Below are 72,089 nucleotides of genomic sequence, written 5' to 3' on the forward strand. Positions count from 1 at the left end.
GTAGAGACTTTGCTCTTGCTATAGGAGGTAAGCAACCATTGTTTGAAAGCTTGCTCTTGAGAAATTTCTTTGGCAATCAAGGCCTTGACCACCTCAAGAAACTTGACAAACATGAACTCATATTGCTCCCAAGTGGATGGCAAGGAGCATACTTCTGTTGTTGCTAACAACTCATCGAGGAGGCCTAAATCCAATTGTTCATAGCTTTTAGTAAATTTGGTGAAGGTAGCATCCAAGTGTCTGATCCATGTGATGAGACTGTCTCCCGTATTTGCGGCTAGGTCTAAGGCCAAAGTAAGGATGCATCTCCATTTATAGAAGGGTCTAAGGCCTGTGAGAGGTTGGGGTTCAGTTGAGCTGGATAACTTCACTACTGATGCCTACCTCATGGGTTGTTAAGTGGGGTGTTTGTCGGCCACTTATGCCATGGATTGGCCTTGTAGCTCAGTTGATATGCTACTCGCTACTTGTGGAGCAGTGGAACATAAGAAGTGTCAATTTGAGTTGGTTAACTGCAGCTAATCACGGTTTTGGTGGTCGATAGACTTCTTGGGGCTCGATGGGCTTGGTTCTTTTTGGGGCAGTTTGTTTCTCATACCTAGCTAGCTTACAGTCTTTGTGGAGGTGGCTTGGAAAGTGACAACTGAGGGACACTTGTGTCACTCATGGTCTTGGGCAACAAGATCCAAGTGTTGCCTTCGTAGTAGCCTTGAGCATGCAATAAGGCTTTGGGCACCCATTTGTAAAGAATGTCGGATCTAGAGCATGGCTATGGAGGTTGAAAGAGGACGAGTGAGCTCATGAGGTAACATACATCAAGACCAAATGTCACACAAGTGAATTAGGTTCCAAGATGGAGCTTGGACTCATAAGCACAATCTTTTGTAGTGGACTAACAATGACATAGACACTTTGCTGGAAGTACAAAAGTACTATGACATTCCATTCAAAATGAGAGCAAGTACAATGCTTTATAGGAATAGACTAGGCTACACTTTCCTCCACTGTGCATATGGCATTCTACATCCTGAGATCCCACACTGCTCCATACAAAGAGGCTAAGCTAGGTGTGATTGCCAATATCTCAACACCCCTCCTTTAATCACAACCAAAGAAGTACAAAGTGTGTAGAGGCTTTAGTGAGCAACCACCTGCAAATTGTGGGCACAACACAAACTTGGTAAACACCAGAGGCTATCGCAAAAAAGGCTAGTGTGGATACCAAAGACATGGTGGATATCCAGAGGATGTAACAAGGGCCTCACAAAGTGTACAAAGACTGGAGTACAAGGTTACATGAGGAGTTTACAAGCTTATGTCAGAAGCATTAGGGCTAGGTAATACAAGGCTAAAAATGTCTATCAGAATAGAAGGACTGATGAGGTTTGTCCTTCTCCTAGTGGTCTTCTTCTTCTTCTTCTTCTTTTGCTCCATGGCCTTCTTCTTCTTTAACAATGACTAGATAGGCCCTTTGGGACCTCTTCCTAGCATGACAGAATTTCTCCATGTGCCGCCACTATGCCTTTTGCATCTACAGATGCCTCTGCAATAACTGCCAAGCAATAATCTTCTCTGAAATTGAAAAGAATTTGGAGATCAAACAATAATATGTACTCCTTGTTTTTAATTGGGAAAGTAGGCAAAGATGGAACAATAAGGTTTGAAGGAATGTTAAATGGCTCATCAATCTCTATAGTGGTCTCTTCAATTACTGTCTCTGCTATCTGAATTCAGCAACATCTAGGTCCTTTGCAACTAATGCTTCCATCTGGGTGTCTAGTTGCTCCTCAACATCAACTTCATCTACAATCTCTTTAAGAAGGCAACAACTAGATGAGGTTTCTTTATGCTTTTCATCATATTTTAGAGGGTATTTCACAAGGGCAAATACAATGAATGTAGTAGACTTAAGCTTAAGTTTGCATTTTTTTGGGTGTAAATAGCATAACTTAGGTGCATAAATTCTATCAAGAGAATGATAACCACATTTCTTGGTAAACAAGGACTCTCAGTGCTGCCTAACCTTCCAACTGGGGTGTGAATATACTCCTTTGAATCCAACTGAACAACAGGATATGCCAACTCTTCAAACTCTGTAAAATTTTCCTTGATAAAGTCATTGGAGAAATTAAGAACTTGATCAAGGTCCCACCCTGGATTGATAATCTCCCTAGCTGGGATAGAAACCAATGTCAATATTGTTTTCTATGAGAAATCTCAGAGGCTGTTACATTTGTAATTTGAGACAGCCCTGGGATCCTCACAAGAGACTTTGAATCCTTTCCCTTCTTTGGATCCTTGCTTGAAACTTCAATTGTCACAGACATATGAGATGCTATTGAAACATTTGAGGCAATTGACCCCTTTGTCATTGTGGACTCAAGGACTCTTTTCCTCTTCATAGATGTGGAGGCAGACATGTGTGGCATCTCTGTACCAGACATCTTCTTGAGATTCAATAGCTCTAGACTGCTTGCCTATACAACGTGAATATCAAGGTATAAGCCTTGTGAAGTGATGCACTCGCTCAATGTTGGAGGAGTTAGGAATATGACGCGAATAAGAGCCTTTCGAAATCTCCAAACACCAATATCGTGTTGTTTCCACGAGAGTAGGAAAACGAGTGCTAGACGAATCAGGAATACGATGTGATAGGAAGAAAATCAAAAGATTTCTATTTCTCTTCTCGCGCTGTGTTGGACAAGTTAGGAATAGGACGCAAAGCTACGAATACAACGCGATATTATTGTGCCTACGGTGAGGACGACCTTGATGGCGGGGGGGTGACGGAGTATGGACGTAGGGGGTGATGTGGAGATTGAAGGCGGAGTATGGACGCAGGGGGTGATGCAGAGGGTGACAGAGGCGGTGTCATTGATGAACAAGGAGACAGAGGGGATGATGCAGGGGTTGATGGAGGGGGTGATGGAGACGGTTCGATGCGCGAGGAAATGGAGAAGAAAAGTGCATGAAAAAATTTGGGTGGCTTTAAATAGGTGCGAGGGGGGAACAAGGAACATTCGAGAAACCCTAATCAAATGGCCAATGAGAACATGACACGTGGAGATCAGCACCCATAGTATATAAGAACTTCTCAGTTGGCGTGAATGTGATTTCACACCTCACGTCACGACTGCCATTCGTCCGACAATTCTGACGTATCGCCTAACCACTTGTGTATTCATTGCACTAATATTACATGCACACCTATACATTGCAAGTGGTGGGTGCCCATCACTATCTTGTTGGATTGTATGGCTGAGCATACTAACTCCCACTCCTATATCTACAATTCCCTTCCTTGTAGCATCTCCTAATGCGTTGATAGGAAAAATTGTGTTCATTTCTATGCCTTCCCAAAAAGCATTTATATCCAAAATTGTGTTCATCTCTATGCATTCCCAAAAAGCATTTACATGCAAAGACTTAGGCACTAAGTTTAGGGTTAAGCGTGATATGTGTATTATTGCATCATGGTCAGGCAAGTCGATCACTCCAAGCTCATCAGGCCGCCATTCTACTCACTGCTTCAACCATTGCCATAGCATTGGGTTCTTCCTAAGAAGCTCTCCTAGAGGTAGGGTCACAAGGGTTGATATCAATGTCGTGAGCATGTTGCCAATTTTTTGCTTTTTGTTAGGCTCTACACTCTTTTTCTAGTGATCCTAGTTGGTCTGCTTGCCTGTGACGTCTAGGTTTTTCTTGTGCAATGCTATGTCAGGTGCGGATGCATCTCTCGATCTTAGTTACATGGGCAAGACTAGTGTGCTCATGCTAGAGAGCTCATGGATCTCATCTTCCATGATGGGTTTGGCATCCTTGAGGTGCTCTTGGGCTTCTCTTACCACTCCTTAATCTTATCCACTACTTCCAATTGGTGCCTTGGGTTGGGATACTCCCCAATCTTGGAACTCCCCTTTTCCACCGTCTTAGGAGCAGATGTTTCCACTTCTGCACACTGACTTGCTTCCTCTAGGGTAGTGTAGTGGCACCATTTGTCTTGAGTGCTACCTTCATCTCGGCCCTCTTTCTGCTCCTTCTATGGCTCTTCCTCCCTATTGAAGCTATATTAAGATTGCTACGTCCAGGTAATGAGATAACGACATATTTCATTTGTGCTCGAATCATGACATTCAACGAGATTCGGGTGGCCTTACCATTAAGTGTCTCGACTCCGAAAATCCCCAAGGGTACGCACGGTACAATTACTGAACTAGGAGAGGGTTTTCACCTAGTGCACTTGGTATATAAATGTGTGATTTTGCACTCTGGATATGTCTTGATTGGCTTGGTCCCTTTCGAGGCAACGAGATGAGATGTGCCCTAGGTGATTACAAGTCCAGCATGCGATGGATTCTTGGTACTGTCCTCCTAGGCCTCAACCTCTTTCCGTGCATAATTCCATCACCGATATTGGTCTGAAATCCATCAAGGTGGGGTTACCCTCTTCGTCATATGAGATGTAAGGATTCACATATGCTTCATCCTTATTCTGCTCCTCTACATAATGTATCAAACTGTCACTCCAATGGATGGGTCACAATGGGTCTAGGTGGTCTAGGCATCCTTGTAGGATTGATATCCACCCCAAGGATGGCTAGCTTTGAGTCATTGGATGCTAGGAGAGCTAATGGAGCTCCCCTCTTGAAGTTCAACAGCCTATTCCCTAGGTGGTACGGTTGATTGTATAGTTGCAAGTACGAAAATCGTATTCGCAATCTACAAAGTATTGTGTCATGTTCAAACCTACCACAATTAGCACATGGTCTAACCTAGGATCCAAGCACTCGGCAAGGAGGTGATCTCCTCTGCAATGCACGCATTGCACATGAGGTCGTGTGGGTCTTCTCCTCATCTCTTGAAGCTTAGCCAACTCTAACTTCATATCTGCCAACTCTTGGCTCTAGTTGGTGCCATGTCCCTTATCTTGTGTGTTTTGCTAGCTCTCTTGCTAATGGTCGTAGCTCTCTCTGAGAATCTAGTGGTAGTGTTGTCTTAGGTCGTAGATCTCTCTGAGAATCTAGTGGTAGTGGCGTCTTAGGTCGTGGTTCTAGAGCTTCTCTCCTTTGCAAGTTCAAATTCTCACTAAGGCCTTGTAGAACTCTTTACTTCGGGTTTCATTTATAAATATGATGGAGACCGCTTGTTTGTTAAGTCATTCTACTGCTAGGATTCTCTTATCGGAAAACCTCTTGATGAAGGTCTTAAGGTTGTGAAAATTGTTTAGTTTGGCATTGTCTAGGCTAGTAAACCACATCCACCCTTTGTCTCCTAGGCAAAGTGTAAAAGCTTCCGCTCATTGAGCAAGGTCTGGTGAGGCCCTTTGCCTCGCATACTTGCTCGAACTACTCCACAAAGTTGTACAGGTCATTGCCTACTTGTCCAGTTGCTTTAGCAACTATAGGTATTTTGGTCCTGACTCTTAGACTTTGACGTGATTCCTAGTCCTGCTAGCAACGTAGTCACTAGGACTACTATGTTGTGATCTGTAACTGCATTGTCTAAGAGTCACTTCATGAAAAGCTTACTTAGTGTAAGATCAACCTCTAATGCTCTCTCCCTCTCAGTATTTGGTCTTGCCTGGTTCTATTGGCGAGAGCTAAGATGCATTGGACCTCGCACATTTCTATATCTTGTCTCAACTTTTGGGCTCGCTACTCTTGGTTGTATGTGGCTATGATTTGCAGTGCTTTCCTTGCCAAGCTTCTCTCTTTCTTAAGATTGGCTATGTAGGGGCCAAGCCCTACATCAAATTCTTAATTTGTAGGTTTTTGGTCCAATTTTCAAAATCGGACGTTCGATTCTGGGTTGTTTGATTTTGGACTGTCTAAGTCCAATTTGTCCAAATTGGACAGTCAAGCTATCCAATTTTTGGGTTGTCCGATCCTGGATTCGGACGATCTGATTACATTGTATTTTAAAAAGCAGACAGCTTTGGGGTAGTCGAATGGTGCGGCAACGAAAATGGGTGTAATCTCGACAAAAATCCAATGCCATGCTTGGTATGCTCCCCTCCAACCTCTCACAAGCTCCAAGATTCAAGAATAAAAAGTTAGCAATCAAATCACCTTACCGATAGCCCGTGAATGTGTTCGATTCACACGAATCAGAGCTCTCCTTGTGTGACCACTGTCTTGCAATAAACCTGTCCAGCTCTCTCTCTCTCTCTCTCTATCTCTCTCTCAACTCTGAATGATGCAAAAATGAGCTCCCATTTACTCTCTTTGCCCCTTAAACTCCTTGTTATACAATCTTCCACTTTCCTTCTTCTCTCTCTCCTCTCTTATTGCACTAAAGCCCCTTTTTCTCCATGTTCTTCTTCCCTGTTTTACAATAGTAACCCTATTATTTGTTTCTCTGTTTTTCTTGATTTTTTCTTACCTAAATGCATCCAAGCCACAAATAAACACCTTTCCAAGTCCAACCTAATCACCTAAACCTTAAAAACCAAAAAAATTACCTGTGAAAGAGATTGAATGGCTTCCAAATCACTTCCTACCTATCTTAAGCACCGGTTTGGGACAAAATCTACTCCAATCCTCAATTTGGAGCACGCAAGTACTCAAATCTTGAATCCATTTGTCTTAGCAAATTGAATCAAAATGTGGGAGCTTCTTGCTCAATTGCCAAGACCCATGGACCACTTATTGTTTCAAGCGTTTTAAGCCAAGTGCAATGGCTACCTCTCACATAGCCATGTGCGCTCTCATACCTACAAGTGTAGTGAGCTTACCCTCACGAGTTGTCTCCTCCCTCAAGCTCTCAGTAGCTCCACGATCCAAGGTGCAAGCTCAAGCAAGCTCAATCCTCAAGCTCCATTACCACATGCAAGACAAGAGAAGAGAAAAGAAGAGAAGAAGAAGAGAGGAGAAGAGAGGAGAAGATGAATAGCTTCTCCTCCACGGTCCCTCAACCTCACACACTCAATCTCTCACTCCCTCACACTTCCTCTCTCAAGCACAAGCACAAGCACAAGAAAGAGCAAGAAGAAGAAGAAAAAGAAAAAGAAGAGGGCTAGTTTTGGCCACACATAAGAATGAGCTCCTTCATTTACTTTTTGCCTTTTTATACATGCCCTACTTCTCTTTGGGTGCCTATCCCTTTTTTACATGACTGGCCATTTTAGCCTAGGTCCTCTTTCCCTATTCCCTTCCTATTTACATGGTTCCTTTACCCATGCACATCTACATTTACAAGTTGCACAGGAGGGAGCCTAGGACTCTTTTACATGGATTTAGGGTGCGCTTTTATATTCAAAATTCAGCTTTCCCCTTTTGCACTTGCCTTGGAATTTTGAGTTTTCTTCTTGTGCTTTTGGCTCTTTTCCTCATGTTTTTTTTTCATTGACCGGTCTTTTTTCGCTCTACCCTTTGTGTATTTTTTCTTTGCACTTTCTTTGCACCAAGGTTAATATTTGTGCTCCTTGAAGCTCATTCTTTTGTATAGGTACTCAAGCACCTACACTGATCTTATCCCCATTGATGGACACCGTTTATATTGTTGTCACCACCCATCTACTTTGTGTCAAACATGGTGCACTTATTGATTATCTATTCCTAAAGTATCCCATTCCTTGTCACTTGGTGATCATGTCTAAATCCTTGCTAAATCCCTATAGGTTTCTTCTCAAACTATCCCTCGATCCATTTTGTGAATGCAACCAAGTCTCCACCATCTTGGCGTCTATACCTAGCTAATTGTCGCAACTGTCACGACCTCATACTTTGATAGGTACATCAGAATCTATATCTAGGTAACCTCTTGGCATCTATACCTAGGTCCTTGTCGCAATTGTCACCACCTCATACTTTAATAGATATATTAGAATCTAACAAACACTTTGCTAGTTGTTCCTTCTTCCTACTATCATTGGCAAATGTTTCTACCTTGCCATTCCACAATTGCTCTTATTAAATTCTCCACCCGTCTCACTCCTCACCTTAATGTTGTGAAAAATGCTCATCATTCATGCGTAACTTATTACTATCGTCATCTATATCATCATGAGTGCAATTATTTTTTTATATTCTTATCTAGAGCTTTTGCAATAATTTTTTAAGTTTCTTAGAGCTTGTGTAGTCTTCTTAAAGCTCTTGTTTTCTTTGAGATTATATCAAAATCTCCTAAAGATAAAATGAGTTTGTCATTAGGAATAACAATTTTGAGAAATCAGATTAGCGTGTGTGTGTGTGTGTGTGTGTGTGTGTGTGTGTGTGTGTGTGTGTGTGTGTGTGTGTGTGTGTGTGTGTGTGTGTGTGTGTGTGTGTGTGTGTGTGTGTGTGTGTGTGTGTGTGTGTGTGTGTGTGTGTGTGTGTGTGTGTGTGTGTGTGTGTGTGTGTGTGTGTGTGTGTGTGTGTGTGTGTGTGTGTGTGTGTGTGTGTGTGTGTGTGTGTGTGTGTGTGTGTGTGTGCATTTATTAAAACTTGCAAATGTAAAGCTTGTCATTATATTGGTGTCCATATGATATAACATATAACTTTGTATGACCATTGTAATTGTGCAGTGGCACCTTCAACTAATAATGCAAGATAAACTATGGTAAGCATGTTGTAAACATGTAAAATCCTACTACTTATCATGATTAATTATTGCTCACACTTCTAATGATTTCCATATTAATTGCCTTAATAACCCTTAATGATTCCATGTATCCAATTCCATGAAGTAGTTGTATCTCTATCATGTCTAAATATGCAATGTGCACCATATTGTTAGACCTTATAATCTTATATAGTAGCAAATACGCAAATGTAGTGCTATCAAATTGCATTCCTAAAGCGGGCGTCTTTGTTGACGTTTATTGACCTTGCTTAATTTCTCACACAAAAGTATATTAGCTACATCTAAAGCTTTATACATAGTCATCTCCTTGAGAGTTGCACTATGCATGGATTCTTATATGTATTTTAGTTATCTTATGCCTTTAGTTAGTGGAGTAGGAAAAATAAGAATATAATTGTCATCCAATATAGAGAAATGAGTAGTTAGATTGAATTTATATTACCATACTATAAATTTAAAAAAATTAATACAATTTATAAAGTCATATAATCCAAAAAATGCTCTAATTATCATATTATCATTAATCTTACATACACAATAAATATGATCTTTCGTACAATAAAGATTTATTTCATATGAAAGATATGCTTATTCTATAATTATGCTTAAAAGCTCACATCTCAATTGCATGGAATGATATATTTTAAAAAATGTTTTTCTTTTGACTATTACACATATGGGAATTGTTTTTTTTATTGTCAAAAGAAATTTCATATTGCTACATGATTTTAAAAGATTGCAATGAACAATGTGTGCTCACACATAAGCATTCAATCTACAATAGCTAGTTACAAATAATATTTTGAATGGTGAGAAACGAAGCACGATATTGGAAAGTATATTTGTGAATACATTGTTTGTTAACAAGTTGAACATTGTCTCATGGAAAACCCTATAATCTTACGATGTATCTCATATAGGTTGGAAATTGATTTCTATTATATTATTTTTGGACTACCTACTATGATAGGTTCAACAAACAAGCTTACTTTGTCTAATCTTAAAAGACTCTCACCAGAGTTCAAGTCGCAAAATAATTTATCACATCATGGATTATCCAAAGTTATGTTCTTAGACATGATAGTAGATTCTACAATCATTCATGGATAGCACTATTCAAGGCTCTAGGGTCTAAGATGGGCTTCACTTTTTCTTTCCATCCAAAAATCCATTCCAAATGGAAGCAACCAGTAGCATCATTCTTGACCTACTTAGATCCCATACAACAATTTGATCAATATTTGGAACTAATAATGTTGATTGTATAGTTTTCTTACAACAATACCCTACACTTTGTTATTAATAGAGCATCTTTTGAAATAGTTTCTAGTAAGAAACTACCAATTCTTATGACTACCATCACTACTAATGTACTATCAACCAATGCTTTAAGCTATGACTTTCAAAGAAGATGATTCAATATCCCTTAGAATTGGGCACAAAAGACTCGATGTTTATTGAAAAGCATCTCAAGATTAAATTAACTCCAAGGTATTGAAATTTAATAAAAATGCACTCTATTTGAGCCTTTCGTTATATTACTAAATTCACAATTCATTTTAAATTAGTTTTAAAAACATTCAAAGGCACCACCAATAACTTTAGTTGTGGATGGCCCTCCATTACCTAAGAATGATATACCAATCCTAGTTCTTAAAACTATTCTTGATCATGATAAGACTAATATCAGCAAAAGCACAAAAAATCATAAATATCTTGTAAAAAAATATATAAGTAATTTTATTGAGGAATCTCAATGGATTCAAAAGTCATATCTTTCTCTAATTCATGATTATTTGATATATTTGCATACCACTCACAATCGCATTAAACTTTAGATCAAGCATACATTCATCACATGTGATTTGTGTTTGAAAAATCCATAGGTTCTTACTTTCATCATTAATGTGTTGATTCATCACTTGAGGTAGGACATATTGATTGGCTTTTGTTTCTCTTTGATGGGATTTACATTTTTTAGTTTCCCTAATACTTTAGTCTAGATTACCACCCGAGACAACATTAGCATGACTAATCAACTATGTTGTTTTATTTTTAATGAAACAAGGATGTTTCTTTTCAACCCGGAGACAAGGTTATAATATTTGATATGCTTTATTTTTATTTTAACAAATAAAACTTCTAATTTTTAATCTTATGATTAATTTCTCATCATTACATGGTTAGACTTATCATACATTCATGCATGTGACATTGATCACACTAAATTAGGTGAATACATGAGATAATATATATATTTTTTTTTAATGAAAGTTGGTAAGGGAGTACATACATGGTGATTTTATTTTTACATTTTTGGTAATAATATGTGGATTATTATTTATCAATATGATTATTAATTTGATATATACATCTATTTACTAATTGAAACGTTTGTATATTATTAATCACTATGGCTTTTTTGACAAGACAAATCTTTTGTGAGGTTAGAAGCATGGTTTAAGCCTTAGAAATTATTAGAGAAACCAAGGTATTTAAGCCAATAAAAACGAAATACCAAAAATAAATATAAATTACGATTTTGAGCAAAAAATCAATAATACAACTCAGTTAACACATATATGAGAGAGGTGCTCACTTATGCATAAGACATTGTACCCAATCTTGTGCCATATCTTTTTTTATATTTGATCTTTATGGGTCCATATAATTTTTGTACATTACAATTGGGCTATAAGTATTATGTAAAGATAGATTCCTTACATGAGTGCATTTCGAAGGGAGAAGCCTGAGTCAGAGTACAAGCAAACGCGCGTATCGGAGGTGTGAGCTATAGTGAATGGAGAGAGAGAGAGAGAGAGAGAGAGAGAGAGAGAGAGAGAGAGTCGAGATATGGGAACTCCAATAGTCACATGGTGTGACCGACCTCCCTTCTTATGACAAGTAAAAAAGCCCCTTAGAGCAATCACACATGATGCGCATACCAAGAATATGTAGGCATGTCCCATATCCTTCATCTCAAAACTATTCTTAAGTTGAATTTTCAAGGCACCCAACTCATCATGAGCGCTCCTAGTAGTCAACATATCATCCATATAGAGTACCAAAATTAAGATTGCTATCATGGGCCTTTCATGTATAGACACAAATCCATATCACTATGGATATATTCATATGAATGCATGAAAGCATCGAACTTGTGGAACCATTCCTTAGGTGCCTGCTTAAGGCTGTAAAGGCTCTTTCTCAATTTGCACACTAGGTGTTTCCTAGTTTTTTTCTCAAAGCCCTTAGGTTGTTGCATATAAATCTCATCATACAAGTCCCCATGTAAAAAAGCCATCTTGACATCCATTTGATAGAGGTCCAAATCTAGCTATGCAACCAAAGCCCCTTGACTACATAAGAGAAGACTTCATTGAAGTCAACACCATGCTCTTGCTTAAAACCCTTAGTAACCAATCTGACCTTATATGTTGGCTTGGGGCGTCCAAGGATACTCTTCAACTTGTATACCCATTTTTATGGAAAAGCACACTTTCCACTAGATAAAGGAACCAAATCCCACGTATGATTTTTCTGTAGTGAGTCATACTCTGATTGCATGGTCCTCTCCCATGGTGACTATCGCCTCTACGCATGGCCTCAAGAGGCTCATGAACATCTCTCACCATAACATAATCTATAGAGAGTACAAACTGATGAGGCTAATGTTTATCTCAAGTAGACCATCTCAAAACAAGGTGTGGGGCTTGTATGTCTTGCCTAACATCATTGTCATGAGCCATTGGAGCATTAGCATTGCAACCTGTCTAGTTTGCTATACAATAATAGGAGGTTCCTCTTGTAATATCACTCTATCTAACTCAATGCCATGCTCATGCTGCTTATGCATTTTCTCTTGATGAAAAGCAACTGTGGATTGACCATCTACATCCCCATAACCAAGAAAGATGCATTTCACACAGACTTAAGAACATTTACTTGTAATATTTCATGTCTTCTTGTATTTATTACATTTCATATTTTCTAAGTATTTTTTCCAACAGTTGTTTGCAATATGCCCCTTCTTTTTACAAAATGTATATTTATTGACAACTGTATGCACAAAGACTTGGTCATGGGATGTTGGAGTAGATGTCTGACTGGTGCTTCCTTCTTTGTGATTCCTTTTTTCTTCATCCAAACAGGATTGGATGGTACTTGCCAACGTAGGATTGGGAATATTAGTAAGGGTTGTTAAAAGTGTGGGAACGGCCTTTTTGACTACTTTTAAAAGAATGGCAATAGCATCCTCATCATAGATTGGTGCTTGCACTGAAGAAAGCTATGTCATGAGGCTTTTTATATGAGAACTAACTTTTCCCAAGTCTTCTCCTCTATATTTCAAGCTGAAGAATTCAATCTTAAGAAAAATCTTAGTGTTTTTACCTGTAGCACCATAGAGCTTTTCAAGCTTATCCCATTTTTCCTTGGCAGTGGAGAGCTGATCAACATGATGAATCAAGGATTCATCTAAGTGTAACATGATTATTGCTTGAGCACGTTGATCATCCTCCATATCATAAAGATTTGTAGGATCAATAGCTCTAGTCCCTTGAATGAGAGACCAATAACCTCTCTTCATCATTTTATACTTAATGAGTACTTGCCAGGGGTGAAAGTCTCTGCCATCAAATTTACGAATATGAAGATGAAGGTTGGCATAAGCTGAGGCCATAGGAAGGTCTTACTACTTGCTTAGTACAAGTAGCAGTGTCTAATTCTTTACAAGGGACCACTAATGCAAGGATGTCAATAATGTAGATTTTACAATTAAAACTTCCAAGGTTGAGAATGGTTGAAAACCATACATATGAAGTATTTTGAAATAGGACTTAGGTGGTCCTTGTCTTTGACCAACCCTTTTTTTGTGCTTGAATATTTTCCTTGGCTTTAGTGAGGTGAACTTAGATTATAATTCTGGCTCTTCTTGATAATGTAGCCTATTAGAGGAGTTCTTGGTGGAACAAGGCTTATCGATCAACTCTGCTATGGGATGAACTAGAGGAGAGTACAATAATACTCATTTCTCTTATTTACCAACAGCAAACAGTAAGAAACATCATTTGAATGCATCAGTAGTGCTAATAAGCACTTGTACCAACTTCCATTCTTCTACTCATAATGAAGGTCGATGTTTACGAGCTTAGTAGTGCCCATGGAATGAGAAGAAACTTTGCATTTAAGCTCCACAAGGTAGTAAAAAATCTTGACATGGGTTTTTCAGTGATTAAAATCATTGTTGATAATGCCGAGATTGAAAAAAAATGAAAATAAGAAAGCTTGAAGCTTCCTAGCTATGGCCGCCAGGAAACCCATAGTTAGGGTTTTGCTGATTGTGGGCAATAGAGAGGGAATTTCTCTAAACCCTATTAGGTGTAGATAGCCCTCTTAGGGGGCTATAAAAGCCCCATAATAGTTGGGATGATTGCGCACACAGCAAGCCATGTCGAGGAGTTGAACTGGTGTCAACGAAATCTGTGCTAATCTTGGGAGAAAACACAATGTTGCCCTCCACATCGCCCAATCTCTGTGTTTAATACGCCATGCTGAAGTGCCCTGAGTTGGGGATGAGATCTTTAGAAGGAACCTTGAGCTGAAATGGTCTCCTTTGCTCTCCCCAGGTCCTCCACCAAAGGTGGGTCAAGCTGTGGCTATGGAGGTTAAGAGGCAATAAGAATAAGATGAAGGCTCATGTGCACTTAGTGGTGTAATGAGGCTAAGGGAAGCTAAAGGATCAAAGGTGGCTCTAATACGATGTTAAAATTAGATTGGAAGCCAAGATTGAAGTGTGCACAAGAGGGAGAGAAGAGCTCACAAGTACAAGAATAAGTCTTGTCTATTCAGTTGCTCATGAAAGTACAACTTAGATCACTCTCACTCAAAGGTTGATGTAGACCCCTGCATTGTTTATATAGCCCCAACTGGCTAGGGTTAAGGTTTTCCCTTTCTCTCAAGACCATTCACAACTACCTGCCCCCATCCACTCCTCCTACATAAGGAGGGTTCATGTGCATGTACTCTCAATAGCTTCAACCAATACATTTAAGAGATAGAACTCTGCTTGTTATAGATATTACAAATCTTATCCCATAACTCCCAGGTGGTCTACCTTTCAGAGACAACATTATAGAAAACCTACTTAGAGAGTGATGAGGTGGTCATAGATTTACATAACTCATCCAGTTCAACCCAATCCTATGCATCAAAGCGTTTTAACTTTATACACTTATGTCTCAATGGCTTAATTTACAATTTTTGTACCAAAACTTGTCATATATGTGCCTTTCAATAGCTATAATTAGTACAATCTAGTTTGTCCATGTTAAAGATAGCATTGTCATTTGATCCACTAGCCATAATGCAAGAAATGAAAGCACAATCCAAGACAAATAGGTTGGTGTAAATGACAACCTAACAATACAAAATCATAGCCAACATAGTGTTTGATAGAGGAAAAACTACAAAGAGTAAGGTTGTTCACTAACTACTAAAGAGTGTCGGTTGAGTCAAAGCATTTGCCCTCATAAATTATACAAAAAACTACAATTACAACATATTGAAAATTATTACAATAGTAAAACCAAAGCCAAGTGTGAGGATTCAATTGATAAAATCCAATCTGTAGCTGTTAAGTATATCTTGCAAGAAACGGAGTATGTATAAACAACTAGTAATCACTAAGCATGCAACCAGTACCGAGAACTGCCAAACCCAATGTGTTCAAGTAAGATACATCTAATAGGCATAATTGTCATATATATAGTAGGTCTAAAGATAATGAAAGAGAACTGTCAGCTCAAAATTGCCTGAATAAGTATAACAAAAGCTTAATATGTATCCAAATGAGCTATATGCATTAGCAAATACAATGTTTAACAAAGGAAAACCTACAAAGAGTAGGGTTGTCCACTAACTACCAAAGAGTAAGAGTGGAGTCAAAGCATCTGCCGTCATAAATTATGCAAAAAACTACAACTATAATATGCTAAAATTAATTATAGCAATAAAACTAAAGCCAAGTATAAGCAATCAACTAATAAAATCCAATCTGCAACTGCCAAGTATATCTTGTAAGAAGCGGGGTATATACAAAAACTAGCAATCACTGAGCATGTAACCAATACCGAGAAGAATTGACAAATCCAATGTGTTAGAGTGAGATACATCCAATAGACATAACTATCATGCATATAGTAGGTCTCAAGATAATGAAAGAGAACTACTAGATACACAATTGATTGAGCAAGTGTAAAGAAAGCTCAATACATAGCCAAATGAAGTGTATACATCATTGACAACAACTTGACAGAGATAGATGTTGGGCTCAATACAAGGATCAAATTAGCCCACTAGGCAACAACTGTGGTCAAAGAGTATCCGAAGAGCATGGACATAACTCAATCGAGTCCCATAGTCTCACTGAAATAAGCTCAAGCTCACCTACAAATATCCAAAGCTCTATGTAATATCCAAGTGTCTAGCAAACTCCCACTAGAATAAAGATTAAATGTAAGATGAGCAAAGAAGCACAATAATAGGTCTCAAGATAATGAAAGAGAACGTCTAGATACACAATTGATTGAGCAAGTGTAACAAAAGCTCAATACATAGCCAAATGAAGTGTATACATCATTGACAACAACTTGATAGAGATAGGTGTTGGACTCAATGCAAGGATCAAATTAGCCCACTAGGCAACAACTGTGGTCAAAGAGCATCCGAACAGCATGGACATAACTCAATCGAGTCCCATGGTTTCACTAAAATAAACTCAAGCTCACCTACGAATATCCAAAGTACTATGTAATATCCAAGTGTCTAGCAAGCTCCCACTAGAATAAAGATTGAATGCAAGATGAGCAAAGAAGCACAATACATCATGTGTATAGCATCCAAACATCCAAAATACATGTGGCATACATCCGAGAGCATAAAACCCAATATCTTATTTAAGCTCTTATTGTAGTATCCAAAGTAGCAACTAATAGCATAAATCATAACAAATGTTGGTATAACCCAACCCAAATCACAACTTAATAGCTCTTACTAAGCATAAATGAGCATATAGCATCTATCTTAGATATTAATGCATCCAATAGAGTGCTCAAATAGCATCCAAGAGCAAAAGGCATATAAATGAAGTACTAAAGTTTTCAAATCCAAGCTTAGACAATGTCGATTAAAGCTTCTTGATCTCAACTCTAATATCAATTGAAGGGAAAAGCCCAAGTGAGAGCATATACAAGTGAAAGCACTAGAGACGTGGATATGGCAAATGAAGCAAGAGACTCAATATGTGAGAACTCCAATAGTCACAATCTATGTGACCAACCTCCCTTGTTCCATTAATCATTGAATGAATAAAAAATAAAGTGATAGTGATAAGCACCTACAACCTACAATGTACAAGTATATGGTTACTATCAATGTAGTGAATACACATGCGCCTTTATCCCCAGTACCTTTAAATTCAACCATGATAATTAAGGAGCTGATTTGTGCAATGGATGACAATGATTACCAAGGAGTGAATGTTAAAGTTAGTGGATAAGCAACTAAAGCTTATAACACCATGAAAGCTTACAACAACTGCGTGCAAGCTCTGTGTGTGTGTGTGTGTGTAGCATAAGCTTAAGAGACAAGATGTATAGATAATGGTTGAAGGTGTAGACTAAAACTAGGAGACAAACAAGAGAGAGAATTTAAAAAAAAAAGGTGAGTGAGTGAAAGGAATCTCTCTCTCTCTCTCTCTCTCTCTCTCTCTCTCTCTCTCTCTCTCTCTCTCGCCAGAGACCTATGAGACATAAGCGACAAGTGATGGCATGGTCAAAGATACAAGTGGAACCCAAGAGAAGTAAAAGAGATGGCAAAACTAGAAAAGAAATAAAAGAAAAAAGAGTGAGTAAGCAAGTAAAAAGGAGAGAGAGAGATTTGTTTAGATGTCTCAAATGTGAGCAAGACAAAAAGACACACATCAACATTATAGCTTTGATCTACCATTAGCACAACGTTGCTAAAGCTAATAAAATTACTAGATACATTGTGACCCAAAAGTAACTTGATGCTTAGGCTTTTTGAAATTCTTTATATCAACTTTGCTTCCTCGATACATTGTGACCCAAAAGTAACTTGATGCTTAGGCTTTTTGAAGTTCTTTATGTCGACTTTGCTTCCTTGATCAATTGGTCATTTGCCTTCATTTCTAACTATTTTCATATTGGTGGTTTTCACTTGGTCATGCCTTGAGTTGTGTTGGTGTAGATTCATGCTTTGGTTTTTCTTGAAAGTATCATCTACTTAAACCCTTTGTCTACCAAAATTAGCCTTAGTTTGATCTTCAGCATGTAAGCATCCTTGATGACTTCATCATCTAGTTTGTCATGTTTCTTTATGATATCTATCAGGGAGGCTTCCTAATCGTGTATGGAATGTAAATTTCTTTTGCAATCTGACTTCACTGCAGCAGGGTGATACAACCGTAGGCATGCATCTGACTCTCGTTAATAGTTATGCCTCAATAAGCTCACGTTCCCTGATGCTCACCTATAGTCATCACTTGGCTCTCAACCATCACTCATTTGGATAGATTTCTCTTGCACTTTCCATAGAGTGAAGCATTGGATGGACATATGGTAATGATCGAGAACTGCAATCAAAGTCTCTAGTGCAACGCAGAATGTGATGAAAACCTCTTAAGTTTCAAGCATCGATGACATAAGACAACAATTAAGTTGCACAAGGCTGAAAAAGTTAAAGAGAAGGAAGTATGTTTGCTGACAATCCCATCATCATACAAACCTATGACATGAAATTTAACAGGCAATCCCCTTGTGTAAGTAAGTTGGCCTCTCTCTCTCTCTCTCTCTCAGACTAGCTGCTATTGTTATAACTTCGTGTTTGAGCAATGAGGTAGCTTCTAAGCATGGTCAAAATACATACATACTAGACACTACATTCTGCATTCCCAAATTTATTGAACATAAACAGCTGTTCAGGACAGCAGCAGCTCCCATGGCCATATATGAAAAGCAAAGAATATCAAGAAATGGTCACTCGAAATAACCATAAAAGAATGAAAGTGACTACCATACAAGCAAGAAAAAAATTGCAGAGCGACAGACTTTGCCAACACCTTCTTTGCTGCTCAGCTACAGTGCTGGCATCTCTATCATTCCATTGCTCCATGAAGTTAAAATTATCTTCATTCCCAAGTACATTCTGTGCAGTAACACCACATATCTCACATACCCTGCACACAAACACAAAAATAGAACTGACAGGGCTTAATTGTGATGGCTTGGAAATTGAGTTGTGCAAACAAATCCGAGCCTTTGCCTTATGTAATGCTCGCTACTGAATAGTGATAATTCAGCAATTAGGGGAAGTTCATTGAGGAGGGAAGCAGCACGGACACTGAGGTAAAATCTGTGTCAAGATGCTTGTGTATTGGCATTTGCATGTAAGATGAGAAACAGCAAGATGCTAAACATATACTGAATCCCTCTTCAACCCAATTGTTGCAAATTACCGTGACTACTTTGCTGCGAACATATTAGTCCTACGTGCCCAACACAAAATGGGCATAAGCGTAGTATTTTGCCACAGCAAGGCTCCATCAGATTAAGACTGCACATTCTGAGAGACAAAATGTGCATCAATACCTCGTACTACTAAGCACAGAAATGTACCTGTTTCCCTTGATTTTGAACCAGGCTTCAGCACAATCTGGATGAGCCATGGCCAGGTCCTCCTTGCAGTTGCAACCGAGCTGCATTGTTTCCCGACTACCATGCTCGCTATTATAGACAAGGTGGCACACACGGCATTTCCCGTCCTCCTCCTGGTCTGCATCTGATGATGAGTCATGTTCATCATTTTGTTGTTCCAAGTCCCCAACCCCTCTCTCGGTCTCGTCTTCCTGCACACCTTTCTCCAAGTCCTCCTGCGCCGAACCTTGGCGCCACCTTGTCGAAGAGACTTGATCAACAGTTAAAGGCATAGAATGGTCAGGGGAAGAAGCAAATGAGGCAACATCCTGCTCATTAGATGAGCCTGCACTCTGCTTGGATGGCATCACGGTGTATCAAAAGCAGGCCTGTCAGAGCATGGAAAAACGGATATGAAGAGTAATGCCCCCGTGTGCAAGCAGCATATGCTTTCTCTTTCTCTCAAGTCAAATATCCTAGTGATGCCAATTGCCTCGAGTAATCCAGATTGCAGTACAACAGAAAGCAATCACAAGATCCGATTTTCCCTGCTGAAAAGCAGAGCAATGCTCCAAACCCTAATTTCCAAAGCCGTAATGCTTTTTCCAGTGCACCTGTTCTCTGATCAGGGTGCAACTCAGATAAAAGCTTCTGAGGAAGCTCCAAATCCGTTGATTCAGAAGGCTTTCAAATGTCTGTTCAGAGCCTACAAAGGGAGCGGAACATGGGACGAGAACCGAGTCTTTTATCTTTGTCTTCTTCTTCTTGTTCTGCTTTCACAACCCTCGACATGAGCACACATTGCCGACAGCACCATGGAAGCAGAAGAATATGATATGTAGGGACCTACGCCCTCTATCTAATAGATAGAGAGAGAGAGAGAGAGAGAGCCGAGAGAGCCGAGAGAGCAGCGCGCCGAGAGAGCAGAGTTTCTTCTCATTCAAAAGTTGCCTCGGGATTCGACACACTCCACTTACAAACATATATATATATATATAAATATGATATCCATAACTTTGCCCAACTTTTGGACGCGGAAATTAACATTGACATTAACATTAACATTAACATATGTATTAAATAATCTCGTTGCTCACAAAAGAAATATACCCATGACTTTGCCCAACTTTTGGACGCAAAAATAGATATATGTATTAAATAATTTCATCACATATAAAAGACTAGCATAATAATAGCATTCCTTGCATGCATAAGGTACACTAGGCAGCCTCCTCTCATCAGGCTGCTTCGTGACACTGTCAATCACTCAAAGCTATTGCAATGCAACATTGTGGGAGAGTATAATTGCACTCCTGCTTCTTCCCCCACAAACCACATGGTAACTTTGCTTTGCTCGCCTCTTTCCCCATGCAACATGATGCCTCCTTCACTTATTATTATTATTATTATTATTCTCCTCCTCCTCTTCCTCCTCTCTCTCTCTCTCCATATTTTTTCTCTCACTCACTCACATATACTCTCCTTTCTTGTTTCTCTCCTATGTCTCTACCTCTCCCTTGTGGGAAAAGGTGGCATAAAGAATTAAGGATGTGAGGAGGTTAGGGATTTTGAAGGTTGGGGGAAGGGGGAGGAATAGCTCTAAGAGAGGGCAAGAGTAGTCTTTTGGGTCTTTAAGAGAGAGACTTAGGTTTGGGGCAATGGGAGATTCTAGTATTTGGGGTGGCAAGTGAGTCAAGGTTCTATGGTAGGGATTAGGGTCTCTCTCTTTTGGTGGGACAAGGGTGTTTGGGAATTTTAAAAGGTAAAGCAAGAGTGGATATAGAAGCGGAAGCAAGAAAGCCTTACTCTATTGTCATGTAAAGAATCAATAATATAGTGACAATGACGAGCAGCCACTACCTATAGTGTACATGTGTGTGATCAATGAGTACAATTAAATATAGGTGGCTAGTCATACACGACCTTCAACCCCCAATAACCTCCCACTTAAAGGCAAATGTACCTAGAGAAAACAAGAAAAATGCGACAAAGTATACATAGAAGTACAATAGGATGAGGAATAGATGTCATCTCATCTTACACCTATTGTCTTCCTAAGAAAGGCATAACACTCTATTAGAAGAGTTTTAGTGATAAAACCTATAAGATTATCGCCAATCAAGATTTTCACAAGCTCTATTTGCTTGTCCTCAACCACCTCTTTGATGAAGTGATAACGAATCTCAATGTGATCAATCTTCGCATGAAAGACTGGATTACGTGCCAGCTGAATGACACTCATAGAGTTTGAATGCAATATAGAAGTCATAATCATACTAAGGTCTGCCAACAACCAACCTAAACATAGGGTCTCCTTGCAAGTCTCAGTGGTTGTAATGTACTCAGCCTTAGTAGTATATAAGGCCATATTTCTACACTCTCGACATCTAAGAAACAACACCTCCAAAAAAGAAGAAGACATAGCCAGAGATGGATTTTTTACTATCTACATGTCCTACATAATCAGAGTTTGTGTAGCCCATGACTCCAATATCCTAACCACCATAATAAATGCACATATCTACAATGCCCTAGAGGTATCTCATGATACCCTTTACGACATCCCAATGTTTCCTACCAGGTGTCATCGTATAACGAGCCACAACTCTCACTGCAAATACTATGTCAAGTTAAGTGGCTAGCATGGTATACATCAAGTTGCCTAATGCCGATGCATGCGAGATCTTGGCCATCTCAGACCTCTCATCATTTGACTAGGGATAATCTGCATGATTAACCTTCACATGAGAAGGTAATGGATAGTTTATAGACTTATCACCCTGCATATGGAATCGCTCAAGGACTTTGTGAATATACTCCTTCTATGACAAGTAGAGGAGTCATTTACATGAGTGATTACCCATAATGCATATTGAGAGACATACCCTATGCCCTTCATTTCAAAGCTCTTCTTGAGTTGAGTCTTTAAAGCATCCAACATAGCATGAGCACTCCTAGCAATCAGTATAATATCAATATATAGCACCAAAATGTTAAGGCTACCATCACGAGTCCTATTCGTGTAAATACATGGATCCATATCAGTATGAGAGTAACCCTATGAATACATAAAGGCATCAAACTTGTGATATCATTCCCTAGGTGCATGCTTAAGTCCATAAAGACTCTTCCTCAACTTACACACTAGGTGTTCCCTGCCCTTTTTCTCAAAGCCCTTAGGCTGCTATGTATAGATATTCTAATGCAAGTCCCCATTAAGAAAAGTTGTTTTCACATCCATCTCAGACAAGTCTAGACCCATTTGTGCAACCAAGGCCAATACCAAGAGTAAGGTAGTCATTGTGACCACAAGAGAGAAAATCTCCTCAAAATCAAATCTCTTCTCCTGCTTAAAACCCTTAGCAACCAGTTTGGCCTTATATGATGGCTTAGGGCGACCTAGTGTACTCTTCAAGTCGTAAACCCACTTGAATGTCAATGCATGTTTCTCACACGGGTAAAGGAATTAAATCCCATGTACGGTTTTTCTGTAGTGAATCACACTTATATTGCATGGCCCTCTCCCAAGAGTGACTATTACATTTGTGCATAGCCTCCTTCATAAGTGAGAGACTCACCAATATATATCTGTCACCATAACATATTACATAGAGGGCTCTAAATGATTAGGAAGGTGTGAGGCTCTACTACTCAGCAGACAAAGCCATGCATTTTTGCACCCTCGACATTGAAGAAAGAATTACCTCAAGCAAAACTGACATAGCTAGAGATAGACTTCCTACTATTTGCATGTCCTGCATAATTAGAGTTTATGTAGCCCATGACTCTAGTATTTTGGCCACTATAATAAATGCACATATTTGCAATGCTCTTAAGGTATCTCACGATACCCTTCATGGCGTCCCAATGTCACCTACTAAGTGTCATCATATAACAAGCCACAACTCCTACTACAAATGCTATGTTAGGTCTAGTGGCTATCATGGTATACATTAAGTTGCCCAACATGGATGCATATAGGATCTTGGCCATCTCATCAATCTCATCACTTGATTGGGGATAATCTGTCTAATTAACCTTCACATGAGAAGGTAGCCTATAGACTTACCACCTTGCAAATATGAAACCACTCAAGGACTTTATGAACATACTTCTTCTATGATAAATAGAGGAGTCATTTAGAGCAATTATACGTAATGCGTATTCCAAGTTTACGAGAGGCATACCCTATGTCCTTCATCTCAAAGCTCTTTTTGAGCTAAGTCTTCAAAGCATCCAACTCATCGTGAGCACTCTCAGAAATCAGTATATAATCAACATGTAGCACCAAAATGATAAAGCTACCATCGTGGGCCTTCTTTGTGTAAAGACACGGATCCATATCACTATAGGCTTACAATCCTGTGAATGCATAAAGGCATCAAACTTGTGATACCATTCTCTAGGTGCTTGCTTAAGTCCATGAAGGCTCTTCCTCAACTTTCACATTAGGTGTTTCCTACCCTTTTCCTCAAAGCCCTTAGGCTACTACATATAGACATTCTCATGCAAGTTCCCATAAAGAAAATCTATTTTCACATCCATCTCATACAAGTTCAGATCCATTTGCACAACCAAGGACAATACCAAGGGTAAGGTAGTCATCATGACCACATGAGAGAAAATCTCATCAAAATCAAATCTCTTCTCTTGCTTAAAACCCTTACCAACCAATTTGGCCTTATATGATGGCTTAGGGCAACCACAAGGGTAGTCTTCAACATGTACATCCACTTGTATGGCAATGTATGTTTCCCATGGACAAAGAAACTAAATTATATATCTAGTTTTTTTGTAGTGAATCATACTTAGATTGCATGATCCTCTCCCAAGAGTGACAATCACCTTTGTGCATAGCCTCCTCATAAGTGAGAGACTTACTAGTATCTATCATCACAACATATTGCATAGAGGGCTCTAGACAATCAGGAGGATGTGAGGCTTTAGTGGAGCATCTCAAGATTGCATGTGGGGTCTATATGGCCTAAATTCTCTATCCAACATCATGATCCTATAGAACAAGTGGATCTTAGGCCACTACATCATCAACAACAACTATAGCGCGTTGTCTAACTGGGGCTAGCTATATTGTAACAAGAGGCTTCGCCTCAAAGATCACCCTGCGCATCGCAATTATCTGCTCTAGCATTATGTGCATCTTTTCCTCATGAAATACGATACCATGGTTGCAGATAACCTTCCAAGTTTATGGGTCCCAAAGGCAATAGCTCATCTCATCTGCATCACCATATCCAAGAAAGATACATTTGATAGATTTTGGATATAACTTATTATGTTTGTCTTTGGGAATATGGTAGAAAGTCTCACATCCAAAGATACGCAAGTGTGCATATGAGACCATACTACAAACTCTTTCCTGAATAGTCCTATTCATGGACTCTACAACGTCTATGGTGGGGTGTACAAGATGATTAACTGATGCTTAATACCCCTCTCATCATAAAAATGCTCAAATGTCTTAAAGATATATTCATTCCCATTGTCATATCATAGGCATTTTAACCTATCTCAAGACTAATTTTCAACCATTAAGAAATCACTAAAAAGTAGCTAATACTTTTGACTTATACTTAATTAGAATAGGCCTAAACTTTATGTGAATAATCATCAATGAATGTCACAAAGTACTTAGCACAATCTAATTATTAACAGGTCATGGAACCACAAATATCTAAATGGACAAGAGCCAAAGGCTCACCCACATGTATGGAAACAATATTTTTATGAGAGTTATGAGTCTACTTGTCATATACAAAATGATCACAAGAGTTAAAACATGAGTAGTCAAAAGGTGGCAAATATTACAAACGAGTGGGTACTTTCATTTCTTTAAGGGACATATGCCTAATTAAGTTAGTGATGGTAACAGATACATGAGGAACATCAGTCCAACCAAAATATGATCAATGGAGTTAGATATAAGCAAGAGTTACATGTTGCCAACCTTGGCACCTCGAGTAAAAACAAGTCTACTACAAGTAATTTTTCATACAAAATCACCAAAACAAACATGGTACCTATCATCATCCAACTGTCCAATGGAGATAAGGCTTTTAGTCAAAGTTGGGACATGACATACATCATGAAGCACTAGTACCAAATTGTAATCACACATCACCTATGCCAATAATATCCAATGTAGTGTCATCTCCCAGTCTACTAACTAAACCTATAATAGTACAATAGGTATAAAACCAATGATAATACAAAGTAATATAAAATGAAGCCCTCGAATAAAAAAGCCAACATTGAGAGAGTAAGAGGATGGAGCATTGATCAACTGACTAGCATCAACAACTAATGAAGTAGCACATATGTAATCATCTAAGATATACTCCAAATCCTTTATCTCTTTTATCTTCATAGTGGACTTAGAAACAATGATGCGATTACTAGAAGAATGGAATTATCCTACACTTTCTCTTTGCCTTTTTCATACCTATCATTGTGTATCTCTATGGCACTATGGCCTTACGTGACCCTACTGTCCATAATAATGACAAGTAAGAGAGGACTTAGGACCATAAGACTTGTTGTATGATTGCTTCACATGAGACTTAGACTTGCTCCTAATGGGCTGTGAGTCTTTACCATGATTATTATTCCCATTGTCACCTGGTTTGTCTCTCATTTTACATGCATGAGAAGTATGGGTTGCATCAACATTCTTCCTATTCACTTCTTCTATGTATAAAGCCCTTTACAACCTTGATCTAAAGGCCACCTTTAGGAGGGTTTGCACTCATAGTAGTGTAGAAGATATCCCAAGATCAAGTAGTGTGACAAGCAAGAAAAGAGACTTAGCATTCTCCTCAAACTTCAGGCCCTATGAAGTAAGCTTACTGAAAATGGAATAAAACTCATTTAAGTGAGAAGACATAGACTTCCCTTCCTTCATACAAAGGTCCATGAGTTCCCTAAGCTAATCCAACTATGTTGTAGGACTCTACTTATTATAGAGTTCACAAATATTTTTCCGTAATGCATAAGCACCACCCTCGATCTTAATGACATTGAAGTATACCTACTTTGACAATGACAAAATGATGGTAGACTTACATAGTTAATCAATCTCTTCTCATTTCAATAGCTTGACTTGCTTCTTCTATACCAATACTTACCAAATTTGAGTCTTCCAATAATGGAACTTATTGCCTTCCAACTTCTCTATGTTGAAGACAACACTATCATTGGAAGTATTTGAAGCGCTTGCCATTATATCTACTAAACAAAGAGAATACATATTGCTATAATAATAGTAAATTGGCTACAAAAGCAAGCCAAAAAGCATGTAATAGGAGGAAGATTGAGCTAGTACACTACTGTCTCTACAAGCAAGAAGTAATAGAGTGCTAAAGACAAGTATTTGCGCTCAAAAGAACTACTCAAAATTGATTGTTAGCATGGATGTCCATAAAACTATAGTAAATAAATATATAATTGTAGACAAATATGCAAAATTCTAAGCTCCCACTGCTAAGGAAATTTGGGTATGCAACTGGTAGTATAAAGATAGAGCATAAACCACATAGTAGCAAAAACTATTAAAACTTTCATGGTGTCAAGCACATAGATGCCTACCAAGCATGTATCCATTACTGGCAACCCATTGACAACAAGTGGTACAAGGTATCCAAATCAAAGGCAAATCAGCCCATATTCATAAACCTCTATATTGATAGTATATGCATAAACCAATAAAGTATAAGATAATATCCCACTAACTTAAATGAATTAAGCTCTTCTGTGTAAAATATCCTAGCTATGAGAATAATACCCCTATCAATGTGCACATAGCAAGGATCAATGCAAAAGAAGAAGCTCAAATCCTTGACATTCATAATGAACTTTCAGTCCTCACGCTCCTAGATCCAAGCATGAGCTCCCACAAACACCAAATGCTAATTTGATGCTAATTGAAATGTGGAGCAAGAGTATAAGGATAAGTGGGAGAAAGAGCTATGGAGGTTCGAGCAAGAGAGAGTAAGACAGTATGGGGAAGCTCCAACTATCACAATCATTATGTGTGACTTGCCTTCCCTTATTTTATTGTTATGTAAAGAATAAAGAACGTAGTGACAATAATGGGTGACCACCACTTGTAGTATACAAGTGTGTAGATTGTAAGTACAAGTAACTGTAGGTGGCTAGGCACATATGGCCTTTAACCCACAACATTTTTGGGGAGGAAAAGTTAAGCTTGGGAGGGGATTTTGGGGGCAAGGTGGTTTAATGTTTAGGTGCAAGTCTATTGTTTTATCATTTAGGAGGAAATGGGTAAAGGGAAGGTTTAACGATTTAAGGGTATTCAAGGGAGGGAGGAGCATAGTTTTGCCATGCACAACAAGGCCTCTCTCTCTCTCTCTCTCTCTCTCTCTCTCTCTCTCTCCATGGAGGACCAACTTTAAGATTTTGGTATACTTTTTAATTGTAGCCTTAGCCTCTAGGGAAACTCAAAAATTATGAAAGGCTCATGAACCCCAAGGTTATAGCTTCATTATACTCATGCTCACATGCCTTGAGATTATGCATGACTATAGTTGTAGCCTTTGATGTGAGACACAAAAAGCTCTATCTCCCACATATCCAAGGATACTTTGCAAAATCATAGTGAGGTATATTCTTAGTAAAGTCATATGTAGCTTCAAAGCTCCCCTACTTACACTTGCATCTCATGTGATTAGTGTGGTGGCCGATCCTATTCCATGATGTAGTTAAGTTTGTGAAGCATTGCAACGAGTGCTAGAGAACCAAAGTCCCCATTCATAAGGACAAGATAGAGTTGCCCTTAGTAATAGCATGGCAATCCTTTTAAAAGTGGGAAATCCACTTCATTGGGCTGATTAGCCTCACAGCACAGTACTCACAGGCGAATACATAATTTTGGCAATAGATTATCTCATGAAGTGGACCGACACCATGAAGAATGATTCTAGGACCACACCTAAGTTCCTTTGGGAGCAGGTGATCTCGTGATTTGAATGTCCCATCGAATTAGTTAGTGATCAAGGCACACACTTCATTAATGAAGTGGTTGCCCATTTACTATCCACCTTCTTGATCATCCATAGGAAATCCTCACCATCTTACCCTCAAGCTAATAATCAAGTGGAATCTATAAATAAGGTCCTAGTAAATGTCTTGACAAAGGTAGTCTCCACCTCACACATTGATTAGGACAATAAGCTCATGGCACCGCTATGGGCTAGAAGATAGCTTATAAAACGGCCGTAAGATAGACACCATTCAAGCTGACCTATGGGATCGAAGCAATCTTGTAAGTAGAGTTCTTTGTTTCAAGCTGGAGACTGGCAATACAAGAGAGATGGATGGAAAGGAAGTATGGATGGAATGCTTGGCAGAGTTAGAATGCCTAACTAAGACCCGCCAACCCAACTCCTAGCGACCCATACACCGATTTGTAAGAAGGAAAAATGCAAAAGATGGTTTAACAAGCATGTGAAACAATGAGACTTTGAGCAAGGCGACCTAGTGTTGCCATACTTTGTGAAGAGTATCACACAAACCTTACAACAACTTTGAAGACAAATCCAACAACATGAAAATCTCATACCTTGTTAATCTTAGAAGATGAAGTTCAGAGGATTGGGACCTTTCAAGGTTTGCAACATTGGTCAAACCAGCAATGTAGAGCTTGAGACTCTCAAGGGAGAGGGCATAGGGTCCTTTAATGGTAGTCTCCTCGAGAAGTACTACCCTCTACTAGTGCATACGTTGCACAAGCCTCCCATGCTCAAACCATGGACATGAGAGTCACAAACCATCATTGAAATAGAGAATGAAGATGAGAAAGCAATAGCACCTACCTACTTGCACATATCGATCACTACCCACAGGACACATGCCTTTGAGGCACTCATTGACGAGGGAGTTAACTTTAATATCCTTAAACACAACCATTGGACCCTCATTGGTCAACCCCAATTGCAACCTACTAGTGCGAAACTCGGGCCGTTTGGGGGGCAATCTTATTCACTGCTAGAAAGTGCAAGGTAGTGGTCTCTATCAAGACTGGAAGTTTGCCAACGATCTTCTATGTGTTGCCTAACACCAAGGCCGTTTGGTAAGGAATCACTACTAGGACATGCATTCAAGAAACAAGCACATTGCAATGTCAACTGCAACTCATAGCATATTCACCTTACCATTAGCAATGTTTAGATAGTGATGACTTTTAGCAGCTTTTCTGAATTGTTCTTACTTTGTGACAAAGATGTAACTAGACCTAACTTTTTCTCTTCTAATATCAACATAGATAAATTAGGAATTGTGTCTCTTGTATTGATGGAGACCCAAAACTACTTGTACTCTCACCTAAATCATCCAAACATATAGCCAGTATATCATCATCATCAACCTGCACTTTAATAGATTCAAGAGCTTTAGTAATGCTCTTGATCTTCAATGCATAGCCATTGATAGACATATTTCCGTGCTTGATGTTGTTTAACTCAGAATTTAAATGCAACTTTTTAGCTTTGGTATTTTGTACCACAAACAACTTGCCAGATTATTCCATGCATTTGCAGGGCTGTCTGTATCCCGTATATGCCAATCATATTGTCTATAATATTGATGAAAAGCCAATATGTCTTTCCAAGCACCCTAGTTCCACAATTGCATAGCCCATGCAATAGGTGTAGGTGTGAAAAATACAATGTGTGTGATAAATACAATGTATACAAGAGTAAGCTCAGCTCTCACAAAATAATACAACCATAATAATATGATGTCCATGAAGTATAGAAAATAATACAAGTGCCCAAAAAATCATTGAAGCACTTCAAAAATAATAATCCACCATAAAATAAATTCGACATATGTGCTTTCACTTTACTTTGATATTCTTTTTCTTTAGCCTTCATATAATATTTTTAACATTATCCCCCTCTAATATGAGTGCCAATCCCATGGTAGTCACATCAAATATAGATGCAAAATACTAGGAATATTTGATGAGTATCTTTGAAGAAGAAATGGACCTGATGGAGGAATAATCAACTAATGAAAAACTCAAAATGATGATGATGATATTCCTGCACGGTAGGTGATACAAGTGATGTTGCTATTACTATGGTAGATGGGAAGAATAACAATATGTTTGGGAACACAGCTTCAAAAGTTGATGTTGGTAAAGAGACAGTTGATTGATGGTTCTTTGAATAGAATGGTTGCCAAAAAGATAGAGGAGGTCGCAAAAGATGAAATATGATTTGGGAGATGGGTCAAATCCTAAAGTATTATCCCACACTTAAGGATCCAAAATCATAAATAGGTTATGGTGCAAATACTATGTGGGTGCATGTACATGCATAGAATAATATATAGTTAGAAGATTGCTCCATGGATTTTGCTCTCATTCTTCTATTGGTGATGGACTGATGATATAAGGAAACTTGCACTACTGAACATGGGAAAAATTGTTAATGTCAATGAGGAAAAAGGGAGTTGTGAATGAAGATTTTCAAGAACACCATTCAAGAGATGGACAAAAGATGGAGTCTAATCTAGTAAGCTGTTAAGGCACATGATTCTCTGTTGGATAAAACACAAGGAATTGCTATCCTTTAATCAAAGTATCTTTTCTAACATGATTTAAAAGTGATTTACTATCACTCAAATGAATGAATTGGAAAGGAAAAAACTGCAAGGGACTTAGGGAGAAGATCTAACCAAGGCGATCCAAGACTCACTAGGCATGTCATGACCTTGATGTGCTTGGGTAAATGTGGGGAAAAATGGGAAAGGGGGAATAAGAATTGGTTGCTCAGCCTTCTTCTCTCAACTCAAGATTTCTCAGACACTGCGGATTCCTCTTGTGGATTAGAAATTGTATCAAATGGTTGCTCTTGTGAAATTGTAGGCTCAAGTGCCTTTGCCAGATAGTCAAGTTTTGAATTTTTAATCTATAAGACAAGTTTCACAACCTCAAAGAGGGCTGATTTTGTCTCCTCATTTGATGTAGACCCTTGATTAAGATTGATATTTGGGTCTCTCTCTCTCTTTTCCTTGGATTTCAATGGGACTTGGGTTGTGGTTAGTGGAGGTGGATTTATGGGAGGTTTTTGAAGGGAGCGAGTTTGGAGTGGAAGCACGTGAGTGGAAGTAAGAGTTATGGTGGAAGGAGCAAGAGTAAGAGAGAGACACACACAAGATGTGGAAACTCTGACAGTCACAATGTGTGATTGGCCTTTCTTTTATTCAAATGTCACTAAAAGAATAAAGAATGAAGTGACAATGATGATCACTCACCATGTGCAGTGTACAGGTGTGCGAGTATTATCAATGTAGTAATGCACGAGCAGTTAGGCACAGTTGCCTTTACTCCCAAGGATCTCCTAGTTAAAGGTGAATGTGCCCCTAGTGAGGAGAGAACAAGAAAAAAGTGACAAAGTACAAATATACATAAGTACAATATGATGAGGAAAAATATCATCTCATCCAATGCCCGTCAACTTCCTAAGAAAGGCAAAATACTTTCCCAAGCAACTTTTCCTGTGCAAATCCACAGGATTTTGGTTAGTTGAGAACTTGACAAGGTTAACAGACCTATCTGCAAAATGACCTCTCTGATGAAGTGGTAACACACTTCAATGTATTTTGTCTTCGCTTGGAAGACTAGATTCTTGACTAACTGGATAGCACTCATAGAATCTGAATGCAGTATATGGACCACATTTGTAATACAAGGTGTGCCACCAAGTCATGAATTGTGTGGTGGGGGGACTTTCTTGTGTTGCTACAATGAACACACACCATACACAGAGGAAGCTTACTTAAGAACATAAGAAGAGAGATAGATGCCAAAAAAATTTCTTGCTAGTTTTTTCTTCTTCTTTCATACACAATACAATGTACACAAGGTATAGATAAGATACAACATAAAGAATGTACAATACAATGTACACAAGATATAACTGATTATACTAATCAACTGGCACTATAACTATTCCAGCTATAGGTAGGTGCAACAAACTATATATAATAGGTGATAAGTCAATGGCCATCTGAGGATCATAGTGACCACTAATGTGCTAAGTGTAGGCATGCAAACCCATCTAGCTAGGCAATCCATCATTAGTGTGTGCACGTGTTGAGCTTGCCATCTGAACACTCCCCCACAAGATCAACTTTATCTCTATAACTCCAAGTAAGCTTTGAATCTTTCAAAGTTTCTTTGCACCCAATTCCTTTGTGAAAATATTAGCTAGCTGATCTTGTTGCTGACATATACCAAGTCAATTCCTCTTGCAAGTATCTTCTCTCTCACAAATTGATAATGCACCTCAATGTGTTTTGTCCTAGCATGGAACACTGGGTTCTTAGCTAGCTATATACTTCCTTTTGCCTATGAATCCTTTCAAGATCCAATTCATCAATTTCATAAAATGTTGTGAGATAGTCATTGTCAGACCAATCTGGAAACATGAATTCTAGATAGTTAGCCAAATCTGTTACAATTTTCCCTGAGACTAAAGGGGTTTTGAAAGTAAGAGGGGATAGCAGTAGAGGGTTGATTTTCCAAATCTTCAATCATAGGGAAATAGATGCATTGCACTTCTTTATGGAGAGTATTTTCCAAATCATCTTCTCCATCTGAAATTGATTCATAACAATATAAATCTTTATTTGTTGAAGCAGATGTGTTGGCATGAGAAGATTCTTCACATGTAGGAATTATCTCTTTAGCTTTATCTTTGGATAGGAGTGAACATAATGAACATTGAGGGTTCCTGAAAAAGGTGAAGAAAAATGAGACGTCCATCCTTTTTGTAACCTTTTGTTGGAGAAAGTGGACCAATCAGTCCACTGTTTGGGAGGAAGGTACTAGTGCATGAGTAGTGATTATTGGAGTAGGCCTTGAAATGGTAGTTTTTTGTAATTGTTGACAAATATTCAGAAGTTGATCTGCAATCTGTTGCAAAGATTCTATCTTTTCAATCAATCTTGTAAGAGCCAGATGGGTGCAGTTTACTGCCTGGATCTCTGTTGTCCAAGATGAATTATCTTGTGGACGTAGGTACGGTGCAACCTTATACTGGTTATGTTCATATTTGAATTCCTAGATGTTGTTGATAACTCTTGAAGATGAGCCAGCTTTTTCAAATAGCTTACGACAATGTTGGCACACTCCTTGAATAACTTGGCCATGATCACAAGGCTGAGTATGGAACTTAAGAGTATTGGCTCTCTAAGATGGTGAGATCCTGAGTTGAGGTTGTTGGATAACTGCTTTTTGAGGAGATGGCTCTGGCAGAGAACCATTCTGCAATTGCTTTTGTGGAAGTAGCAGGGCCTTTCCTTTTATATTCTGAACTTTAATCACTTTTGGAGGTAATAGCTCCTTCTTCTGGATGGATGAAAGGTCTAGTTGCCATTCATGAGGAAACTCTAGTTCAGACCAGTTCACACAATCTGGTAAGAATCTCTGAGTGGTTTCATCTGACTTCATGATAATTGTTTGTCCTTTATCCTGGGAGGAGTTGACTCCTTCCCTCGGGGGGTTCACTATATATATATCCTCTATATAACGTGCGTTCATGGCCTATTTATAAATATCCTAACTTTTGAATTTTTCTTGAATAAAACACAACCCTTGGCTACTCAATCTTTAAGTAACCCCTTTAAATGACACCCTTATGTATGTAAAAAATGTATAAAAATGGTGTTTTAAAAACCCTTTATTTTGAACTCACGTTATATATACATATATTTATGAGTGACCCCCTTGAGCTCCTTCCACAACCATGGGAATGGCTAGAGACATGCATCTAAAAACCATGCGATATTGAATGGCCAAATGTGTAGATGAAGCTTTCATCTCTAATCCAAGAGTTCTAATATGCAGCATTAGGAGTTCAGGTAAATAGGGGTCATCTATAGCAATTACATAGTTAGGACGAAGTTCAAAAAAGATAGGGCCATTTGAAAGAGGTGAAACAACCGTGCCTACTATCATGTCATGCAGATTAAGATGACCGTGTCAAGGACTGCCGCCATACAAGAAGCATTTAGACTATGCCTAAATAGAGGAATTATGCCTATTGCTATATACCCTAAATGGATGCATGGGTAGTCTTTCTTATTTTGGTGTTTTTGGATTTTTGGATAGACAAGAGAAAGAAGATTAACATGTTGGTCTTCGGAAAGGGAGTCTCCTACAATAAGAATACCTTGATCCTCAATATACATACTAGCATCTTTGAATTTAAATATACCATTTTTGCCATAGATATGAGAAGCGCCAATTTCTAGAAAAATCCATTCTAAGTGACTTGTAGCATTTCGTTGAATGCAGACGAGAGAACATTTCCACCTTGCTTTGAAGAAGCCATAGGACTTTACTGGACTAACAGAGAATTGATTGCTCTTCAACGGCAAGCATGGCACACACAAGCCTCAAATGCCTTATATGAGCAATTTCTCACAGCGTCACTTACAACCTTTCTTCTCTCAAATTACAAGTGAAAAACTGATCTGCTTTGATACCACTTCTCTCAGAGTGAATGCAAGTGGAAGATAGCTATGGGGGGACAGCTCAGGACAGGAAAGAAACACAACAGTTTGCTCAAGCTCAAATGAGAATACTTGATGCTAGCAAAAAAAACTCAAGGCGGTATTTTGTTGTGGGATATACCTGCAAGTAAATTATCTCTTTATCCCATCAGATCTCAAAAAGTCACTAAACTCATTAGAGAGATGCTCTCCCCCTCCATCTATCTCAAGCACTTAACTTTTAAGCCTATTTCTATTTCAATAGCGGCCTTGAAAGTTTTGAAGTGCTCAAATACATCACTCTTTTCCTTCATGAAATATATACATAACTTTCTTGAACAATCATCAATAAATGTGACAATGTATTTGTTGCCACCAAGAGATATATGAAAAGTGAGAAGGATCAAAGCTTGCATGGGAGAGTTATGGCGGGAGAGCAAGAGAGAGAGAGAGAGAGAGAGAGAGAGAGAGAGAGAGAGAGAGAGAGAGACTCATAATGTGGAAATTCCAACAATCACAATGTGTGATTGGCCTTCCCTTTATTCTTCTGTCACTAAAAAAATAAAGAATAAAGTGACGATGACGGGCTCTCATCACCTGTAGTGTGCAGGTGCGAGTACTGCTAGTGTAATAGTACATGGGCGCCTGGCGGAGACGCCTTTACCCCCAACAACCTCCCACTTAAAGGCAAATCTGTCCCAATGAGGAGTGAAAAAGAAAAAGAAAAGACAGTACAACATGTATACATGTACAACAAGACGAGGAAAGACGTCATCTCATCCCACGCCCATCAATCTCCTGAGGAAGGCAAAGAGCTCCATAGAGAGGCTTTTGGTGAGCAGATTTGCAAGACTCTGGTCTTGACAAGGTCAACAGAATTGTCCTCAATGACCCCACGTATGAAGTGATACCTCACCTCAATGTGTTTTGTCTTCCCATGGAAGACTGGATTCTTGGCTAATTGAATAGCACTCATAGAATCCAAATGCAGAGTAGGGATATCATCAATACCAAGGTCATGAACCAAATAACCCAACCAAATGGCCTCCTTGCAAGCCTTAGTGGGTGCAACATACTCGACCTTTGTAGTAGAAAGGGCCGTGCATTTCTGCACCCTGGACATCCATGAAATAGCACCTCCAACATAAGTGAACACATAACCAGAAGTGGACTTCCTATTGTCTGCATGTTCTGCATAATCAGAGTCAGTGTATCCCACGACTCCTGTATCCTAGTTGCCATAGCATATACACATATCTATAGTTCCCTTCAAGTACCTCATGATACCTTTCACGGCATCCCAATGCTTCTTGCCATGTGTAGCCATATAGCGTGCCACAACACCAACTACAAAGGCAATATCTGGACGAGTGGCTATCATGGCATACATAAGACTACCCTTTGCAGATGCATAGGGAATCTTGGCCATCTCGGCCCTTTGCTCATCTGTCTGCAGGCAATTGGCCTGTGAGACCTTCACATAAGAAGGTAATGGACAGCCAATAGGCTTCATGTTCTGCATGTAGACTTTATGAATGTACTCCTTCTGTGACAAGTAGAAGAGTCCTTAATGCTTGTCGTGTCTAACGCGCATACCAAGTATGTGAGAGGCCTATCCCAGATCCTTCATCTCAAATCTCTTCTTGAGATGAGCCTTAAGAGCATCTAGCTCATCATGATCTTTCCCTGCTAAAAACATGTCATCCACATAGAGTACCAAAATAAGCAAAGATCCATCACGAGCTTTCTTTGTGTACAAGCATGGTTCCATAGCACTACAACTGTAGCCATGTGACTACGTAAAAGCATCAAACTTATGATACCATTTCCTAGGTTCCTACTTCAAGCCATAAATACTTTTTTTCAACTTGCACACTAGGAGCTCCTTGTCAGGCTCTGCAAAGCCCTTAGGATGCTCCATGTAAATCTCATCATGCAAGTCTCCATGTAAGAAAATCGTATTGACATCTATCTGGTATAAGTCCAAGTCAAGCTCTGCAACCAAAGCCAAGACTAAGTGCATGATGGTCATCTTAACCATAGGAGAGAAGACCTCATCAAAGTCAACACCATGCTCTTGCTTAAAACCCTTTGCTACCAATCTAGCCTTGTATGCTAGTTTGGGGTGTCTAGGGGTACTTTTCAGCTTGTACACCCACTTGCATGGCAGAGCTTCTTGCCAGTAGGCAAGGAAACCAAATCCCAAGTCATATTCTTATTCAAGGAGTTTATCTCAAAGTGCATAGCCCTCTCCTAGGAGTGATTGTCACCCCTGCGCATAGCCTCATCATAGGTGAGAGGCTCTTTTGCATCTGTAACCAAGACATAGCACATGGAGGGCTCGAATATGTGAGGTGGGCATCTATCTCTAGTAGAACGCCACACTATAGGCTTTGTTGCCTACTCAACATTCTGTCGAACACCTTGCCATGAGCATCTCTTGCTGTTGAACGGGAGCAGTGGCTCCTCCTGAAATATAAGCAAGCGTATCTCCACGACTCTCTCATGTTGCCTAGGCATCTTGTCTTCATGGGAGACTACATCATGGCTACGAATGACTTTTCATGCTCGCAGATCCCATAGACGGTAACCCATCTCTCCTACATCTCCATAACCAAGGAATATGCATTTAACACTCTTAGGATCTAGCTTGTTACGGTTGTCCTTGGGCACATGGCAGAATGCCTCACATCCAAAGATACGTAAATGCGCATAAGAGGGAGGCTTTCCTGTCCATACCTCCTCTGCAACCTAGAAATCAATGGCACTACAGGGCAATCTATTAATGATATGCATGGCAGTCATAACTGCCTCAACCCAAAAGTGTTGGGGTAGGCTTGCATGGCTAAGCATACTGCAAACCCTCTCGTGGATGGTCCTATTCATCCACCTAGCCCTACCATTTTGGGGAGGGGTATATGGGGCAGTCAATTGACGCTTAATACCCCTCTCATCACATAATTTCTCAAAAGAAAGTGAGAAATAATCACCCCCATTATCTGTCCTTAAGCATTTCAGCTATGCCCAGATTGGTTTTCTGCTAAAGCAAGCCATCTTTGAAAAACTGACAATATATCAGACTTTTGCTTTATGGGATAAGCCTATACTTCATGTGAAAAATCATCTATGAAAGTAACAAAATACTTTGCACCACCCAAAGACTGACAGGGCATGGGCCCACAATCATCAGAATGTACCAAAGCCAAGGGCTCACTCATGCATGACATACCAGACTTCTTATGCGTAGACCTAGCTAGCCAGCCATAACGACAATGATCACAAGAATCAAAATAGTCAAGGGGTAGTTATTGCAAATTAGAAAGCATTTTCATTCCTTTAATAGACATATGCCCCAAACAAGCATGCCAAAGAGATACATGAGACAAAGATCCCACTGACAAAACATGATTGACTGTAGATCCAAGAACAACTAAGGGGTAGAGGCTGCCAGCCTTGGCATCTCTCCCAAGCACAAGCCTGCCACAAGTAATCTTCCATGCAGAATCTCCAAAAGATACATGATATCTTGCGTCATCAAGTTGTCCAATGGACATGAGAGTGTGTGTCAATGCATGTACATGATGTACATCGTCCATAACAAAATTGCTACCAAAAGGAAACTGTAGCCTAACATCACCAATGCCGACAATCTCAAGAGATGTGTCATCATCCAAGCGCACAGAATCCGAAATAGAATGGTATGAATAGAACCACTCTCAACAAGGTGTCACATGAAAGGACACACCTAAGTCTAAGAGCCAACATTGTGCATACATGGAGTGTATCTCTATCATCTGCGAAGCACTAGATGAAGCTGTTGCAAGGACATAATCCCCATCACTATCTTGGGCTGCATAACATTGATCTCTTCAATTTTAACACTTGATTTAGCATATACTATGTTGCGATCAGAAGACTTTTCCTGCACTTTCTCTTTCCCCTTGTCTTTGTGCCTTTCATTGTGCAATTCATGTCATTGTGGCCTTATGTGGCATTTCTTCCCACAATGATGACAAGTCAGATTGGCATTTCTCCCACGAGACTTACTGCGTGACTTGCCACATGACTTGGATTGAGATTTCCGTGAATCCCGTCCATGGCCATTACCACAGTCATTATTTGCATTTCCATCATGTCGGCCTCTAACTGTCAAAGCATTAGACACATGAGAGGCATCCAAATTCTTATAGTTTATCTCTTCCTATAGAAGAGAGCTCTCAACATCAGATAGCTTCAGAGTAGTAGCAAAAGCACATAAGGCAGTGAGGAATACATCCCAAGACTCATTAAGAGTTCCAAGCAAGAACAATGGAGTGACATACTCTTTGAAATCAATGCCCTGCAAAACCAAGTTATTAAGAATAGCATGAGACTAGCTCAGATAAGCTGACATGGTCACATTCTCTTTCAAGCGGAGATCCATAAGTTATTTCAGCCAATACATTTGACTTGTAGGACTTTGCTCATCATAGAGATTCTTGATCTTATCCCAAAGCTGCCAAGCACTTTGTTCTTCCTCAACCACATCGTAATGCACTTATTCAGTGAGAGAAAAGATGAGGGTGGACTTGCATAACTCATCAAGCTCCATCCATTCATCATTAGTCATAGTTTCAAGCTGCTCTCCACTCAACCTTAATGGCTTTATCTATGATTTCTGCACCAATACTTGCCAAAATTGGCTCTTCCAATAGGCATAGTTCGTACCATCGAGCTTAATGATGTTAAAGATAGCACTGTCAATGGAAGAAGATGCTATACTGCGAGTTAGAACAACGCAGACAGTTCAAAACTGCTTGCTGTAAATTGTAGAAAATGACCAAAAAACCACCAAAACCAGGGCAAAATGGTGATAAATGAGTATTTAATTATGTTTCTTACAAGTACCATCATAAGTACATCAAACTAGGATGGTTTAGCATGAAAAATACATGACAGCCCAGAGATATATGCTTGCTATAATTTATGACAACAATGTACAATGAGAGTTGACAATAGGCAAAACCCAATATTCAAAGTCAATCACTGATTGTCAATGGAAAACCATCATCAAGTGGGCATAAACAAGCATGTATCAGTCAAAGTGACATGAACCAACACCCAAGCATGTCAGACAAAGTCCATCAGTAAAGTCGGTACACCCCCCAATCAACAGGGCAAAATGTACATATACCACTGCCAAGACTTGACACAAGTCGGTGTCTGCTCAACTGAATAGAAAGCCGAATCAACCCAAGTACATCTACACAAACCAATATATATCAACCATACATCATCCACGAGGAGATCTTGGTCTCAAAGATCCAAAAGCTCAGTATGCATAACCCGCACTACTCAATGTCTGATAAGTGTAAAGACACTCCCACTAGCACAAAAGTCATAAGTGTCAAGCAATAAGCTCAAACAAAGCATGTAAAAGCACCAGTGATGGAGTATCCAAGATCATACATCAGTAAGACATCTAGAGCATATGAGCAGTCAAGTATCCAATGATAGCATCCAATGTCATGAAGATAATCCCAATCAATCTTTGACGAGCCAAAGCAAGACCAAAATAAGCTCCAAAATATCCAAAGTCAAGCCCAAACTAAGCTCCAATAGCATTCAAGTCCAAACAATGTAACTAGCATGTGTAAGCATCAAGCATGTACCCGAACCTCTGTCACAAAGCATGCTAGTGTAGACCAATTTCAAGTAAATTCCAACTATTACGGAGCTCAAACAAGGCTCAAAATACATTTCGAAACCATCCAAAGCATTTGCTAACCTTCATTTGCATCCCAATAGTCATATGAAACACCCGGGAAGCACTCGTGAACCAATAGGCAAAGCATAAAGTGACTAAATAAGCTTCAGCCTTGGAGTGTATAGCAGTGATTTACTATATAAAATTGAGTATTTTACGCCACTAAATCAGCTCCAAATGATGGCCAATCAATAACATGCATTTCCCTAACATTTAGGAATCATTCCGGACCAATCGTGCATCAAATGTCAATGCCAACTTATCATAAATATAAAGTGCTGATGTAACACTATTTGTGGCTGCTTATGGATTGTGAAAAATAGTCATGGACTAAGGTAAATCAGTTCACAAATCAATGCCAATGATAACCACCAATGCCGAGCATCAAGGGGATGTTTCAAAGTGCCAAATGAAGTGTTTTCAAGCTGCCAATGAGTGACAAAGGAGGAGTGAAGTAAAAAATGGATTTTTGTAGGTCTTCAAGCAAGTACAAATAGAACTGGGGCCTATGGAAGGGCTAGGCAAGGTCAAGGCAAGGTTGGAGGAGTAGTCAAGGATCCCCAGGAGCTCCCTCTTAAAGGGAAAAGTCACTAGTAGAGTGTAGGCATCACAAGAAGCAAGAGGACATGGTTGCCTTGCTTCACAAAACTTGTGGACTGAAGTAAAATAACAAAAGAGACCTCCAATACCTCTAAAGGAATGACTTGAGGGTGCCCAAATGGGCCGGGTAGGTGCTCAAGAAGTCGAGCTCGAAGGAGTCGGATATGGTTGCCAAGAGTGAGAACCAATGGTGTAGGGATTTGAATGAATGATAAAGGAGTCATGGACCAAGCTCGAATGCTCAAGAAACCACGCTCTGATACCAATTGAAAGGTGAGAAGGATCAAAGCTTGCATGGGAGAGCTATGGCGAGAGAGAGAGAGAGAGAGAGAGAGAGAGAGAGAGAGAGAGAGAGAGAGAGAGAGAGAGAGACTCACAATGTGGGAACTCCAACATTATCAATTGTGACCGGCCTTTCCTTTATTCATTTGTCACTAAAATAATAAAGAATAAAGTGATGGTGATGGGCACCCACCGCCTGCAGCGTGCGGGCGCGGGTACTATCAATGTAGTAATACACGGGCAGCTAGACGGAGGCACCTTTACCCCCAACAATATATTCCATATAGGCTCCTAAACATTTGTATGCACAACATCAAGTATATTTTTGCTCACATCTCTCTCATGTGAAAAAGGTTGTCTTACTTTCTTACAAAACTTACATGCTTTATACACTTTATGAAATTCTGCAACTCTAAAAGTGGATAGCTCTATAAGCAATCCTTTGGATTGCATTAATTTCAGTCTTTGCACATTTGCATATCCAACACGCTTGTGCCATATTTGCATATCCAACACGCTTGTGCCATATTTCAATGCCCACAACTACTCCTTTGCCTTTAGCATATATGGTAGCATTTATAGTAGGTATTCTAGCATCTAAGGTAAACATGCGGCTAACTCTACTCCCTTTTGCAACCAACCAACTTGCACTTATAACTAAAGTCTTCCACAAAATAATATTTTGCATTAAATCAAACCTGCAACCCTTGCTCTATCATTTGGCTAATAAACACTAAATTCTTTGTGATTAATGGAATATGTAATACATCTAATAGACTCTTTGTTTGGCCATTATGCAAGGACAAGGGAATCTTTTCAATGTGTGAAATTGGGTGACATGAATCATCGCCTGTTTTGTACATAACCCAAATTTGGTAAATCTTGCATCTCTCCAAATCATTCAGCATGATTGATCATATCATTAGATGCACCTGAATTGATATACCAAACATCATCATGTGTCCCCTTTCATGTAACACCATTCATTATATGTTGCATAACAAACAGACACTCATTTGTGTCTTCATTCTATCGTGAAGATGATGCATAGTTTCTTCTCCTTCACTTCATTCTTCAAAAACCATCCTCTCTCAGTGTGGCACCACTTTGATACCATGTCACGAACTGCATGGTGGGGGACTTGCTTGAGTTGCTACATCAAACACACACCTTATACACAAAAGGAAGCTCACTCAAGAACACAAGAAGAGAGATGGAGACCAAAATGTTTTCTTTCTAGTTTTTTCTTCTTCTTCCACAACACACAATACAATGTATATAAAGTATAGATAAGATACAACATAAAGAAAAGTGGCCTACTAAGTCAAACAATGAATAACCAACTATACAAATCAATTTGCACTATAACTATACTAGTTGGAGGTAGATGCAACAAACTAAATATAATAGGTGATAAGTTAGTTGCCATTTAAGGATCATAATGACCACCGTTGTGTTAAGTGTAGACGTGTGGACCCATCTAGCTAGGTGATCCATCATCAATGTCTACACATATTGGGCTTACTATCTCAACACAGAGGCCTAACCATAGAGCCTCCTTGTAAGCCTTCGTGGCACCCTAAACATCTAGGAAATAGAATCTCCAACAGAGATGAAGACATAGCTAGATGTGGAATTCCTGATATCTGCATGTTCTATATAATGAGAGTTCATGTACCCCATGACTCCTATATCCCGACCATGATAACATATGCACATAGTTGCTTTGCCCTTTAGGTATCTCATCATACCCTTGACGGCATCCCAATGTCGTCTACCATGTGTAGCTATATAGCATATCACAACTCCTACTGCAAATGCTATATTAGGATGAGTGGCTGTTATGGCATACATCAAATCATCCACAGTGGATGCATAAGGGATCTTGGCCATCTTGACTTTCTGCTCATTAGACTATGGACAATTAGCTTGATTAACCTTAAAATGAGAATATAGAGAATAGATAATAGGCTTAAAATCTTGCATATGAAACTACTCAAGGACTTTTTGGATATACTTCTTCTATGTCAGATTAAGAAGCCTCTTAGAGTGATAGCGCATGATGTGCATCCCAAGAATATGCGAGACTTGTCCCATGTCCTTCATCTTAAAATTCTTTTCAAGCTGATGATACTCCCAACAATAAGCATATCATCCACATAGAGCACCAAAATCATAAGGCTACCACCATGAGCCTTCTCAACCAAATATGCACAAATGAGCATATGATAGAGGTTTCCTAGTCCAGACCTCCTATGTAACTTGGCAATCAATAGCAATGCAAGGGGACCAGTTAATCAAGTGTACAATAGTAGTAACTACCTTAGACCAAAAGTGCTATGGTAAGTGTACATGGCTAAGCATACTAGACTCTCTCCTAAATCATCATGTTCATATGTTTGGCGATACCATTCTAGGGAGGGGTATAAAGGGAAGTCAACTAATGCTTAATATCCCACTTATTGCAAAACTATTCAAAAGCTTTTGAGACATACTCATCCCCATTATGAGATCTTAAGTATTTTAGCCCATACCTAGTCTGGTTCTCCAATAAGAGCAAGCCAATGTTGAAAGGTAGATAAGACATTTGATTTTTTCCTAATAGGGTAAGCCCAAACCTTATATGAGTAATCATGAATGAATGTGATAAAGTATTTCACACCATCTCAAGGCATGGAGCCACATACATCCAAATGAAAAAAAGCCAAAGGCTTATGCATGCACTTTATGCCAGACTTCTTGTGTATACTACATGTCTACAACCATATAAACAATGATTACAAGACTCAAAACACTTTATTCTAGGGGCAGAAGATATTGCAAACTGGTAAGCATTTTCATTTCTTTCAAGGACATGTGCCTAAGGCAACGATGCCAAAGAGTTACATGTGGAACTACATCCACATCCAAAGCATGGTCCCTTGACCCAAATACAAGCAAAGAATAGAGGATACTAGGATTTACACCACGTGCAATAACAAGATTCCCATGGGTAATCTTCCATGATGAGGAATCACCAAAAGAGACAACATAACCTACATCATCCAAGGTGTCAGCAGAGATAAGGCTCTTCATGAGAGTTGGTACATGATGTAGATAATGAAGAATAAACATGCTGCTTGAATCAAAATGTAGCTAGACATCACCAATACCAACTATCTCCAATCCCCAAGTCTTTACCCAAATGGGTAGATCTAGTCATACTGCAATAGGAGTGAAACCACTTTCTATGAGAGAGGTCATTACCCAAATAGGCAGATCTAGTCATATTAGGATAGGAGTGAAACCACTCTCTATGAGGGGTCACATTAAAGGAAGCCCCTGAATCTATCAACCAACATTGAGTATATCATGACAACGTATCAATTATTTGTGAAGCATTCAAAGAAGACGCTACCAAGATAAGATCATTAGATATATTAGACTGCACTATATTAGTCTCCTCAATCTTAGCACTAGATTTGCTAGGCACCATGTTGCAATTATCATTCTTGTCTTGCACTTTATCCTTTTCCTTTTCCTTACACTTGTCCTTGTATATTTTATGGCATTGTTGCTAAATATGACCTACTTTTTCATAATAATGACAATAAGACTGGACTTATATCCCCGAGACTTATTGCGAGAATATCCATGTGTCCTAGATTGATGAGACACATTAGAGTCTCTACCATGGCCATGTCCATCTTGTTGACCTTGCATAGTCAATGCATGTAACGTAGGGGAAGCATCCACATTCTTTCTATCCACCTCTTCTATCAAGAGGGCACTCTCAACATCCTACAATTTCAACCCATCCTTAGCACATAGAGCTATAGAAAAGTGTCCTATGACTCAGGTAGAGTACCAATCGGAAATAAAGGATACAAAGTATCCTTGAACTCAATCTCTTGTGAAGCTAAATGACTGATGATGGACTAAAACTCATTCAAATGTGCAGACATAGAAATCTCTTCCTTCATACGAAGGTCCATCAACTGTTTTAGCCAATACATTTGAGATGCAAGACTCTGCTTGTCATAAAGATTCTTAATCTATATCCAAAGCTCAGATGCAATCTAATTTCCAATTACAACAATGTAGTGAACTTGCTTGGAGAGTGATAAAATAATCATGGACTTCCATTGCTCATCCAGATTATCCTAATCCTTGGCTGTAACGTTTTTGGGTTTGGTATCCCCATTTTTGGGTGGTCTAACCTACAATTTCTACACTAAAAACTGCAATATTTGGGACTTCCAATAGTTGTAATTGGTCCCATCTAGTTTCTTAATATTGAAGATAGAACTATTGTGAGAACCACTAGCTAATGAAACCAAGCAAGTACAAAGAAGGGAAAGATACTCTAATACCCTACAAATCAGCCCTAAAAAACTACTAAATCAAGTGGGAGACAAGATATTTTGCCAAAGGAATGAGATATCCACAAACTATAAGCAAAAGAGTGTCAAGTCTAGGTGACTTACTTCAAATAGAGTGCATAAAACTGAAATGATAGGCTAGTATAATAAATTACATCAATATGTAAACACCAAATGTGAGCAACCAAGAAAGAAGAAGCTAGGAACAACCTACATTGAAGACTATCACAATTGCAATGTGTCAGTAACAATACATGCAATAGGTATAGATGTTATGCCTAGGGCAGGTCTCAAGGGTAAATGAAGAGAACTGCTATATATACTAAGATACATGAAGCATAAGCTAAGAGCATAAAACCCAATAGATTCTTCAAGCTTGTATAACTGAATAAGGCACTAAAGTAACCAAGGCATGTAACCACAACCAATATCAATGCAATAGATCTCAAATCTCATCTCAAAAGCATCCCATAGCGTATCAGGAAGTATACATAACAATCAAAGTAGTGGTATATCCATTTAGTATCCCATAAAGCATCAACGAGCATAAGACATAAGCTTTTCATTGATAAATGCTTGTTTCTTGGTTATTATAGCATTGAAATGATAGTGAAATTTGAGCTATTTAAGCTCAAATCAGTCCCAAAAGCCAAACTATTCCATTGGGTATCAAAATAGCATCCTTGAAGTATCAAACATGCAATTATGGAATTTATTGTTTGCTCTCCAAACCAAAATAGTTATATTTTGTGTGAAATAGAGAATTAAAAAATTGCACAAAATCAACTCTATGAGCACACATATTTGTAGCTCTTGTCTCGCTCTTTGTTTTTAGTTATAGAATGCCTAAATTCGATACCATACACAAAAGTTATGGCTAAAATGTGACAGTGATGTCAAGCTACTATAGTTATCCACGACTTCTACATCATGCTCTGTATCTACTCAAAATGGATAAAATGGCTGCTCCTCAGCTCAATAAGCACTCGACAAGGCTCATCTAAGTCTTGGGAAGCTCCTCAACAAACGTGGTGTAAGCTAGAATAAGCTAGAAGAAGGAAAGACGCAATGCATACATCAAGAGAAAGAAACAATGGCCACCATGAAACCTTGAGTTGAAGCTTTGAATCTCGGTTGAAGCAAAGGATGAAGAAGCTCCTCGAATGGTTGTCTCTAATACCAATTGAAGGGAGTGAGCCTAGAGTGGAAGCACATGAGCGGAAGCAAGAGTTATGGTGGAAGTCTCTAATACCAATTGAATGGTTGTCTCTAATACCAATTGAAGGGAGTGAGCCTAGAGTGGAAGCACATGAGCGGAAGCAAGAGTTATGGTGGAAGGAGCAAGAGCAAGAGAGAGAGACACAAGATGTGGGAACTCCAATAGTCACAATGTGTGATGGCCTTTCCTTTATTCAAATGTCACTGACAGAATAAGGAATAAAGTGAGAGTGATGGGTGCCTACCATCTGTAGTGTACAAGTATGTGGATACTATTAGTGTAGTAATACATGGTCAACTAGGCACATGTGCCTTTACCCGCAATAGTTTCGGCATTCAAATCCAATAATTTTATGTATAAAACCCTTGACCACACAACAACACTTTGGGAACCTATCATGGCATTGTCTTTCTTTTAGATAAACTACTTTTTTTGACAGGTTGAGAAGTTGTTATAATGTTTCTTAGAGCTTTGGTCTTTCCTTGGATTCCAAGAGGATTCTTATTGATTGGTTTCCTCTTATCCTCATGTACTAATTGTAGTTCCTTCAGATGTCTTTGGCCATCCTCACTAGGTTTGTGGTCCAGCTCTAAGACAAGTTTCTTGTGGAGAAGAGACAAGGCTCCCTTTGCTAAAATCAATGACAATCTCAACTTTTGATAACATCAAGTGTGTTCACTATATTTCATAGTCCACAATGCATTGGGTTTCATGCTTGAAAAGTCTTCCAAGTAGGACTTCCTTGCTAATATCTTCTCAGTTTGGAAGCACATAAAATAATCGGTAGGCTCTCAGTCTCTATGGCCATAAGAATCTTGTATTGTCCTATGGGGGAATGTGGTGATACTCCATATGGTCTAATGACTACATTGGTTGAGGTGAGTTCATGTTTTCCTTATCTTAATCCTTGATCTCATAAGTCAAAATATTATAATATGAACCTTTGTCCTCAATGAGAACATCAATTATGAGCTCTTGCTTAGTAGTTAGCTTGACCTTGAAATATGTTGGATATATTAGCTCTTCATCTTTAGGGTCAATGTTTGTGGCTTGGGCCTTTCAAATGTGAGGCTATGTATACCTTGTTAGGGTGCTACTAGACTCCTTGTATGTTAGACACTCATGATACATGTGAGTGATGTCACACTCAATGCATCTTAGGCCAGCCTCCTTTATGAATGTGTCTATCCCATACACCTCCAATGAGGAGAAAAGGGGCCAAACATGGTAGATACATACTATGAAGAGAAACTTTCACACAAACATGCTAATGTATAATAGAAAGATTATATATTTATACTTCAAATTGTATGTTTATCTAGCTTACAATTTGTGGCTAAAAATCATCTTACCAAACCTAGTAGAAAAGACATAGATATAGATCATCAAAGACTAAACTTAGGGTAAGACCATGGTCACACACCTAAGAGACTAAAGTAGAGACCACCACTACCATGTTAAAGAGGAAGGAAAACTTAGGATAAGACCATGGTCACACGTGAGAGACTAATGTAAAGTGTACCACTACCATGTTAAAGAGGAACCAAAACTTAGAAGGTCAAACTAGATGAAACACACGGCAAAACCATGAAATTTTGATTAATAGGAGAATATTGATGTCAAGTTTGCATATGGTTACATACTTCTTTAGAGGCCTTGATCAACACAAAGATCAAGGAATAAGAGGCCTTGATGTAGGCAATATAGGTCAAGGGCAATTACTATAGCCATAGTCAGGGCTACCCCCATTGATTGGCTAGAAGAGGTTTGTCTACTTATTGAAAGAGTATTCAAAGTAGTCAAAACTAGGAGATCCCCTTTTGTGCATCAACTCTTTGGTGGAAATAGAATTTCTATGTCACTATTAAAGTTGACCTCTAACTCAATTGCAATTTCTTTCCTCGAGGAATGAGGGCATCTCCCCCACTGATAGTTGTAGCTTGGATTCAATTGTAGATTCATATAGCATAACTAGATCTATTTGGTTGAATCATGTTCCTCTATGGTCTAGTAACTCAAAAGGTACTCTAGCCAAGTTCTATTGTTTTGTGAGACAATGTGAGTTGAGAAACTAACTAACATAAGCCAGAAGACCTCATGTGACTAAATTGCTAAGAGCAACCTTCTTGCTTATAGACTTGACCACATTTAAGGAGAGACCAACCCTAAGAAGATGGTATCCTTGACCTACATGACCAGTTGCAAGTGGTTAAGCAGAGTTAATAAATTGTGAAGTGTGTTGCAATGGTTATATCTTAAAATTTCTTTGCACACATCACATTCAAATTAGATATTGAGATGTCAAGCACAACACGAGATGACACTCACGTACTCAGATGACCATCTGTGCATTCATATCATTGACATGGTTGATACCTACAAGCATATCATTCTAGTGATACCTTACAACTTCCACCTATCCGAGTTATGAGATATCTATTTAGTCATCTCTCTAGTTGGCATGTTCACACTATGGATCCCTTATATATTATGTATGTTATATTCTCTCTTTATTCTTAGTATAATAGTATAGTGAAGAAGAAGAAGAGAGATGGATTTTTTAGCTTCTTATCTTGTGTACATTCTCTATGTGTTGTGTATCTTACAAGAGCTCAAGCTCCCTCTCTCCCCCCATCTTTTCATGGTATTAGATCACATTTAGGCAAGGAGCTATGAGCCACAAGCACAAGAGTCTATAAGGAACCCTTGTTGTGGAGTGAACTTATGGAAATCTCTCTCTTGTACAAGCTTGGATTAATAATCCATATTTGCCAGTTTGGAGTGCTCAATGGAGTGTAATATATCTCTAGTCTGAGCTTCCACAGTTGGATCAACATTCCAAGTGCATTTCGGTCTTCATTTGGTAATTAGCGCCTATTATTGTGCAAATTCGGTAAGGTTTTTTGAAGCACTTCATTTATTATTTTTGGACACTTGTATAATTTTTTGTACTTCATGGACATCATATTATTATGGTTGTATTATTTTATGAGAGCTAGGCTCACTCTTCTGGACATTGTATTTATCACCCACTATTATATATGTCACACTTGGAACTATTGCATGTGTTGCACACATATATTTACCACAAAGTGGGTAAGACACCCAAAAGAGGATGCAAACCCTAATTCAAAGTGGTGTATCCATGGTGTGAGAGATCTATCACTACAACTACTAAAGCTTTATGTTCTCTACTTTTATTCTATCATCTTGCTTCCATTGTTAGAGAGAGAGAGAGAGAGAGAGAGAGAGAGAGAGAGAGAGAGAGAGAGAGAGAGAGAGAGAGAGAGAGAGAGAGAGAGAGAGAGAGAGAGAGAGAGAGAGAGAGAGAGAGAGTATATTGAAATTAAGAGGGGTCTACCTCTAATGTATACGCTTAAGTGACCCTTTTCCAAGAACCCCCCTCCCTTACACTCACGTGATACCATACAACATCTATAGTGAACCCCCCAGGGATAGTGCATACAAGCATTGTATTAAACAATGATAGTCATAGGCCCAACTATGAGAATATGACTATTCATAATACAACGTCTAGGGGAGGAGGAGCACTTGCTGGAGGCATCTATAGAGAGACTAATGTGGATATCAAGGATGGGCTATTTTTTTATAGTAGCAAATTTTCAGTCCACATATTAGAGATTTTTGGAGGGAAAAGCAAAGTGATGTGGGGCCTTTTTTCATGATGGTAGAGTTGGGAGGGTTAAGAGTGTGCTTACACCATGCTTCAAGCGTAGCAGACAATGCAAAGATAAGAAGATTTGACAAGTGTTCTAGTTTTGTCCCTCAAGTGTAGTTTACTCATCAAGGATTGATAAGTAGATTTAGAGCTTCTATGGACCAACACCAATTTTGTAGAGGGTAGCCATGGGGACATGTTTAATCATTGCAAAGGAGACATTTGAACTGATTTCCTTAGAATTTCTTTAGAAGGGTATAGAGCATAGATTATGAAATTCTTAGACAATGCCTTGTGATGTATAGCCAATGAAAAGAGGAGATGGTCATGGTATTAGGTGGAGGGAGAAATCTAGTTTAAAAAATAATGGAATGCATTGATGATACTTGTCTTTCGCAGGGAAATTTGTCCGTCAGATTGATGTCATCCATGGTGACTCTCATTGACTTGAGCACAAGTTGTGGAATTTTTGTTCCAAGAATTCACCATAGCTTTGCACATAATTGATGAAAAATCATAAGATATCTAATTGCCAAGGAATAGAGTTCAGAAAGAAGAGTGCACAAGTACAATCTTCCTCTCATGCATGGGTGAGCACATCCCCAATGCATGTATTTATTTAATTTTATTCTCTTGGTGCTCAAAATATAAAAGACATTCCAAAAGTAGGCCCAACATTTCTCTTTCTTGCAAGGTTCCTCTTTCCCAATTCTTTTCTCCAAATTGGACTATCTTTCCTAAAATAAATATCTAAAATATCAATCCTTATCTAGTCAAGATATACATCAATAAATAATAATTCCAAGATTTTATACATCAGTCCTCATACAATTTCAAGTATGGATCTATATACTTGTAAATTAGAAGGACACAAACATCAAATTGGCTCTAGTTGAATTAACATGTCTCATATATCCATGGCTTATCACAAAACAACATGTTTGTCTACAAGCTTTTTCTAGTACCATGAATCTACCCCTTTGGCCCCCTTATCGTCATTGGAGGTGTATGATGAATTGTACATTTCCACTCTAGATATGTCAATATTTTTTATATGTAGCCATGGTGACGTTACAAGCATAACCCCTGGTTAGAGGGTTATGATTAACTATATCTTTTACCCTTGTGATAAGAGGATTGGACCTTAATTTTGGATTCCATTACTTTGATGTAAAATCGGATTATTCATCAATTTTCTCATTCCTGATATATTTCCCTTTGTTAGAACATGAATGGATTATTTTTGTATGTACCCTGAATCAATACAATGGCTTAGGGGAAATACTCTTTATGGCATAAAAAAGCTAGTATGTTGTTAACATGATCTAGTAGCAAACATAAGGTGTGATACTTAGGATTAAGCATAGCTATTCATGAAACTAATTGGGTATTAATGCAAAACTTCAGTTACCTTTAATTTAATTTGGTCTCTATGTATGCATAAAAACTAGCCAAATTAAAACCTCAAATGGAAGCTTTTAGAAGTCTACCTTGATTGTTACATCTCGTATTAATAAGTAGTCCTTCTCTAGAGTAGAGAGGTCAAGCATGTATGAGGCATGAAAGCAATCTATAGCAACAATAGCATAACCATCCATGGTGGCTAAAATAATGATTACACATGGCTTTTAGAAAAACTTGAAGAGGATTCCTTAGACTTCTTGGACTTTTGCCGGTTATGAGTAGTAAATACTTTAAATAATTGTAGACTTTTAGATCATTGGTTTAGTAATCACTAATCACTTTAAATAATTGATCATGGGTTTTTAAATGATGAAAACTTGAGATATTTCATGATTTATCTTCAATACTATCTTCTTAATATGCATCTTAAAATCGGCATTGACTATATAGCACTCATGGATTGGCATAAAACTTTTATTTTCTCACACATGGTAGGAGACTACAATACTCTCTATCTAGCCTAGAGGTTAAGGACAAACATTGAGAATATTAGATTGATCCTCATTTATGATTTTGGAATCCTTGAACCTCTCTATATTTGGCTGCTCCCTAATAATTTTGAATTTCTTATGCATATTCAAAAGCAACAAAATGTATAAAGATTTATTGTTGGACTTCCCCCTCATAAGTCTATCAATACTAGACACACACGATCTAAGTTGCTTTGATTTTGTGCAACTAAAATTGTAGGTAAATTAGTTGTATGATAGGATTTTTATGACTCACAAATAATGAACCATTATATACTGTTTTGGTGAAAATCTTAAATGTGTATTTCTCACAAAGATTGGGCAATCTTGGTTGGAGCTTAGTTGAAAGGTTGGTATAATATTGGTAAGGATAAAATTGAAAGATTGTCAATAAATAATAATACATGCTTATGAATCTTTAATGTTTACCACATTTAGAAGATGATATAATATTGGTAAGTATAAAAGTGAAGGACTAATTGCCTTTAAATAACAGTTCATGCTTATGAAAAGCATTCATTAATGTTCACCACCATTAGAAGATGATAGGATGGTATGATTACATTCGGTTCTCAACTAGCTATTGAGGGGAGGTATTGTCTCCATGTATACCATGTCATAGTCCTCTCTTTTCTCTTCTCTTTTTTTGGGTGTGATCATCAATTGGTGATTAAATTCCTCTATTATGCTTACATTAATTGGTGGTTATGAGTATGTTAACTAAAAAGTCAGGAGGCTATGTTATATAATTCTAATATTACTGAATGTACATATAATTACAAGTAGTTACATAAGTTGATTTATGGAGTAACTCTTGAAATTGAATGCAACATACATTTTAAGACACGAGTTATAGAAAACCCCTTAGGCATTGGTAGAATCAGCTCTTTTTTTAAGGGTTTTGTAATGATGATTTTTTTTGTGTAGCTTTCTTGATTCACCAAATGGGTATCCCCAAAAAGGTGACAAGAGAAAACATGGAAGTTTTCTTTTTGTAAAAAATAAGCCAAGACATTTCACTTTATAGTAGAATTCTTTAGTCTAGTGGACTCAACTGGTGAGAACTATCTAATAGGAGTGGATCTACCTCCAACTATTAATTAATAATTGATTTTTAAATGGATGTGCATTGATGGAAGTATAAGAGAAAATTAAAGATGTGATCCAATGCCCATCAACACTCTCTAATATGTAAAGTTCTCATAAGGTAAAAGCTTTATGATAATATCCATAGATTTATCATCAATATGGATCTTGACAAGCTCAATGTGCTTATCCTTAAGAACATACCTAATGAAGTGATACTCCACCTCAATGTGCTTTATCTTTGTATAAAAGATAGGGTTTCATGCCAATCGAATGGCACTTTGACTATCATAGTGCAATGTAGACACCTCTCCTACAATGCCTAAGTTTCCCACTCAACGAATAAGCCATATAGATTCCTTGTAGGCCATACTTTGGTTTACTAATAGATAAAGCCATACATGGTTGCAATTGAGAGACTTAAGAGACTATACCTTCTATGAAAGCAAAGAAAAAACCTGTAGTAGACCTCCCAAAGTCTACACTTCCTACAAAATCATCATCTATATATCCAAGAATAGATGTATCCTTCCTTCCAAAGTGTATCCATATAGATCTAGTACTAGTCAAGTATCTCATGATCTCTTTGTAACCTCCCAATACTTCCCTCCAAGGTTTGCCATATATTTGCTAACAACTCCTATTGCATAGAAATGTCATGATGTATAGCAACCATGGCATATGTCAAGCTACCAACTATAGATGCATAAGAAACCTTGGCCATTTTAGCCTTCTTCTCATCTTGGGGCTATCCTTCTAGCTAAGTTTCAAATATAGAGGCAATGGAACATTACAATCTTCCACCTCTCCATATTGAAATGCTCCAATATCTTCCAATGTATTCCTTCTAAGACAAATAGGCTATCTTTTGTCTCAATCTCGCATAATGTGCATACAAATAATGTCACCAAAATTCTCCAAGTTCTTCATATCAAAGGTTTGATGCAACCTTTTCTTTAAAGCATCCACATCATGACTACTAACTTCCCACAATCAACATGTCATCTACATAAAGAATCAAGATCATAAGTCCACTATCCTTAGCCTTCCTAGTGCATAAGTGGTGATCGCTCTCACTCCTAGTGTACCCTTGAGATGACATAAAGACATTGAACTTATAATACCATTCCCTAGGACCCGTGTTTTGAACCATATAACCTCTTATATAGCTTACACACCAAATACTCCTTGCCTTCCATGACAAATCACTCAGGTTATTGCATGTAAATATTGTCATGCAATTCCCCGTGCAAGAAAGCAGTTGTAACATCCATATGAGTTAGCTCCATATCCTCTCTAGCAACCAAAGGAAGGATTGTACAAGGGATGGTCACCTTGATGGACTAGTGAGAAGATCTCATCAAAGTCAATCCCCTTCTCTAGCTTAAATCCTTTGGCCACTAATCTTGTTTGTATTTAGGTAATGCATTAGATGGAGATACTTTCAGCTTGTAGACCCACTCATATTCATGGCAATGCATGTTTGACCTTAGGCAAAGAGACTAACTCTCATGTAGCATTCTTTTCCAAAAAATCCATATTTGACTGCATCGCTCTTTTTCACTTATGACTATTATCCCTAGTCATAACATCAACATAACAAGAAGCCTCGCCACAATCCATGGCCATGACATAGTCTAAAGATGGAGTATATCTATTTGGTTGTCTAGAGACCCGTGTATATCTACATAAACTAGCTCAATAGGAGACTTTATTTTTCCACCTATTTATCTTGTAAGATGCGAGGCTATTCATGACCATGACATAGCAGAGATGGAGTATATCTATTTGGTTGTTTAGAGACCCATGTATATCTACATAAAACTAGCTCAATAGGAGACTTTAGTTGTCCACCTATTTATCTTGTAAGATGCGAGGCTATTCATCATCCCTTGGCACTCCCACCTCAGTATTGGTAGGCTATCCAAGCTTTGTACCATGTGGAAAAGGTTGCACAATCTACTCATGTGTTGGATGTCCATCCTCCTAAAATACCACTCTATGGATCTCAATTGTTTTGATAGACTACTCATGCATTTTATGCTCCTTGAAAATGATGTCATAATTGCATATTATCATCTTTGATTCAAGATCCCACAAGTGATAGTCCATTTCCCTTGACTCTCCATAGCTAAGAAAGATTCATTTATTGGGCTTAGAATCAAGCTTACATTGCTTGTCCTCCCTATCTCACAATAAAAAAATGCAAGATCATAACTAGGTCTCTTGCTAGGGAATACTTCCTCTAATACCTTGCCATCCAATGGAATTCTAGGAGACTTGTTGATAAAATGCACTAATTTCTTTATAGCCTCATCCCAAAATCCATTAATAAGACTAGAAATAGAGAGCATACTATGCATCCTTTTTTTACTAGTCATATTCATCTTCTCAGATGTACCATTTTGAGTAGGATTCTAAGGAGTTATTAACTCTCTCTTGATACACCACTTGCATAAAAGTTCATAAAGGTATGTGAGATGTACTCTCCACCATTATCAATCTTGAAGCATTTAAAATATTTGCTTGATTGATTCTCTACAAATGGAAAGAGCTTTGAAATGTATCCAATACATCACTCTTCTTATGAAGAGAATAAACCCAAACCTTCCTTATGGCATCATCTTTAAAAGTAACAAAGTATGATGCTCATCCCAATGGAACTATAGGTATTGGCCTAGACAAATCATTAGAAGCCAAATCAAGACATTCTAATATTCTCTTCATACTATCTCTCTTATACAACATCTTAGTTTTCTTTCCAAAGAGACAATGCTCACAAAAACCAAGATTTTGAAAAATTAGACATGGAAGATAATGCACGTGGCACAAATATTTTATTCGAATGATTTACATATATCCCAAATAGTGATGCCATAAAGAAATAGATGGTTATTTAGTGATATCTATAATATGATCTTTAATTCTAGAATATGCAAAAGATATAAAGTACCAAATTTTGGTCCTTTGTCCACAACAATATATCCTTTGCAAATATTTCACACATGATCACTAAATATCACTCTGTAACTACAATCATCAAGCTGCCTAGTAACGATCAAAATTTTTATCAAGTCTAGAACATACCATACATTCTATAAGATAAAAGAATAAACATTTAGTAATAGTTGTTTCCAAGACAAACACGTCCTCTCTTTCCAGCATCATAGATAGAGAATCACTCCCTATATGAAGTAGCATAAAACACTACTATAGAATCTAGAAGCTAGTTTTGAGACATGCCATTATCCATGGTAATCAAGAATGCATCACCCAAAGAGGATACATATAAAGCATCATCGTCATCATTGTTGCACATATTTATACCCCCTATCATTACCTTACATTTCTCTCCCTTTTTTCCATCATCCTTATTTTCCTTTTTCTTGCTCTTTCTTCACTTGAAGTAGTCAATTTTTATGTGTCTCTTCTTATTATAGAAGTAGCATTCTACATCATTTTCGCTATGGGACTTGCTCATTTACTTGCATCTCTCACAAGAGTTTTCCTTGGAATTTGACCTTCCTCTCACTATAAGTGCATTGGAGCTCTTTGACAATGCATTATTCTTTATGTTTATCTCCTCAATAAGTAAATTCTCTCCACACTAGCATTCATATGACCACCTACAAGTACACAGTTACTAATGGCAGTCTTAAAATTGTCCCAACTCTCATGCAAGGTGATTAACAAAAACATAGCATTAACTAAGTCATGGAATCTAATCTTCTGATATATCAACTAGCTAAGAATAGTATTGAACTCATTTAGATGGTTAGACATGGAAGAGTTTCTTCATCCAAATACATGCAAACATGTACTTTCTTTCTCATTTAGTTTACCAAGCTTTTTTTATGTAACATATGGAGACCATATGTACCTTCTATACCTTTCACATTAAAAATGGACTTCAAGATCATCAATATAATAGTAGAGAATGCCAGCTCATCCAATTTCTCCCATAAATTTTCCATCTATATCCTTAGACTTAGCCCAAATACATTTAATCGACTTCACTTGCTTCTTCTACAATAATAAAATTTACTCTTTTAAATATAAAAAATTCGTTTTATCAAGATTTTTGATAGTAAACAATGTATTTTCTAAACTCCATGAAGCATATATCATGACAAAAGTATTTTTTATACACACTAGAAACAACAAGATATATCCAATTGTAAGCTCAAAATAGACCAATAGAGTATAAGCAAAATGCCTTACAAACCAAAACAATAGCTATGCAAATATCAAACCAATATAAAGCTTATGTAAAAATGATATTTTAGCACTCCCAAAGTTATATGAATGTTATGTAAGTTGTCCCAAGTATTCTAGCTATCTTATGAGCATAAACAATCACTGAAGAGCAAGTGCATATAAACTACCTTTACAAATCAATTTCAACCTATATCATCTCTATGAAATAAGCATAAACAAATATGGAAAATCCTTTAAGATTAAAATTCCATCAAAATTTGTGTGGAAATTGAGAGTAATCTAGAAGCCTTAGAGTGCAAACTAGTCACTAACAAACTAATGTTTACAGGATTGTCTTTGTGATAAAACAAATGCCATATAGCTTACAAAACATTTAAAAACATAGGAAAAGTATCTGAGCAACCCCATTGGAAAAATGTATCAATACATATCATTTTTAGCATAAACAATCTCTTCGTGCGTTCAGAACAATAGCATACTCCATAGACATTGCGGTCTTTGTAAATCATCAAGTCCCTTTCTCTTTCATTTTCTCTATATAGACAAATGTAGAGCCTTTACTTAAGGCCCAAGCCTGAATCCTCTCCTTAAACCCTTTGCATGGAACAAGTAGGTCCCTTGCTTCCAAGAAACAAGTTGATCCCTTGCTTAAGCAAGCCCTTTTGTTTGCATACATCAAAACCAAGTAGGAAGTCATGTCCTGAGCATTCAAAGCCAAGATATTTTCTCGAGTATTCAAAGACAAGTTGTTTTGCTTCAATCAACCACTAATGACCACTCAAATCAATGAAAAAATGGATTATTTCAATCCAATATCAAGCATCAATGGCTTAAGCATATGCTTGACTCAGATCTAGATCCAGACAATGAGAATAGTACCTCTATCAATGTGCAAATAGTAAGCATCAATGCTAAAGAAGAAGCTCAAATCCTCGATCTTCACAATAAAGCTTCACTCTTTACACTTGTCACTCCAAGCACAAGCTTCCACGAAGGTACTTTGGTACTAGTTGAGAGGGGAGCAATGGTGGGATGGGAGGTAGAAGTTGTGGAGTACAAGAGGATTGAGAGAGAACACATAAGAGAGTTATGTAGCTCCAAAATGAATGGTACCCTTATTCTTCATTAGGATTGAAACGTGTCAAAAATTGCTCTTTTATTAATCTCACTGGATTAAGGAAAGAGTCAAGGAGAGTTTGTCGTGTGTACAAAAATATGGCATTCTTGTCTCCTTTGCCGAGATAGTAGAGACCATTTCGTGGATTTCTCCTCTTTTTTGGTCGAAATCTCTGATATCTGACATCTTTTGGTAGCTCTAAAGCTCATAAAGCTAATTAAAGTTAGTAAAAGATGAGATGAAAATGAGATGCAATTAATACTATCAATTTTGTAACTTTCAAGATGCATTTGAATATTCTTCTTGGTGTCGAGTGTATTTTCATTAGCCTTATTGATATTCGTTTTGGGTTCATTGACCTTTTATCTCCGAGTTCTTTCTTTACACATTGGCTACGCTCCCCTTTTTTAATGGCTTCCACAAGGCATCATTCTCATTCTATAAGCAAAAGAGTAGTGAAAAATGAGAGGCCAAAATGTTTAGTATAAATGATTAGGTTACCATGTTGCCATCTTGCAGGGGCTCTCACAAGGTAAGGAAAATGAAATGAGAAGATATCAAGTATCATTGGAAGGGGTGGTCTGTTAGGATGCAACATGTTTACATGGTAAAGGAAATGTACTTGCCTCCAAATGAACATTTTTCTCAACAAAGTTATTGTAAATTTAATTTCAAGTTGAATCTTTTATGCAAATATATTTTTCCATCAACACAATAAGCAAACAATGGATTATTGGTATTCGATAGCTTTCTATTGACAAGTTTTGAATGGAACCCCATGGAAATTCTTAACAGCACATTCTATACAATTATTCGTAAAGATTTTGCAGGCATTATCTTTGTTGATCAAACCACGAGTTTTTTTAGTGAAGGTATGATTTTTCTACATTATGCACAATATGTGGTTTTGTCAAGAGAATGTGTATATGGACACATAAAGGATTTACCATTGCCAAGCCTTACATCCTTACATTGATAGAATCTTGATGAAGTAACAATAAAGAGCTTCAAACTTAGGATAGCCGAAGACATTCAAAAGGCCATGACTCCTAGAAGGATATCTAGAAGGATATGCTTATCCCTTGCACATCTTTATAGCTCGTTTTAAACACCAATGAATTTATAAAGGATGAAGGTTTCATGACTAAGTAGAAAGATTTCAAAGGAGAATGAGGACAATGTTTTAGGACTATCCTAAAAACTTAGGGAATGTGACCACAAGGGTGATTTTATATTATGCAATGCATGTCCTGAGACTTTGGCTATATTTTACAATATCACTCGATAATCTCTTATCATAGGTTTTGATTATAGGAGGTACAAACTTAGGTATGGTACTTGGGTTCCCTTAGATTCTTATGTTGATTGTATTCCAATAAAATTGGAGGAGCGAGTATTTGGATTGTACAAAGAAAACATTACAAGGCTAGTTAGCTTTTTTATCTTTAATTTCTCCTTCCTTTGAACTTTCCACCTTGTTTGAAACAGGTTCAACTTCATTACTTTTATTCTTTATCACTAGTCTCCTCACTGGAGGATTTTTTCTTTGTTGCTAGAAAATTTTGAATTTCATGGGCACCCTCTTCTCTTGGGCTTCAAAGGAGATGGATCAAACTTAAAAGGAGGAGCGAGTAATTGGATTGTACAGAGAAAAATTTACAAGGCTAGTTAGCTTTTTTATATTTAATTTCTCCTTCCTTTGAACTTTCCTCCTTATTTGGAATAGGTTCAACTTCATTACTTTTATTCATCATCACTAGTCTCCTAACTGGAGGCTTTTTTCTTTGTTGCTAAAAAAATTTGAATTGCAGAGGAGATGGATCAAACTTCAAAGGAGAAAGCTTCAACATACCCTTCTCTATGGAGGCAATAGAAGTCTTTTTTATGGTTGACTTGGTTGTTCCCTTACCTTTCTTTATAAAGGTAGAAAAAGGCTTTCTAGTAGTTCCCTTAGCAGCATCCTTACCGATTATGGCTTTCACCTAGCTCTTGGCTTTGACCTTGGAATATTTAAGAGGAAGAGGGGAATTACGGTCCATTGGTGTGACTGCCCTATCCAAAATTACCTCAATACACATCTCCTTTATCCACCACACATATGAATTAGGGTAATCTTTGCACTAAAACAATGCACATAACAACTTAGTTGAGAAAACATGAGAATTTTATTTTTAAGCAAAAAATAAAAAGACTTACATTCATCATGTCATGTTCAATAACTTTAAATGTATATTCCCACAAACATTTGAGATAACTCTCTATCCACAATTGTGTGTATCATTCTATAGTGGCATCTCTTGAAGGAGAAACTTGAAAGGTCTCTCAAGGTTAGCAATTTCTTTGAAAATGGCATCCAAGTAAGTGGTAACAAGTCTAGCAACACTAGAAGTAAAGACTTGTTAGGAAACAGTAAAGACTATATGCAAGAATTCTAGAAAACAAGGGAAGTATATTTATAATACATTTTTGCTATGCTATGAATTCTTGAAACAGAATTTATATAGATGACCTCCCAAGCAACAAAGTCGAAGTAGATCAGATTCCAATGTCCAATATGAAGGAAAAATAAGTCAACAACAAATATGAAAAAAATCACTAAAAGTAACTATATAAGGGACTTATTTACCTTTCAACATTTTTAAAAAATATGTGTATGGCACATTCAAAAAACCTAAGGAAATTTGAAATATTTGAATTAGATTTTGAAAAAAGATCCACAAAGAAAAGTGAATCAATAATGAACATGTTGTTAGCAATTTCAATACTAACAGAAGCAATGTATGTCATGTATAGGGGAAAAAGACCAAAATAGGGGAATAGAAGTGCAATGTACTTTGAAAAAGTTCATAAAACCAACAATAAACCTCACCTTAGATAATAATAAACAATAGAATCTAATAACGATATATATTTTTTCTCTAGCACAGTCCTTGCTTCTAGAGATATGCTAAGGTAATCCTCATTATCTACATCTTGAGAGAATTCACAACCATTTGGCCAAATACCTTGCCCATCCTCTCATAGTTAGCTAGGCCAACCGAATCAAACGTCCTCTTGCAGATAATATCCTCACCTTCAACCTCCTCTTTGATTTTCTCCTCCATGGTAGTCTCTCTTTGAGCTACAGTTCCAGTTGAATATAAGTGAGTAACGTCTTCAATTATAGGCTATGTGACCTTTCTCAAATTTGGGGGAACATTGAGGATCTAAAAAGCTTTATAATCAGTGTTGGGTGGCATTGGCTTCAACACTTTGTCAAACCTATACCTAAGCCTACTCACCATATTGAAATCCTTATTCATAAATGTGACCATGTGTGCATGAGTAGCAGCAATGTAAGCATCATTTATAAAATCTATGATGAAGTCATGTCCAACCTCTTTTAAACACAAAATAACTAAAAGTTGCCAATTCCTTTGGAGTTCATCAATTGTGGCAACCTTGGACAATCTATTTGAGAAATCCTTGATCACTCTGATAAATGTGGCCTTTGGGATAGGATGGTTAGTTGCTTTTTTGGCTTTCCTTATTCCTCTGAAGCATCTGTGCATGTAAACCACCTTGATTTCCTTTTCCTATTGGCTAGGGTTTTGGTTTGAAAGTTTCCTCAACTGGCACAACTGAAGACCAGACTCAGAAGCATGAAGGGGAGGTGGATGCTCTCCTTAGCCTAGCACAACAGGAGGGGTTGAATCCTGAGGACTAGGAGAAGTTGGTTTTTGACTTACATTTGAAGATGATTCTTTATCTAGAATCTCAATGGGAACCTCTTCAGGTAATGTGGGAAGTTTTGGGACAGACTGGCCAAGATGCTCTAAAGAAACATCATAGGCTTATGGTTGTGGATGCTAGATATACATCTTCCTTGCAATTTCTTTGGTCGTAGCCATTGAAAATTGCTAAGAGAAGGATAAAAAACTTGAGAAGTTGGAAAGTGAAATATGCAAGGGGCAATGGCTGTCACGGCATGAGAAGAAGGCTTAGAGCAGAATGAAAAGAGACAATCGCACTATTGTGATCAATATTGTTACAACATGAGGGGAGCTTTTCCAATTGGCCAAGATGTTACATTTGCGTTGTTGCGGAATTGGTTAATGAGTACACGGGAAGAAGCCATCACTGTGCAAGAAGAAGGCTGCAAGCAGAATGAAAAGGGAAAATCACACCGTTACAAACCAAAACTGTTATAGCATGAGGGGAGCTCATCCTATTAGCCAATACATTATATTCGCATCCTTGCAAAATCTGTTAGTGAGTACAAGGAAAGAAGTCATCACAGCACGAGAAGAAGGCTTTGAGTAGAACCAAAAGAGATAATCGCACCATTGCAAACCAAGACCATTATAGCACAAGAGAACATTTTCTTGCTAGCTAGGATGTTATATTCATGCTATTGCAAATATGAATAGCAAGTGCAAGGGAAGCTGTCATGGTGCGAGAATACATGCTACTAGACTATGGATGAGCAAGATCGCATCATTGCATGCATGTTTCAAGAAATAACCACCACGTGGGGCAATGTTTGATATCTCAGGCTTCCAAGGTAGAAGTTAATAACTTTAGGAAAGGACTATGAATGATACAATGCAAAAAAAATCCACCTTATATACTTTTCTAACTAGCATGCCATGTGTCAAGATTCTATTCATGGGATGAGCTAGGGTTTCAAATGGCTAGTTCCAATAGAAGAGTCCAACACGGCTAGATTTTTGCCACACATCCAACGGTCTCATCCAATGGCTACATTTTTGCTAATGAATATGACAAACTATAAATGTGTCTAGTAAAGCTAGCTTTTTTTCTCTACCTATGGGTAGTTTTGATTTAGCATTTGTGTGTGGATTGCATATACCTTCATTTAGTTTCTACTATCACTGCATTTTAGCTTGTTCATCACAGTGCAACTAGTTAAGGAATAAATCTTGGATTGCTTCTCCTCGTGCCATTGTAGCATATTTGGCTCTGCCATTTTTCAAAACTTAGTAATCCTCCCCTTTTCATTACAAGACTAGTGCATTGACTAGATGTCGCACTACCACTCCTTGTATCATTACGTCATATTTCACTCCTCTTTGGAATTTCCATTTTAGCAACCTTCAAGCATGTCTAAAGAGTCAAGTTCCCTCCCTATTTCATCTACAATGGCTATGAGTCTGAAAAGTAAAAAGGGTGTCTCCTCCACAACATCCAAGGAGTCAGTAAAGAGAAAGGCAAGCACTATCCCAGATGTTCTTTTTGCCAACTCTCCAAGGTCCATAAGAAGTGTAGAAATTTCAAGGAGGAATCCACCAAGCAAAGGAAAATCACCATTGAGGACCCCAAGCCTCACTCAAATCATAGAAATAACCCCCTCTAAGAGGCTTTTGGATATCCTTATTCAGAGTAACATTCAACTTATATTTTTTCCATTTGCCAAGGACATGTTAATCCTGAATGGGATCTTGATCATGTAGTTAATTATTGTAAAGACTTTTGCATGGAGGACTATGTAGAGTTCACAGATTTAGAAGGCCCAATTGTGAAAGTGGACTCAAAGGTTTTTATTCACATATGTATTAGCAAGTCACCCATGGAGAAGACATCATTCACAAAAAAGTGTACAATGTATTCTTTGGAGAAGTTTTGTGGTTCAAATATTGTGTGCTCTCGGCACCCAAGAAAATTTAAGCTTATGTTTCAGTCTACTGCATTCATTGTGTATTCCCTTGTGAAGTATCTAGTGAGTTATGATGAGGAAAAGATGGAGACAATGAGATCCTCTAGCTATTGCCTACTCAAGGATATGGAGGTTGACAAGGATGTGGAGGAGCTGGTTGATCCTCAAATGGAGACATCTATTGCAAAGAACCTAGATGTTGTTCATTTCAAAGCATAAACTATTATTAAAGAAAATAGTGCTAAGCTTTCTAAAATATCTAAGTCATCCTCGAGCCTTATTACACCCTCTCTACCGACCTTTCCAATAAAAGACAAGGAGTATTTACTATTATCTAACATCCAAAGACTCTTTAATTGGAGAGGGGACTCTTGGCAGTTATCGCAGAAGCTTGTGCAAATACTAATGGTATTATTAATGTTGAACATGTTAGATATGCTCAATGCCCCACCCTCATAAGGTGCCACCAATGATACATGGTGCTCAAAGTTGTAAGGCCCCCATTATGAGGAGAAGCCATATGTGAGCCGAGATATTGATTGAGTCCTGACTTGTATGTCAGATGAGTTCTATGTGATCGGATGGCAAAAAGATGACCGTTGTGGGTCTAATCTTTGGGTTGGATGGAGTAGTTAAGCTGGTAGCAACTCGAGGCACATTGCATCGAATTGCAAGGTAAGGGAATTATCAGGGGTCCTAGCCAACGGTAAAGGGAATATTCCCTGCACATGGAAGGTCAACAGACACATGTGCATATGGAAGGTCAATAGACACATGTGCATATGGAAGGTCAATAAACACATGCGCATATGGAAGTCAACAGATACATGTGCACATGGAAGGTCAATAGACATAGGTGCATATGGAAGGTCATCCATCATGACCCCCTTCACATGCTATAAAAGGTAGACCCCTTCACAGTTTTTATTATCTATCTTTCACCCAGTTAGAGTTGTTCCAACTAGCCTTAAGCTATTCACCTATCTTTTGTCTCCTCTTATCTATTGTGTACTCTCTATCTCTTTCTCATTTGTTGTGCCATGTAATTTTTACATGGTATCAAAGCCCAGGGGGATCTAGCGATTGAAGAGTGAGCAAGAGGCTAAGGCTTCAACAGAAAATAGGAATGATGTTGTCTTTCGAAAGCGGTTCTGGCGCATCAGGAAGCGGTGCAGGAGGTGATGCTACTATATCGGCTATTCAAACACTAAGGATTCATCCACCAACCTTTAGTGAATGCAAGTTGGATGGTACAAACTACACCTTGTGAAAGTTCAAAATTACAATTGTCCTTGATTCTTCTGAGCTTTTGGAGACTGTGCTGGGGACTGACGCAGAACTATAGCCTATCCTCGATCCACCAAATTCTAATGTGATGATTCCTTCGAATGCAAGTCTTCTACGAGCTTGGAAATGAAGGAATGCAGATGTATTGTGCACCTTAGTTACAAGCTATTTTGACAGTGTTTTGACTTTGATTCAGCATACAACCAAAGCATCATAAGCTTGGAATGTACTGAGGAGTCAATATGAAATGTGAAACCAAACAAGGACTCAAAACTTGGAGAATCAACTAGTGGCGGAGAAGTTTGCTAAAGGAGAGACAGCTAAAGCATTCATCACTTGAATTAAGAATCTACACGACCAGATGGCTAGCGCTGGGATACAAAAGACTAGCGAGGAGCTAGCGAGGAGATGTCTTTAGATTTGTCCACAAAATTTTGATGGACTAGTAACTGCCCTTAATACTCAGATGAGACCTCAAGCTTTGACTTTTAAGGAGATTTGTGCATTATTGATGGAGGAGGAGTTAAGACTGAAAGCCCGAGAAGGAAGCAACAATGGAGATGCTACATTCTCTACCAATGCAAAAGGCAAAGGTGGTTTCTCCACCAAAAATGATGATGACAAAAAGAAGAAGGGCGGTAAGAAGAAGTTTCAAGAAGAGTGCTTCTACTACAAGATGAAAGGACATGCAATCGTAGATTGTCATGTCAAGAAAGCAGATGAAAAGAATGGTACTCTTAAAAGTAAAGGGAAAGGGACATCCAATATGACTAAAGTAGAGTTGGAGTCATTCATGGTGACCATTGAGGAAGTGTGCTCCTTGGCACAAGTAGAATCTACCACTGACTCATGGGTGTTGGATAGTAGGGCCTCCCATCACATGACCAACAAGAAAGGTATGAGGTAAGTGCTCTTACAGCCACTGCTAGAGTGGGCACAAGTAAGATTTGGTATGAAAGGTTTGGACACATCGGATTTGCAGTGTTGAATGAGATGCACAAGCAAGGTATGGTTGCTCACCTACCTGTAGTGATTGAATTGAAGGAACCATGTGAAGCTTGTATGATGGGCAAGAAATAGAGAAAGGCATTCCCACAGGAAAGCAAGAATAAAGTACATGCTCCTCTAGAGTTGGTGTGTGCTAACTTGTGCAGTAAGATGCCTACACATGCCTTGGGGGGATCTTATTATCTTATGTTGATTGCCGATGAAACTACAGTAGGAAGATGTGGGTGTACTTCCTTTGTGATAAGGCTCAAGCTTTCGATAAGTTTAAAGAATGGCTAAAACTTATTGAGAATGAAACAAGGAAAAGTGTGAAGAAATTTAGAACAGATGGTGGTGATGAGTTCAACTCAAAGGAGTTTGAAGACTTTTGCAAGAGCAAACGGATTAAGCATCAATTGATGACACCTCACACACCTTAGTAGAACAGTGTTGTGGAACACAGGAATCACACCATTATGGAGATGGCAAGATGCATGCTAAAGGGCAAGGGATTGCCTACTAACCATTTTGGGACTGAAGCTATCAATACTGCAATCTACATTCTAAATCAGAGCTACACAAAGGCCCTCAAGGGAAAAACACCTCATGAGGCTTATTGGTAAGAAACCATCTGTCTCACATTTTAGAATTTTTGGATGTGAATGTTATACACATGTTCCGGATGAGAAGAGAAATAAGTTAAAACCAAAAAGCGGAAAATGTATCTTCTTGGATTATAGTAATGAGCAGAAGGCTTACAAATTATATGACCAAGAGGCAAAGAAGATCATCGCGAGTTGTGATGTGGTGTTCAAGGAGAAGTCGCATACAATGGAGGAGGAGAAGGTAAGTTCTTCCACTTTATCATCAAGCGAAGAAGTAGTCCACTATGAACATGTCCCGAGAGCTGTCCCTATCCTTAAGGAGGAGGAAGCATCATCTTTAGATGATGAGGAAAAAGTTCACCAACCTGACATCACCCCACCAGAAAATCCATTGCCGCATCAAGTGAAGAAAACTCTATGACCACAATAATCCTATGCCTACATCTGTTGAGGAGAAGGCAGACGGTGGGACCAAGGAGGTCTCAAAGAATAGAGGAGCAAAGGAGGGTTTCTACTCACATAGTCAATATGGCCTTGATGGCTGAGATTATGAGAGAAGTAAAGGACCCAACTAACTTATAAGAAGCACTTGCAGATCCAGTATGGAAGGCTGCTATGCAAGCAGAGTATGACAACATAATGAAGAATGACACTTGGGAGCTAGTGGATCGGCCAAAAAACCGGAAGGTTATTGGCACCAAGTGGAACTAGAAGGTAAAGTACAAGGCTGATGGTACCTTAGAAAAGTACAAAGCCAAACTAGTTGTACAGGGATTTTCACAAGTTGAAGGGTTTGATTTTCAAGAATCATTTTTCCCAACTGCCAGAATGATAACTATTCGCATAGTACTTGCAATGGACCCCAAGGGGTCCACTAGGGTTTATCATATGGTACCACGTGTGTAAGAGAGGGGGGTTATTTAAGGGAAGGAATGTACATTTTATAAGGTAAGGTCCCATAAATAGGGGGTAGATAAGGGGTATTTTCATATATTTCGTGCACACAAGTGACGTCTCCTTATTGCTACTAGTGAATCCCCCGTGCAATGGCCACCCACAAGCAGTGGACAGTTTACCAAATGGATGTTAAGTCAGCATTCTTAAATAATGACCTCAAGGAGAAGGTGTATGTGGCTCAGTCACCAGGGTTTGAGGCCGCCCATTTTGAGAACAAAGTGTGTAAGCTAAAGAAGGCATTGTATGGGCTGAAACAAGGCCCTAGAGCATGGTACCAACGGATAGATAAGTTCTTTTTAAACTTAAACTTCAAAAGAACTGCCTCAGATGCTAAATTGCATGTTTACAGGGATGGTGAAAAGTCTGTAGTGATTGTCCTATATGTGGATGTATGTGGATGACCTTCTTATTACAAGTGACTATGAAGATATGATCAACCAAACTTGAAAGGCTTTGAGTTTTGAGTTTGAAATGACAGACTTGGGCTTGCTGCACTATTGGTTGGGTATTGAAGTCCTGCAGGAAAGATGTTCATCTCTCAAAAGAAGTATGCATGGGAGATCCTAAAGGCATTTGGCATGACCAAGTGCGAGGAGATAGCTACACCTATGGAGGTGAATGCAAAGTTATCCATTAGGATACATCAACACTAGCAGACATTGGGAGGTACACCTATGGAGGTGAATGCAAAGCTATCCATTGAGGATACATCAACACTAGAGCAGACATTCGGAGGTATAGGAGGGTTGGTCTACTTGTGTAACACCAAACTAGATATTAGTTTTGCTATTGGTGTTTTGAGCAGCTTCTCAAACAAACCTCATGAGAGTCATTGGATGCAGGTGCTCAAATACTTGAAGGAAACTCTTGACTATGGTATCACATAAAGTTCCGAAACTTCTCTTGTGTGGGGAACTGTGACTCAGATTGGGCAGGAGACAGTGATTCTAGGAATTCAATTTTTGGTTATTGTTTCTCTTTGGGTTCAGGAATTTTCTATTTGATTAGTAAGAAGCAGCCAATAGTGGCATTGTCTTCTACCGAAGCAGAATACAAGGTAGGCTTGTTTTGCTACATGTAAAGCAGTATGGTTGAGAAGGATCCTACAGCATATGGAAGTGCAGGATGAAGAACCAACTGTGCTGAGATGTGATAGTCAAAGTTGCATCGCCATTTCCAAAAATCCAGTGTTTCATGTGCACACCAAACATGTAGAGTTCCACTATCACTATGTGTGATTTGATCAAGGATGGGATAGTGAAAGTGGTCTACTGTTCAACAGAGGACAATGGAGCGGATATCTTCACCAAAGAACTTACAAAGGATCCACTTCAAGTTCATCTTCACAGAGACTCGCGGCATTGGGCTGAGGAGATAGTTGGACATTGAGGGGGGGGGGTGTTAGATATGCTCAATGCCCCACCCTCATAAGGTGCCGCCAATGATCCATGGTGCTCAAAGTTGTAAGGCCCCCATTATGAGGAGAAGCCATATGCAAGCCCGAATATTGGTTGAGTCTTCCTGACTTGTATGTCAGATGAGGTCTATGTGACCGGATGGCAAAAAGGTGACCGTTGTGGGTCCAATCTTTGGGTTAGACGGAGTAGTTAGGCTGGTAGCAATTGGAGGCACATTGCATTGAGTTGCGGGGTAAGGAAGTTAGCAGGGGCCCTAGCCAACGGTAAAGGGAATATTCCTTGGAATATTTCCTAGCCAATTAGTGGAGGTGCACATGGAAGGTCAATAGACACATGTGCATATGGAAGGTCAACAGACGATCAATAGACACATGTGCATATGGAAGATCAACAGACACATGTGCACATGGAAGGTCAACAAACACAGGTGCATATGGAATCTCATCCATCATGACCCCCTTCATAGGCTATAAAAGGTAGATCCCTTCATATTTTTCATTATCTATCTTTCACCCAGTCAGAGTTGTTCCAACTAGCCTTAAGCTCTTCACCTATCTTCTGTCTAGATTGCCATTTAAGCTTCACAGTGGAAGCGCATGGGTGGAAAGAGACATTTTTGTATCAATTATTTGGAGCTAAAGAATGCTTATATTCTCCTCTTATCTATTGTGTACTCTCTATCTCTTTCTCAAATTCTGTTCCTTGTGCCGTGTAATTTTTACAGAACAAGAGTCCAAAGATACACAAATGTCTGATGATAAGTTCATCGATGCAACTGAGGCCTTCTCTATGTGTTTGACCAAAGAAAAATATGTTAAGAAGGAATTACAAATTACTAAAGAGGAGTTTCACGAGCTTCAAGAAAGACTCAAAATTTCCATGTTTGAGAGAGAATAGTCAAAGTATGTTAAGGAACTCAAAGATGCTAAGGAAACATAATCAATTAACCTATGGAACCCAAGTGAACTAGAGAATGATGAGAATCAAGTGGTAATGCTTTATTTCTCTTCCATGAATATTTTACATTTCTTTTTCTCACATCTCCTTTTCATCTTATTAGTTTTTCTCCATTTGGGGATTGTAGATGAGAATAATTTCTTAGGAAGAGGCAAAGGATCAAGAATCAATGGTCGCTCTGTCATCAAGGGTGTTACACTTAGACACTACCTTGCTAGAATTGATCCTCATATTTTTTTGAACCTATATAGCTCTTTCTTAAAGGAATCCTCATGGCCTATTCTTTGTATAAAAGCTCTTACAAGGGTTCTTCGCTACTTAGGATTACAATGTAATGCCCACACAATAATGTTTCTTGAAAAGACAACAACCACTTGAATTTTTGGCTATACACATGGTTACTCAACCTCTAGAGCTGGAACTTTCTAGCATTATTCTCTTATGTGCTTTGTCAACAACAACATATATTAAATCCATTATTGGATATAGGAGGAGAAAAATTTTATGCTGCAGAAAATATATGCCCAAGGATGAAGAGGATGAAAATGCTATTTCAAGCTAGGTAGCTCTTTGTGAATTTGTATGTTTAAATATCATAAACATTTGTTATATTCTTCAATCTTTGAAGTTATCTTTGAAAAAACTTGTTGAATAACTCTTCAAAAGCATTACTTTTTATTACTTCTCCACCATGCCTTATGCTACAAAAGTAACATGTACGAGCTTGATAGTGGGATTTTTCCATTTCTTGGCTACTAAAAGTTGCTAATGGTCTGTGATCCTCCACAAAATAAGGTCCATGAATTAAAAGAATGTGCCGCATCATATAAGAAGCAAAAGTTAGTTTCTATCATTTGTTTTTTTATATTTAAAAATGCATGATTGAGCTCTCTCTCTATCTTACCAAATAGAAGCTAATATCCTTGTTCCCCCATGCTTCTTGTATTACTTAAATAAGGTTTATAACTAAATATCTATACTCTTCTTGATACATTAATGATATGTGTTGTTACATGAGCACTTTCAGAAAGATGTTAAGATGTCTCCAAACCTCTATTCTCAGAAATGCAACTTAGAGCATCCTGGTCACATTTGTCATAATTTCACATAACTCTCTCCAACACTCCATACTGTGTTTACTTGTTTTCCATTGTGATTTTCGAGAAAGA

The 72,089-nt window shown here is 38.3% G+C and overlaps 1 protein-coding gene across 2 annotated transcripts; it reads right to left on the reverse strand.

Moving 5' to 3' along the window:
- Positions 1 to 18,136: 18,136 nt before the first annotated feature.
- Positions 18,137 to 20,215, reverse strand: LOC148017536 (uncharacterized). 2 transcript variants are annotated; one of them, XM_087662667.1, is made up of 2 exons: positions 19,257 to 20,215; positions 18,137 to 18,841 (listed from the first exon to the last, which is right to left on the reverse strand). In XM_087662667.1, the coding sequence occupies exons 1-2, from the start codon at positions 19,640 to 19,642 to the stop codon at positions 18,607 to 18,609; spliced, it is 621 nt and encodes a 206-aa protein (XP_087518793.1). In that variant the 5' UTR covers positions 19,643 to 20,215; the 3' UTR covers positions 18,137 to 18,606. The 2 variants fall into 2 exon arrangements, with proteins under 2 accessions (XP_087518793.1, XP_087518794.1); XM_087662668.1 differs by having other exon boundaries at positions 18,236 to 18,817.
- Positions 20,216 to 72,089: the final 51,874 nt, after the last annotated feature.

This window comes from Lygodium microphyllum, chromosome 22 (assembly GCF_053477565.2).
Source record: "Lygodium microphyllum isolate KBCC chromosome 22, Lygodium_microphyllum_v1.1.10, whole genome shotgun sequence".
In the NCBI taxonomy this organism is placed as follows: Eukaryota; Viridiplantae; Streptophyta; class Polypodiopsida; order Schizaeales; family Lygodiaceae; genus Lygodium; species Lygodium microphyllum.

Excerpts from the sequence above, each read along its gene's own strand:
- LOC148017536 (XM_087662667.1), bottom strand. The coding sequence starts at position 19,642 with ATGCCATCCAAGCAGAGTGCAGGCTCATCTAATGAGCAGGATGTTGCC. Across the intron at positions 18,842-19,256 it reads TTCAAAATCAAGGGAAACAG|TTCTATTTTTGTGTTTGTGT; the intron begins GTACATTTCTGT and ends AAGCCCTGTCAG.